The 60,948-nt window shown below is 45.3% G+C and overlaps 1 protein-coding gene across 2 annotated transcripts; it reads right to left on the reverse strand.

Moving 5' to 3' along the window:
• Positions 1-32,260: 32,260 nt before the first annotated feature.
• On the reverse strand, positions 32,261-57,181 carry LOC130297508 (avidin-related protein 1-like). Of its 2 annotated transcripts, none has more exons than XM_056550053.1 (4): positions 57,101-57,181; positions 36,201-36,414; positions 32,655-32,769; positions 32,261-32,345 (listed from the first exon to the last, which is right to left on the reverse strand). In XM_056550053.1, exons 1-4 carry the CDS (start codon positions 57,167-57,169, stop codon positions 32,288-32,290), a joined length of 456 nt encoding a protein of 151 aa, XP_056406028.1. In that variant the 5' UTR covers positions 57,170-57,181; the 3' UTR covers positions 32,261-32,287. The 2 variants fall into 2 exon arrangements, with proteins under 2 accessions (XP_056406028.1, XP_056406027.1); XM_056550052.1 differs by lacking the exon at positions 57,101-57,181 and adding an exon at positions 38,642-39,110.
• Positions 57,182-60,948: the final 3,767 nt, after the last annotated feature.

Raw genomic sequence — 60,948 nt, forward strand, 5'->3', positions numbered from 1 at the left:
ATATATATATATATATATATATATATATATATATTTGGAGGGATGTGAAGTGAGTGAGGAGTCCAGTAATGCAGGGGTTGTGTTAGAAGATGCAGATATGATCTCACCTTTTGTAGGAGGAAATACGTCTAAATTTAATCCAATCCACCGCTAGTGCCAGGGAGTCCCATTGATGTATTCTATAAAAGCGCTGTTAAAAGACATCAACTAACATTGCCAGGGCCGACGAACGAGCATTAGATTGTCTCGCTACATGAATAGTGTCACGATGCCGGCTGGCAGGTAGTGGATCCTCTGTGCCAGAGAGGGATTGGCGTGGACCGTGCTAGTGGATCGGTTCTAAGTCACTACTGGTTTTCACCAGAGCCCGCCGCAAAGCGGGATGGTCTTGCTGCGGCGGTAGTGACCAGGTCGTATCCACTAGCAACGGCTCAACCTCTCTGACTGCTGAAGATAGGCGCGGTACAAGGGAGTAGACAGAAGCAAGGTCGGACGTAGCAGAAGGTCGGGGCAGGCAGCAAGGATCGTAGTCAGGGGCAACGGCAGGAGGTCTGGAACACAGGCTAGGAACACACAAGGAAACGCTTTCACTGGCACAATGGCAACAAGATCCGGCGAGGGAGTGAAGGGGAAGTGAGGTATAAATAGGGAGTGCACAGGTGAACACACTAATTGGAACCACTGCGCCAATCAGCGGCGCAGTGGCCCTTTAAATCGCAGAGACCCGGCGCGCGCGCGCCCTAGGGAGCGGGGCCGCGCGCGCCGGGACAGGACAGACGGAGAGCGAGTCAGGTACGGGAGCCGGGATGCGCATCGCGAGCGGGCGCTACCCGCATCGCGAATCGCATCCCGGCTGGAGACGGTATCGCAGCGCACCGGGTCAGTGGAGCTGCCCGGAGCGCTGCGGTAGCGAGAGAGAAGCGAGCGCTCCGGGGAGGAGCGGGGACCCGGAGCGCTCGGCGTAACAGTACCCCCCCCTTGGGTCTCCCCCTCTTCTTAGAGCCTGAGAACCTGAGGAGCAGACTTTTGTCTAGGATGTTGTCCTCAGGTTCCCAGGATCTCTCTTCAGGTCCACAGCCCTCCCAATCCACTAAAAAGAACCTTTTTCCTCTGACCGTCTTGGAGGCCAGTATCTCTTTCACTGAGAAGACGTCAGAAGAACCGGAGACAGGAGTGGGAGAAACTAATTTGGGAGAGAAATGGTTGATGATGAGTGGTTTAAGAAGAGAGACATGAAAGGCATTAGGAATACGGAGAGAAGGAGGAAGAAGAAGTTTGTAAGAGACAGGATTAATTTGGCACAAGACTTTGAAAGGACCAAGATAGCGTGGACCCAGTTTGTAACTGGGGACACGAAAGCGGACATATTTAGCGGAGAGCCATACCTTGTCTCCGGGAGCAAAAATGGGGGGAGCTCTTCTTTTCTTATCGGCAAACTTTTTCATGCGAGATGAAGCCTGTAAAAGAGAATCTTGGGTCTCTTTCCATATGGTGGAAAGATCACGAGTCACTTCATCTACAGCGGGCAAACCAGAGGGCAAGGGAGTAGGGAGGGGGGGAAGAGGGTGACGGCCGTACACCACGAAAAATGGGGATTTGGAGGAAGATTCAGAGACTCTAAAGTTATACGAGAATTCGGCCCAGGGTAGAAGATCTGCCCAATCATCCTGGCGGGAGGAAACAAAATGTCGTAAATAATCACCCAAGACCTGGTTAATTCTTTCTACTTGTCCATTGGATTGAGGATGATATGCAGAAGAAAAGTTTAATTTAATCTTGAGTTGTTTACAGAGAGCCCTCCAGAATTTTGACACAAATTGGACGCCTCTATCCGAGACTATCTGTGTGGGCAACCCGTGAAGACGAAAAATGTGTACAAAAAATTGTTTAGCCAACTGAGGCGCTGAAGGAAGACCAGGAAGAGGGATGAAATGTGCCATCTTGGAGAATCGATCAACGACCACCCAAACAACAGTGTTGCCACGGGATGGGGGTAGGTCTGTAATAAAATCCATACCAATCAGAGACCAAGGCTGTTCGGGGACAGGCAGAGGATGAAGAAAACCAGCGGGCTTCTGGCGAGGAGTCTTATCCCGGGCACAGACAGTGCAGGCTCGCACAAAGTCCACGACATCCGTCTCCAGAGTCGGCCACCAATAGAAGCGAGAGATGAGTTGCACAGATTTCTTGATGCCCGCATGGCCTGCGAGATGGGAGGAGTGACCCCATTTGAGGATTCCGAGGCGTTGGCGTGGAGTGACGAAGGTCTTCCCTGGAGGAGTTTGCCTGATGGAGGCTGGAGAAGTGGAAATCAGGCAGTCAGGAGGAATGATGTGTTGCGGAGAGAGTTCAACTTCCGAGGCATCCGAGGAACGAGAGAGAGCATCGGCCCTAATGTTCTTATCGGCAGGCCGAAAGTGAATTTCAAAATTAAATCGGGCAAAGAACAGAGACCACCTGGCCTGGCGAGGATTCAGCCGTTGGGCAGACTGGAGATAGGAGAGGTTCTTGTGATCGGTGTAAATAATAACTGGAAATCTTGATCCCTCCAGCAGATGCCTCCATTCCTCAAGTGCTAATTTAATGGCTAGAAGCTCTCGATCCCCGATGGAGTAGTTCCTCTCCGCCGGAGAGAAGGTCCTAGAAAAAAAACCACAAGTAATAGCATGCCCGGAATAATTTTTTTGTAGAAGGACCGCTCCAGCTCCTACAGAGGAGGCATCAACCTCCAATAGGAAGGGTTTAGATGGGTCAGGTCTGGAGAGCACAGGAGCCGAAGAAAAGGCAGACTTGAGCCGTTTAAAGGCGTCTTCCGCTTGAGGAGGCCAAGACTTGGGATTGGCATTTTTTTTGGTTAAAGCCACGATAGGGGCCACAACGGTAGAAAAATGTGGAATAAATTGCCTGTAATAATTGGCGAACCCCAAAAAACGTTGGATAGCACGGAGTCCGGAGGGGCGTGGCCAATCTAAGACGGCAGAGAGTTTGTCTGGATCCATTTGTAGTCCTTGGCCAGAGACCAAGTATCCTAGGAAAGGAAGAGATTGGCATTCAAACAGACATTTCTCTATCTTGGCATAAAGTTGATTGTCACGAAGTCTCTGAAGAACCATACGGACATGCTGGCGGTGTTCTTCTAGATTGGCAGAAAAAATCAGGATATCGTCCAGATATACAACAACACAGGAGTATAAGAGATCACGAAAAATTTCATTAACAAAGTCTTGGAAGACGGCAGGGGCGTTGCACAGGCCAAAGGGCATGACCAGATACTCAAAGTGTCCATCTCTAGTGTTAAATGCCGTTTTCCATTCATCCCCCTCTCTGATGCGGATGAGATTATAAGCACCTCTTAAGTCCAGTTTGGTAAAGATGTGGGCACCTTGGAGGCGATCAAAGAGTTCAGAGATGAGGGGTAGGGGGTAGCGGTTCTTTACCGTGATTTTATTAAGACCGCGGTAGTCAATGCAAGGACGTAGAGAGCCATCTTTTTTGGACACAAAGAAAAATCCGGCTCCGGCAGGAGAGGAGGATTTACGGATAAAGCCTTTTTTTAAATTTTCCTGGATGTACTCCGACATAGCAAGAGTCTCTGGGGCGGACAGAGGATAGATTCTGCCCCGGGGTGGAGTAGTGCCCGGGAGGAGGTCAATAGGACAATCATAAGGCCTGTGAGGAGGTAGAGTCTCAGCTTGTTTTTTGCAAAAAACATCCGCAAAGTCCATATAGGCCTTAGGGAGACCGGTTACAGGGGGAACCACAGAGTCACGGCAAGGGGTACTGGGAACCGGTTTTAGGCAGTCCTTGAAACAAGAGGGCCCCCAACTCTTGATCTCCCCAGTGGACCAATCCAGGGTTGGGGAATGGAGTTGAAGCCAGGGTAGTCCAAGGAGGATTTCGGAAGTGCAATTGGGGAGGACCAAAAATTCAATCTTCTCGTGATGAGGTCCGATGCACATTAGAAGGGGCTCCGTGCGGAGACGTATGGTACAGTCCAATCTTTCATTGTTTACACAATTGATGTAGAGGGGTCTGGCGAGACTGGTCACTGGGATGTTGAACCTGTTGACGAGAGAGGCCAAAATAAAATTTCCTGCAGATCCGGAATCCAAGAAGGCCATAGTAGAGAAGGAGAAGGCAGAGGCAGATATCCGCACAGGCACAGTAAGACGTGGAGAAGCAGAGTAGACATCAAGGACTGTCTCACCTTTGTGCGGAGTCAGCGTACGTCTTTCCAGGCGGGGAGGACGGATAGGACATTCCTTCAGGAAGTGTTCGGAACTGGCACAGTACAGGCAGAGATTCTCCATGCGGCGTCGTGTCCTCTCTTGAGGTGTCAGGCGAGACCGGTCGACCTGCATAGCCTCCACGGCGGGAGGCACAGGAACGGATTGCAGGGGACCAGAGGAGAGAGGAGCCGGGGAGAAAAAACGCCTTGTGCGAACAAAGTCCATATCCTGGCGGAGCTCCTGACGCCTTTCGGAAAAACGCATGTCAATGCGAGTGGCAAGATGGATGAGTTCATGTAGGTTAGCAGGGATTTCTCGTGCGGCCAGAACATCTTTAATGTTGCTGGATAGGCCTTTTTTAAAGGTCGCGCAGAGGGCCTCATTATTCCAGGATAATTCTGAAGCAAGAGTACGGAATTGTACGGCGTACTCGCCAACGGAAGAATTACCCTGGACCAGGTTCAACAGGGCAGTCTCAGCAGAAGAGGCTCGGGCAGGTTCCTCAAAGACACTTCGAATTTCCGAGAAGAAGGAGTGTATAGAGGCAGTGACGGGGTCATTGCGGTCCCAGAGCGGTGTGGCCCATGACAGAGCTTTTCCAGACAAAAGGCTGACTACGAAAGCCACCTTAGACCTTTCAGTAGGAAACTGGTCCGACATCATCTCCAAGTGCAGGGAACATTGGGAAAGAAAGCCACGGCAGAATTTAGAGTCCCCATCAAATTTATCCGGCAAGGATAGTCGTAGACCAGAAGCGGCCACTCGCTGCGGAGGAGGTGCAGGAGCTGGCGGAGGAGATGATTGCTGAAGCTGTGGTAGTAGCTGCTGTAGCATCACGGTCAGTTGAGACAGCTGTTGGCCTTGTTGCGCTATCTGTTGTGACTGCTGGGCGACCACCGTGGTGAGGTCGGCGACAACTGGCAGAGGAACTTCAGCGGGATCCATGGCCGGATCTACTGTCACGATGCCGGCTGGCAGGTAGTGGATCCTCTGTGCCAGAGAGGGATTGGCGTGGACCGTGCTAGTGGATCGGTTCTAAGTCACTACTGGTTTTCACCAGAGCCCGCCGCAAAGCGGGATGGTCTTGCTGCGGCGGTAGTGACCAGGTCGTATCCACTAGCAATGGCTCAACCTCTCTGACTGCTGAAGATAGGCGCGGTACAAGGGAGTAGACAGAAGCAAGGTCGGACGTAGCAGAAGGTCGGGGCAGGCAGCAAGGATCGTAGTCAGGGGCAACGGCAGGAGGTCTGGAACACAGGCTAGGAACACACAAGGAAACGCTTTCACTGGCACAATGGCAACAAGATCCGGCGAGGGAGTGAAGGGGAAGTGAGGTATAAATAGGGAGTGCACAGGTGAACACACTAATTGGAACCACTGCGCCAATCAGCGGCGCAGTGGCCCTTTAAATCGCAGAGACCCGGCGCGCGCGCGCCCTAGGGAGCGGGGCCGCGCGCGCCGGGACAGGACAGACGGAGAGCGAGTCAGGTACGGGAGCCGGGATGCGCATCGCGAGCGGGCGCTACCCGCATCGCGAATCGCATCCCGGCTGGAGACGGTATTGCAGCGCACCGGGTCAGTGGAGCTGCCCGGAGCGCTGCGGTAGCGAGAGAGAAGCGAGCGCTCCGGGGAGGAGCGGGGACCCGGAGCGCTCGGCGTAACAAATAGATTATTGTCTCCACAGAGGATAAGGGTGGAGGGGTTGTTGTGTGATAAAAGAAGGATTACAACACAGAAGCTGAGGATCAATTAGGGAACCTGATGACATATGAAAAATTTTCTACTAACACTACCTCAAAAATTTAAGAAAAACAACGCATTTTCCTTAGGAAATATGTAGATAAGGGGATAATTTCTGAAAAGACGGCACTTAGACTCCTCCCCGACAACCCAAAATATCCTCACTGGTACATCCTTCCAAAGGTGCACAAGTCACTGAGCCAGCCCCCTGGCCGCCCGATTGTGGCGGGGGTTGGCTCGGGGACTGAGGCATTATCTTGCTACTTGGAATGGCTTTTGTCCCAATTGCTAAGAGAAATGCCTACCTATCTAAGGGACACAGGGGATTTGATGGATAGCCTTGAAGAGTTTTGCTGGCAGTATCATTACCACCTTGCTTCTATAGACGAGGAGAGCCTGTATACCTGCATCCCTCATTGATGCAGGCATACAGGCGATCCAAGAGGTACTTGGTAGCACTGATAAATACCCTGTTTTTGTTGGTGAGGCTCTTTCCCTTGTTTTATTCAATAACACCTTCAAGTATAACGGAGATTGGTACAGACAAAAATGCGGCATGGCGATGGGCACGCCCATCTCGTGCACGTATGCTAATTTATTTCCTTCTATTTTTGAACGGAATTACATTATTTCATCCACGAATCGTTATACTAGACACATTAAGTTGTTCATGAGATTCGTGGACGACATCTTCACACAAAGCAAGGCTTTCCTCTCGTCTTTGACCAACCATAAAGTTCTGGACAGATGTGCTACCTCCCCAAGTTTGCAGACTTGTCATCATTATTATTATCGGTAGCAGCAGCAATTCAGTGCTTAGTGTAACCGCTTCCTTTCTGTGCTGCTTTTCATTTGTTCTCACATAGCACCTTGCAAACCCAGTGCATCAGTAACCCTCTTTTCCCCCACATGCAATCAATAATAGTGTACTGTAAATCATCCTCAGCACAGTACCAGTCTGTTCAATCCAGTGCACTTTTGTCAGAACTATGAAGGGAATTTATCATTGTCTGGGTAATTCTTTTTTACCCTGTTTGCCTGGGCATACATCATGTTTTTTTCCCCCACATTTATGAAAGAGGTTCATTGTTTTCATAAATACCAAAGTAGCTTGGATGAAGACATGGACCAGGCTGATGTGAGATTACACAAAATCTTTGTGACAATTTTAAAAAGTTGCAATTGCTAAAACACAGACCATTGCAAAAAATCATGCCACACCTCATGCAAGTTAATTTCTTAAATGAGCCTAAATGATTTGCACAAGAATTTGGGGCCTTTTTTGTGTGAATTTTTAACACCACAAAAAGGGTAAAACCAATGATAAATCCCCCCTTATCTGTTTTGACATGGACCAAAACAATTTTTTCCAGTATCTTGTATTTTCAGCCACTCTTACTATAATTAACCCTATCTATTGGAGTGGGGACATAATTGTTACTTACTACAAGAGGAAAACAGTCACCACATGACACTCTTCAGTCTATGTTCAGCTCACAGGGTATGCAAACAATGCCCAAATAAGTGCAAATCTAACATCCATTATGTAAATATCTATGGTAAGGTATCTATCCATATTTTAATAAAATGTTTGAACAGACATGCACTTACCAGTAGCCGTGTCTAGTAGTTATTCCCATGTGAATCCTCTCTGCTAAACTACACATGGCCCCCATGAATTATTCACATCCTCAAGACAGCTAAGTGAAACAGAGGCAGAGACCTGTGATCAAAAGTGTAGGAAGTTGTCCCCATGTCAAACATGTCCTTATCAAATATCACAGTATTCTGTATGTCCACATGCAGCAGAACGGAGTTTAACTCTTTGGGGCTTATATTATGTATGATTAGTCTCTAAGTTAAGACAATGCAGTAGATTTGCCAGCAGTCCTGTGTAAAAGTACAGGTAACAAATTGTAAAATCACCATGTGGTATACCTAAATCAGCTCCACTACATGTATTATTTACATGGAAATCATGCTTTGTCATTTTGTTGAAAATAAAGGGAAAATAGCTACATATAAACAAATCATAAAATATGATCATATACAGATCAGAACAGATCATAAAATAACTGGTGTAGCTCATTGGACTCAAAGCAAAATCTCTAACAGGGCTCCGCACCCACTATTAATGACAATTTCAGGGTCCACTGCCCACAGCCATTGGCTTCTTGGTCTGTCACCCTGTTTTCTAAGCCGCAGGCAGGAAGAAGCCAAGAACATCTTTCACCTCATAGTTCTCTCGGGAATCTTTCACCCATTGTGCGCCTGTGCGTCCTAACGCAAGAGACGCTCCTGGCTATAGATACAAGGGATGCCGTTTTTTTGTTGTTGTCGTTTTTTCACTTTTCATTATAAGCAGTCCTGTGTGTGTACATGAGAAGCAGCACTATTTCTGGCCATTATATAACTTAAATTTCTGCTCTGCAGGCTTCATCTCCAATTTGCCGTTCTTCCAGACCTATTGGGCAGAGCTCCCTTCTTTTCTCTTCTTTTACCTTGCTAAGTGGTTTTGACCTGAAGTCCCTCTGTGTCCCCACACACCTTTTTCAATATGAGTTGTTCCCTAAGACAAAGCCTAGGAAAGACTTCTGATTGTAAGAATTTTATTAAACAACTAAACTTTGAAGCAGCACAATACAATGCAGATGCGTGGAACAATACTTGAATTTGTACAGTTTTCCTAGTATAGCTTTTTATTCAGGAAAAAGTTCTTCTAGTCACTGTCCCTTGATGGTGTGTTCACATGTGTAGCATTGCATCCTTATTTATTGAGCTAACTAAACAAGGATTCTTACAGGGATTCTCAAAATTCTTACTTTTATGAAAAGCAGACATGAGACATGGTGAAGCGTATCCAAGAGAAGTTCTCTTAAAGGGGTACTCCGCCCCTAGACATCTTATCCCCTATCCAAAGGATAGGGGATAAGATATCAGATCGCCGGGGTCCCGCTGCTGGGGACCCCGGGGATCGCTGCTGCAGCACCCCGCTATCATTACTGCGCAGAGCGAGATCGCTCTGCACGTAATGACGGGCAATACAGGGGCTGGAGCATCGTTACGTCACGGCTCCGCCCCTCGTGACGTCACGGCCCGCCCCCGTCAATACAAGTCTATGGGAAGGGGGCGTGGCGGTCATCACGCCCCCTGCCATAGACTTGCATTAAGGGTACGGGCCGTGATGTCATGAGGGGCGGAGCCATGACGTCACGCTGCTCCGGCCCCTGTATCGCCCGTCATTACGCACAAAGCGAACTCGCTCTGTGCTGTAATGATGGCGGGGTGCCGCAGCGGCGATTCCCAGGGTCCCCAGCAGCGGGACCGCGGCGATCTAACATCTTATCCCCTATCCTTTGGATAGGGGATAAGATGCCAGGGGCGGAATACCCCTTTAACAGCTGAGGTACTGAACCTTGATCTGAGGCAAAACAAAGCCAGAGTAGAGAACACGAAGTACTTGAGCAGCGCCATCTTCGTGTTAAGAACTTGGAAGTGATGCTGAACAGCTGATTGCAGTGGCACTGTAGGCTAGACAACAGGCTGGATTTTGCTTGTTGACAGGACTAGTGAACTTTTGTGGCCTATTTGTTAGACATAAGCCTGACTTTAGCAAAACTGACTGGCTGAAGTATTATAAGGTTCACTAGACAGTAAAATGTGTGTTTTAAGTTCTGAAGGCCTCTATATTTTAATTTGTTCAAGCAGCTGGTACGGCTTGCACTGGGTCACCACATTTAGAAAGAACACCATGTGTCACATCTACTGTTTCCTGGTACTGAAGCTTTACTCTGCCAAGCAAAAAAATCACAGAGAGATGAGTTTGGACTGCCACATAAACAGTGGACTACTTGTACACAGTAGCCCAGATTTACTATATCCATCCAAACCGTTTTGGGACAGCTTTTGCAACACAAATGTGGCGCACAGAAAATGGTGTTTCAATACTCCAAACTTTTGGCCAGTTGCCACATTCTATAAAAAGATAGCCGAATAACCCCACAGATTGCATTGGGTACACATTTTCTTTGCTGTGTGTCCTCTGAGCTGTTCATCTTCATTGTGGGGCTGCTCAACTTTGGTGCATTGATCTGGGGCCTGCATATTCTGCTGTAACTGACATCCCCCCCACGTCTGACTTTGGCTCAAAAACAGCAGTGGCAGTTTTCCAAAAACTGACAGAAAAAAACCCAAATGGAAACTTAGCCTTAGGGTGCGTTCACACTGAGTAATCCAAGAGGAATTTACTCGAGTAATTCCTCTTGAATTCTCCGCTCCAAATTAATGCACATCTCCTCTGCCCATTGACTTTAATGTTTTTTCCGCTGTCCTGTTCACACTCCGGATATTCTGCTAGCGGAATTCCGACACTGAATTCCGTTCTGCTTGAAGAAGGAACATGTTCATTCTTCAAGCGGAATCCACTAGCAGAAATCAATAAAAGTCAATGGTAAAAAAAAAAAAAATTTGTGTGGAATTCACACGGAATTTGCACAGAAATGGCTGAAAAAAAAACTTCACTTCTTTTTCCCCCATTTCCGTTCACAATTCCACACAAATTCTGCGCAAATTCCGTACAAATTCCTCGCAATTTCGCACGAAAAAAAAATTCTTTTTTCTGCACGTAAATTTTTCAGCGTGAATTCCTCTTCATTTGCTCAGTGTGAACACACCCTTAAAAGTGCCCTGGGTAGTCTGGCATCATTATGTGGACATTTATATTAATAATTATGGGAAGTGCCCTTTTTCTTCATTTCAACCCCTGCCCCCCAAAATGTCTGTGCACGTCCCTGCCAGGGCCAATACTGAATTTTCAATTTAGCAAAATTCAAATCATACCATACTGAAAGGATGAATTAATCAAATTAATTTGATAACTTGCCTGGCCCTAATTGAATATTATACAAAAATGTAGTACTTTTCACAAATGGGAAATTGGTCAGTAAAATCCAACAGAATTGTGTAGGTAAGGAAAGTTACTGTGGCTTTTTTTGTTTTATAATTTTTCTATTATTGTTGCATTTTTTTTTTGTTTTAATGCCTTTTTTTTTTCCAAAAGGAAGTTTTTAATACAATTAAAATAATAATAGATCACTGGTTAGTTTAATCCCTAGAGGATGCTGCTATCTGGTCCTTGGTGCACAGCACTGCACTTATATATTGCTGTGTGTTTACTGTCCACAAAGCGAAATATATTAACCCACAGTATAAAGATATTGGGGGAGATTTATCAAAACCTGTCCAGAGGAAATATTGCTGAGCTGCCCATAGCAACCAATCAGATGGCTTCTTTCATTTTTTACAGGCCTTTTCAAAAAAGAAAGAAGCGATCTGATTGGTTGCTATGGGCAACTCAGCAACCTTTCTTCTGGACAGGTTTTGATAAATCTCCCTCAATATATCAGATTCACTGTTCAGTACATTGTATAAAAAGAAACCCCCCAAAATGTTGCAAAATTGCATTTTCTTTCCTTCTCAGTGCCTCAGCCTACAACGAGACACAGCGAGTGCCCCTGCAAATAATTGTGTTTGCAGCCATTTATAACTTTGCCCCCTGCTGGGGAAGTAACTTTCATCTGACGTGTGTGGTCTTCTGCAAGGGGCTCCACTTCTCGGTAGCACTAGGCCTCAACTCCACCATACCAAAGCCTGTGGGCCTGACTCCTGCTTACAGGCAACAAGCCATCTTTACCATTAGAGCCAAGTATCTGTGACAGACCTCCTCAGATGCTGGGCAGAGCAGTAATAGGTGATGGCTTAACCTGTTAAGGACCATGGACGTACACGTACGTCCTAGCTCCCTGGTACTTTAGGACCAAGGACATCCGCGTACGTCATGGAGATTTTCGGTCCCTGCCGCGTGCCGGGCGGGGACCGGACCGGGGTGACTGCTGATATCGATAAGCAGGCACCCAGTGCAAATGCCGAGGGGGGTCATCAGACCCCCCCCCCATGTCGAACGATCTGCCGCTATGCAGGTGATGCGAGTCACGGGTGACCCGCTGACCCTGAGATACAAGGTGATCGGGGGTGTAGGATACACCCCCAATCACCTCCTGTATCTATGGGGAGGTGGCGATTCAGTCACCCCCCCGGGATCGCTGCTATTGCCTGGATCGTCCAGCCAATAGCAGCCGGCAGGGGAGGAGTTAGCATCCTCCTGCAGCTCCCGCGGCTGGCTGAGTTCAGTCAGCGGTCAGAGCTGCTGGAGGAAGCCAGGGACCCCCCCCTCCCCCTCGAGATCGGAGCCCCCTCAGAAGATAAGAAGCCCCCATAGAACAGGGGAAGAATCCAGCCCAGGGAAAGGTAGGGTAAAAAAAATGTTAAAATCCCCCCCCCCATACCCCATAATAGGTCCCCAAGGGTCCACCACAGTTTTTTCAGTATGACCCGGGCCCTATTAGGGATTCAGGGCACTGCAATTTTTTTGGGGGGCCGCAGCTTTTTATTTTTGCCCATATGACGGTGTGTGATTTCTAATAACACACCGTTGTATATAGTATACACCAAGCACACACAGTACATACTCCCCCCCTCCCCACACACACACAGTGCAAGTGGTGATGCCGCTCGTACTAGGAGTCCAACCCCCCAGACAAGTGTACATGAGCCCCCTTCCCGTGAGCCTGTCTGGAGACCCCCAGAGGCTTATCAGCCACGGATTCCGGAGTTTGTTGGCGACTCCGGAATCCGGATTGACAATTCTGGATTCACTGAAATTGACTATTTCAGTTATTTTTTCAGTGACAGTTTTGTCAATCTGATGGTGGAGCAGACGAATCTGTACGCCAGGCAGTTCATCGCCCACCACCCTGATTCCGTTTTGTCCATGCCCAATGAATGGTACGCCATTGATGCAGCAGAAATGAGGACATTTGGGGGCCTTGTGCTGCATATGGGCCTGGTCAAAAAGCCAAGTGTCAGGCAGTACTGGAGAGGGGACATGCTATACCAGACCCCGCTTTACAGTATGGCCATGGCACGGAGGTGGTTCGAGGCCATTCGGAAATGCCTGCATTATGCAGGTAATGGGGCATGTCCACCCCGAAGTGATCCCACCTATTACCGGCTTTTCAAAGTGAGGCCGGCCATTGATCACTTTGGGGCAAAATTTTTGGAGGCCTATGTACCCCTCAGGGAGCTCTTGGTCGATGAGTCTCTTATCAGTTTTAAGGGAAGACTCATCTTCCGCCAGTATACTCCCTTGAAGCGGGCGCGGTATGGTGTGAAGCTCCATAAACTTTGTGAGAGTACCTCCGGGTACACACTCAAGTTTAGAGTGTATGAGGGACGAGATTCCCATATTGAATCCCCAGATTGTTCCCCCACTCTGGGTGTTAGCGGGAAAATCGTTTGGGACCTTGTGTACCCATTGCTGGATAAGGGTTACCACGTGTACGTGGACAACTTTTATACTAGCATCCCTCTGTTCACATCCCCTGCCGCCAGATCCACGTCCGCTTGTGGGACCGTGCGGAAAAGCCATAGAGGCCTCCCTCTAAATTTTCTGCAGACACCTATGCCCAAGGGTGAGTCCCATGCCCTTACCCATGAAAACCTGCTGCTGATCAGGTATAAGGATAAGATAAGGATGTCCTTATGCTGACCACTATTCATGGTAATGGCAGCTCACCTGTCCCTGTGCGAGGTACCACTACACCGGTCCTCAAGCCCGATTGTATTCTGGACTACAATCGATATATGGGGGAGTTGATCTTACTGATCAAGTCCTCAAGCCATACAACGGAACCATGCGAAAAAAACGGGTATGGTACAAAAAAGTTGAGGTCTACTTGGTACAGGTTGCCATGTACAACGGTTTTGTACTGTCCCAGTACGCAGGCAACACAGGGACATACCTTCAATTCCAAGAAGAAGTCCTAAAGGTCCTGATCTTTGCTGACCAGGAAAGAGCAGGCCGGACTTCCCAAGGAACTGGAGTTATACGTGCCAGGATCGTCCCAGGCCAACACTTTCCAGGTGAGGTCCCCCACGCTGGAAAGAAGGGACGAACCCAGAAAAGATGCAGAGTGTGTTACAAGAGGGGGATTCGGAAGGACACCACCACTCAGTGTGACACTTGCCCCAATCATCCGGGCCTCTGCATTAAGGATTGCTTCAGGGAGTATTACACTTCCATGGAGTTTTAAATTTTCCATTTTCCTTTAAATTTTCCATAATTTGACCCCAATGTACCAAATCCAGAGTACATTGCAAATTTTAACCCCATAAAACCGCTAAATTGCCCCAAAAACTCTTTTCTAAAAAAAAAAATAACCTGATAAGACCTTTGGGGGTATTTTTTCCAAAAATGGGTCATTTGTCACTGAGTCACCATCATCGGGGACTTTTTATGTTGCCTCAAATGCGCAGCTCTCTCTCTCTCTCCACCTGAGCGGGGTGCGCATTTCAGGCAACATGTTAGGGATGGCCACACACGTCACATTCCCAGACTGATGATTCAGAGCATAGGGGTTTGGAGTGGGCATAGTCTTTAGTTTTTGCTATGCTCTGGGTCATCATTCTGGGAACATAACCTATTTTATTATTTTACATCCCACTGTACCCCAGTTTTTTAACCCATGTAATGCCCCTTGAGGGGGGGGGGGTCCCACTGTTCCTGCTCCATACGCAGCAACGCGAAAGCTCAAGACCCTGACTGATCTCCTGCTCCTAAGAGTACAGTGTGCACCCGTCGAGCTCCTATCATCCAGACATGAGGTATGTCCTTACTCCAAAGAAATGTATCTACAAATTTACAGTGACATTTTCTCCTGTTACCACTTGTGAAAATGAAAAATTTCCTTAGATACAATTTTTTTTCTTTCACTACTGTATCTTTGTTATTTTAATGGTACCCTACGAAATTTTATTAAAAAAGGTATCTCCATCACTTTTTTGGATCGCTAAAGTCCAAAAAAGAATTAAAACTGCCGGCAAAAACGCCAAAGTTAAAACCCACATATCGTTATTCTTGGCGTTATTTCACCTCCATAGACTTCTATGGGAGAAAAACGCCATGATTTTGACTAAAAAAAAATCGCCTCTCAACATGCTGCGATTTTGGAAAACCGCAGAGGAGCTAAAAAACGCCAAAAAAAGAGAGTGAAAAAACGCCAAAAGGATTAAAAAAGACGCCAAAGTGAAAAAGGCCTGGTGGAGTAAGAATTTTGTGATTTCTCATTGATTTACAGCTAACATCTGGCCACACCGTTTATTGGCCGAAAAAACGCCATGCGGCAGAATTGGCGTTTTCTGGGGCGTTTCCAAAAAAAACAAAAAAAAAAACAAGTGGGAATTTAGCCTAAGGAGGAGGGGAGGGGGGGGGGGGATGTCAGAAAAACATGCACACACTATTTTTCTGGCTTTTTTCAGCCTATAGAGGTCTTTGGGAGAAAAAAACACCACAAGATAGGAGCAAAATAGAGAGGAAACATCATAGACAGAGCATAATGCAATTTTAACAAAAAATGACCAAAAAATTTCCAGTAAAGGGAGAGAAAAATTACACAAAAAACGATGCCATGTACAGTAGGTATAAGCATTATATATTTCCTTTTTGACATCCAGCTAATACCTGGCCACAGGGATTTTGTCCAAAAAACAAGAAAAAACTACTTTAAATCACATGATTCTCAATATGAAAATGGAACAAACAGCTAGCAAAAGTAAACCTCTTTGTGGGAAAAGGGCCACAAGCTGCCTAATAAAAAAAAAAAAAGCAAAACAAACAAAAAAACACAACATTGTTTGTATTAGTGCATTTTACATTTCACTAAAAATGCCACAAAAAAGGGTTTTGTATTTTTGGAAAGGTCTTGTCTTCAGTGAAAACTGGGTTGTAGAGTGTTCGCTCAGGCAGGTACAATTCCCTACACAGAAAGGCAATCTTAGTAGATTATTCAACGTAACAAAATGACAAGCGCAGCAAACACGGCTCATAAATAAGTCAGGGGCTTTTTGTCCTGTAAACGACCAAAGGCGTCTCAGGTTCCCTTACTAATTAACCAAGTCAACATGAGGACTACATGACCCCGCTGTAACCAACCCCTAAAGGTCAAGATGAACAAAAAGAATGATCTAATCTCCAAGGATTATGTAACAAGCAAAAGACAACTATAAATATGCAACAAATAATTCCATTTTTTATTTTCACTACATAGAAATAAAGAGACAAAATTGCAGCAAGTGATATATATGAACTAACCAAACTTATAAACTATGTAACTATGCAGAAACTCTATTCTGCTACCTTACTACAACTTGGATAAGTCTAAGAAAATTGTACACCTTCATAAAGAAAACAACTATGCCAATACTTAACTGCTTATTCCAGATCTGCCTCCACCCAATCAACTCACAACACCATATATTATAGATCCATTATTATATTGTGGTTCTTAAAGGGGTATTCCAGGAATTATATATATATATATATATATAGATAGATAGATAGATAGATAGATAGATCGATCTAATTTTTTTTAGATCAATTGGCTCCAGAAAGTTAAACAGATTTGTAAATGACTTCTATTAAAAAATCTTATCCTTCCAATAATTATCAGCTGCTGAAGTTGAGTTGTTCTTTTCTGTCTGGCAACAGTGCTCTCTGCTGACATCTCTGCTTGTCTCGGGAACTGCACAGCGTAGAAGAGTTTTGCTATGGGGATTTGCTTCTAAACTGGGCGGTTCCCGAGACAGGTGTCATCAGAGAGCACTTAGACAGAAAAGAACAACTCAACTTCAGCAGCTCATTTCAGTCAAGTACTGAAAGGATTAAGATTTTTAATAGAAGTAATTTACAAACCTGTTTAACTTTCTGGAGCCAGTTTATATATATAAAAAGGTGTTTTCCTGGATAACCCCTTTAAGGTGCTTTTCTGCAATTTCTCACATACAAATCATCCCACTGGGAAGTGCAGATATATGCTTCTTAATTGTCAGACCAATACCTCAGTTCCATCGATTTGTAGTCTTAAGGGAGTTATACTCGCCCCTCTTCAAACTCTCAGAGGAGCTGAACTTCACATATTTTACTCCCTGCCTTTTACCCAAGCCCTTTCAATGAGGAAGAGTAATCATTGCATCCCTTAGGTCTAGTGAGTTGCTTGAAAATCCATCTTGATAGATCTTTAGAATTTAAGAATGATGAAAAGCTTGTCCTTTATGTGTTTGAATATAGATCATGCTATATTCTATAAATGGTGCAGGGAGTATGTAAAAAAAAAGAGGGAACAGAGATGGCGCCCTGATTGTGCCATTACCTTTTTACAATTGCTGGTATGTTGCGAAAAATAAGAGAAAATGCTCACCTTTTAGAGTTTTGCGAATTCAGGCACAACTCTAAGATGCGCTTTGGGTGCCTTGTGGCGAGGTTCCCGGAGCCGCCGTTTGGACATTACTGCTGGCAGTGGTCAGATATGCAAGCTGGAGGCAGGTTGCGGGTGTCCCTGGCAAGGGATGAAACCCCAAAATCCGACTTCTTCTTTAGTGCTTCATCGGGGTGACAAAGACAAGTTTCACAGATGTGCTGTAATAACTTTTTATTTTCCAATGTACAAGGTATACATGGACAATATCAGTTATACAGTTTTTTGGTGCGTTTCCAGAGGGGATTCCTCTCTTCATCAGGGACCTGATGAAGAGAGAGGAATCCCCTCTGGAAATACGTTTTCTTGAGCACCAAAAAAACTGTATAACTGATATTGTCCATGTATACCTTGTACATTGGAAAATAAAAAGTTATTACAGCACATCTGTAAAACTTGTCTTTGTCACCCCGGAAGAAGCCAGGAAGAAAATTACAGAAGTTACAGACAGCTTAGAGGGCCTTGAAATTTCATCCCCTAGGACAGGGATGGCGTTCAGATGCATCCTAAGCAATTGCCGAGGGCCCCCTCATCTCCAAAAAGGTCCTTAAATCAACTGGTGCCAGAAAGTTAAACAGATTTGTAAATTACTTCTATAAAAAAAATCTTAACCCTTCCAGTACTTATCAGATGCTGTATGTAGAGATGAGCGAATCGAAGTTGACGAACCTAATTCGTTCCGAATTTCATGAAAAATTTGATTTGCAACGAATACGAATATCGCCACGATTCTATCGCACTAATCACTTCATTAAACTCCATTTTACAGCGTTCCAGGCTATTGGAGACCTAAGATGGCGGATCCACATGTGAGTACATGGGGCAGGAGATTATGGGAGGGCGGGAATGAAGGTAGGCGGGCTGACCCTGAACCACATGTAAGATGCAGCCTATCAGTGTTCACTGACCCCTGTGATGTCACAGCCCCTATATAATCGGCGGCCATCTTGCCTCTCTTCATTTCATCTATGCACTCAGATAGAGAGATAGAGAGGACGGGACTGCGTGTGTGTGAATAGCTCATACCATAGCGTTACACTGCAACTGCTAGTCACATCAGCATTAGGGAAAGGCAGGAGTGCAGAGTGCTGTGCTGTTAACACTGAGAAGGATCATTGATTGCTAAACCTCCTATTCACGTTATTGAGCATTGCAGCAGAGAGGGGCAGATAGCTGTCAGCTGCCTCATACAGATCTCCAAGCTGCCTGAACTTTCTGAAGCATCTTATTTCCTAATTTTTCAGCCCAATTGAGTTTATTTTTATATGCTCCACAAATCTTCTGCTGCTCAGAATTGTGTGATAGAGTGCAATTTAGGGTTTAATCCCTGGATTTTTTTTTGTGGTGCTGCACTGTTGGGTCCTGCTGCTGTTCAGAAATACGTGATTGTTCCGTGGACTGTAGTGATTTGTACCATTTTGTACCTGTTAATCTGTCAAGGGGCTACATACTGTGCAAGTCCGAACAATACTATTCACCGGCTGTTTTTATTTTTTAAATAGTTTTTTCTCTGTATAGTTACGCATATATAACTGCCCTCATCAGTGCATACCGCATAGGTACATCCAAGTATTGTACCATTTAGTACCTGTTAAGCTGTCAAGGTGCTCCATACCGTCAAAGTTCAAACAATAGTATCCACCGGCTGGTGTATTACAAAAATACAGATTTTTTTCTGCTAATAGGCACATTACTGCCCTCACCAGTGCATAACGCATAGGTACATCCAAGTATTGTACCATTTAGTACCTGTTAAGCTGTCAAGGTGCTCCATACCGTCAAAGTCCAAACAACCCGCTGTTGTTTAATTTATTTATCAATGATATAGAGGATGGTATCAACAGCTCTGTTTCTATCTTTGCAGATGACACCAAGCTTTGTAGCATGGTACAGTCTATAGAGGATGTGCATAAGTTACAAGATGACTTGGATAGACTAAGTGTCTGGGCATCCACTTGGCAAATGAGGTTCAATGTGGATAAATGTAAAGTTATGCATCTGGGTACTAATAACCTGCATGCGTCGTATGTCTTAGGGGGGATTAAACTGGCAGAGTCACTGGTAGAGAAGGATCTGGGTGTACTTGTAGATCACAGACTACAGAATAGCATGCAATGTCAGGAGGCTGCTTCCAAGGCCGGCAGGATATTGTCATGTATCAAAAGAGGCATGGACTCAAGGGACAGGGACATAATACTCCCCCTTTATAAAGCATTGGTACGGCCTCACCTGGAATATGCTGTTCAGTTTTGGGCACCTGTCCATAAAAGGGACACTGCGGAGTTGGAAAGGGTGCAGAGACGCGCGACTAAACTAATATGGGGCATGGAACATCTTAGCTATGAGGAGAGATTAAAGGAGTTACAATTGTTTAGTCTTGAGAAGAGACGTTTAAGGGGGGATATGATAAATGTATATAAGTATATTAATGGCCCATACAAAAAAATATGGAGAAAAACTGTTCCAGGTTAAACCCCCCCAAAGGACGAGGGGGCACTCCCTCCGTCTGGAGAAGAAAAAGTTTAGTCTCAAGGGGCGACACGCCTTCTTTACCGTGAGGACTGTGAATTTATGGAACGGTCTACCTCAGGAACTGGTCATAGCAGGAACAATTAACAGCTTTAAAACAGGATTAGATAAATTCATGGAACAAAATAACATTAATGCTTATGAAGAAATATAAAATCCCATCCCTTCCCCAATATCGCGCCACACCCCTAGCCCTTAATTCCCTGGTTGAACTTGATGGACATATGTCTTTTTTCGACCGTACTAACTATGTAACTATGTAATATTATCCACCGGCTGGTGTTTTACAAAAATACAGATTTTTTTCTGCGTATAGTTAGGCATATTACTGCCCTCATCAGTGCATACCGCATAGGTACATCCAAGTATTGTGCCATCTAGTACCTGTTAAGCTGTCAAGGTGCTCCATACCATCAAAGTCCAAACAATAGTATCCACCGGCTGGTGTTTTACAAAAATATAGTTTTTTCTGCTAATAGTTAGGCATATTACTGCCCTCGTCAGTGCATACTGCATAGGTACATGCAAGTATTGTACCATTTAGTACCTGTTAAGCTGTCAAGGTGCTCCATACCGTCAAAGTCCAAACAATAGTATCCACCGGCTGGTGTTTTACAAAAATACAGATTTTTTTCTGCTAATAGTTAGGCATATTACTGCCCTCATCAGTGCATACCGCATAGGTACATCCAAGTATTGTACCATCTAGTACCTGTTAAGCTGTCAAGGTGCTCCATACCATCAAAGTCCAAACAATAGTAGCCACCGGCTGGTGTTTTACAAAAATACAGAGTTTTTTTCTGCTAATAGGCATATTACTGCCCTCATAAGTGCATTCCGCATAGGTACATCCAAGTATTGTACCATCTAGTACCTGTTAAGCTGTCAAGGTGCTCCATACCATCAAAGTCCAAACAATAGTATCCACCGGCTGGTGTTTTACAAAAATACAGAGTTTTTTCTGCTAATAGTTAGGCATATTACTGCCCTCATCAGTGCATACTGCATAGGTACATCCAAGTATTGTACCATCTAGTATCTGTTAAGCTGTCAAGGTGCGCCATACCATCAAAGTCCAAACAATAGTATCCACCGGCTGGTGTTTTACAAAAATATTGAGTTTTTTCTGCTAATAGTTAGGCATATTACTGCCCTCATCAGTGCATTCCGCATAGGTACATCCAAGTATTGTACCATTTAGTACCTGTTAAGCTGTCAAGGTGCTCCATACCGTCAAAGTCCAAACAATAGTATCCACAGGCTGGTGTTTTACAAAAAGACAGAGTTATTTCGGCTAATAGTTAGGCATATTACTGCCCTCATCAGTGCATACCACATACGTACATCCAAGTATTGTACCATTTAGTACCTGTTAATCTGTCAAAGTGCTCCAAACCGTCAAAGTCTAAACAATAGTATCCACCGGCTGGTGTTTTACAAAAATACAGAGTTTTTTCTGCTAATAGTTAGGCATATTACTGCCCTCATCAGTGCATACCGCATAGGTACATCCAAGTATTGTACCATTTAGTACCTGTTAAGCTGTCAAGGTGCTCCATTCCGTCAAAGTCCAAACAATAGTATCCACAGGCTGGTGTTTTACAAAAAGACAGAGTTATTTTGGCTAATAGTTAGGCATATTACTGCCCTCATACGTACATCCAAGTATTGTACCATCTAGTACCTGCTAATCTGTCAAGGGCCGTCATATTGTTCAAGGACAGCCGTAAGTAATCACCTGCTGCTGTTTTAGACAAATACTGTTTAAAGAGTAGTGTAGCGTCTTGTGATACCCTCATAAATGCACTAAGTATGTCAGGCAGAGAAGTGCCAGGACGTGCACAGAGGAGTGGCAGAGGCCTAAACACTTCAGGCAGAGTTGGCAGCAGACTTGGGGCGAGTGGCAGCAGGAGTCGCAGCGAGAGGCCTGAGCTCCCGTTATCAGCCAGCGGTCGTGTCTACACCAGCAACCCATCTGCCGTCGTGGATTGGTTAACACGCTCATCCACATCATCACAAGTGACATCTGACACCCCCAGTCAACAGTCGGTGGGTTCCTCAGACACAACCCTCAGTTGGCATGGCCCGGGAGTAGTCCGTGTCCTCCCATTGCCTTTGTCCTATGCTGTTCCGTCTACTAAAGAAGTATCTTATGCTGTGGGTTCAGCTCCACTATTTACTGTGGCCGATCTAATAGAACACAGTCAGCAGCTACTGGACAGCCAAGAAGGGGAGGAGACATGAGCCGCTTGCTCCGCTAGGCGGCCAAGTAGTGATGCGGAGAGTGACGTGGGAGGCGGTGTTGCAAGTGTTCAGGGTCCTGAAGCAGACACTGTTGGGGAACCTGAGGAGGACATCAGTGACGTGCACACAACTGTTGATGATGATGAAGCTGATTGCAATTGGGAGCCAGGTGCAGAAGGGGCTTCATCATCATCAGGAGAAGAGAGTTGCAGGTTGCCCTTGAGGCAGCAAGGCGGTAGCACAGTTGGCAGTAAGCGTGGTGGCAGTAGTGGAAATTCAGGATCCAAACGTGCCGGGGGAGACCACCTGCTTCGCGGCAGCCTACCTTTCTGGGAGGTAGTGGAACAGGGGTTCCTGGAGACGGCGCCATTAGCAGTCAATTAGTGCGGACTGCGGGTGGGAAAAACAGCTACTCAGCGGTGTGGAAGTTTTTCATAAGGCATTCGGAAGAGGTTCACGTAGCCACATGCAAGATATGTCGGCAGAAGGTGAAGCGTGGCAAGGGTTCCAATGTCGGCAGCACGGCCCTGCGTCAACACATGCTTCGCCACCATAAAGCGGCCTGGGAGAACCGTGGCTCCGATGTAGTGGTCCAGCCTGCTGCATCACCCAGTGGCCATCCGCTCCCTCCTTCATCCAGCCAAGGCTCCACCACCTCAGCCGAAGGGAGCTGTGTGTCAAACCCTCCTTCTGTCGCTACTGCTTCTCCCGCTTTTAGTCAGCCATTCTGCCAACAATCCATCGGCGAAGCCATGTCCAAGAGACAACAGTATGCGCCCACTCATCCAACGGTGCAGAAGTTGAGCATGCTCCTGTCCAAGTTGCTGGTGTTGCAGTCCCTCCCTTTTCAAGTGGTGGACTCTGCACCTTTCAGAGAATTGATGGCTTGTGCCGAGCCGAGGTGGAGAGTCCCAAGCCGTCATTTCTTTTCGAAGAAGGCAGTACCAGCCCTGCATAAGTTTGTACAAGAGAGGGTGGGCCAGTCCTTGAGCCTGTCGGTGTGTTCAAAAGTGCACGGCAGCGCCGACGTGTGGAGCTGTTACTACGGGCTCACTGGGTAAATGTGGTTCCTGCACAGCCACAACAGCAACTTGGACAGGTCACACCGCTTCCTCCTCCACGCTCTCGCTCCCAGGCAGTTGGTCCTGTTACAGTGTGCGACGCCGCCTCCTCATCCTCCACCGTGTCCTCGGCCTCCACTGCATGTCCAAATCTTGGTGGCTCTTCATCGTACCATGTGTGTAGGGCACGGCGGTGTCAAGCTGTTCTTCACATGGTTTGCCTTGGCGAACAGAGTCACACAGGGGAGGAACTGCTAAAGTTAATTCGTAAAGAAATCCGAGTATGGCTTACTCCACGAAATCTGGCAATGGGAACCATGGTGACCGACAACGGGAAGAACATTGTGTCCACGCTGCGACAAGGAAGTGTGAAACATGGCACACGTGTTGAATCTGGTTGTCAAGCACTTCCTCAAGTCTTCACCCCATTTGCAAAACATCCTGAAAATGGCAAGGAAACTGTGCATACACTTCAGCCACTCGTACACTGCCAAGCACACCTTCCTTGAGCTGCAGCGTCAGAACGGTATCCCACAACATAGTCTTATTTGTGATGTTGCCACACGTTGGAATTCCACCCTCCATATTTTGGACAGACTATACGAACAAAGGAAAGCCATCACCGATTTCTTGATGATCCAAGCAGATAGGAGTACTCCCCTGTGTAACTTCAATGTGAACTAGTGGCAACTCATACGTGACACCTGCCGTTTGCTGAGGCCCTTTGAGGAAGCCACATTATTTGTGAGTCGCCTGGATTACGCCATGAACGACGTAATTCCACTCCTACATTTCCTACAACAAATGATTGAAACCATGGCTGGTCACGGCAATGGAGACGTTGCGCCTACATATCAAAGCTACATGAGCCCTGTAGGGGCTGAACTGGAGGAGGAGGATGATGAGGGGCAGAGCGGAGCACAGTCTAGGTTGGATGAGATATCCGGTGTTTTTAGTCTTCGGACAGGAAAGGAGGAGCAGGAGCAGCCAGAGGAGCTGGAGGGTTATGAGGAAGTTGAGACAGAGGACCCAGACACAACGTGGCAGTATGCAGTGGAGATGGAGGCAGGTAGTCCCTACGAGTCACTGGCGCAAATGGCACAATGCATGCTCAGTTGCTTGCGTAGTGACCCCCGAATTGTCAAAATTCGTCAGCGGGATGACTTCTGGATCTCCACCTTATTAGACTGTCGCTACTGTCCCAAAATGTGGGCCTTTTTTACACCCACTGAGAGGGAGGACAAACTGACCTATTACAGAGAGATTCTACGTGTGGGTGCTTGTGAGATTAGGTCCTTTGTACCCACACGGCGGGGTCTGGGACACAAATTTTTTTTTCAATTTCAAATAAAAAAATCACACATTTTAATGGTCTCCTCATGCTGCAGCCAACTCCAGGTTGCGTCATTCTGGTAATATATAGAGAGCACTCCCTGTCCTAAATTTTCGTTAACATTTTTCGGCAAAAATGTTTGTCATTCAGGCAATATATGGTTTACTGATGGCGCTGCTGAGCCTGGGTCTGGGAATTTCAAATTTTCTCATAGATAGCACCCGCTATCCATAAGTCTTCTTCATAAATTTCTACAATTGTTGTGTTTTTTTGGAGGGATTGTGAAGCCCTAGTGTGTACTCATGCATCAGCCAACTACAGGCTGTGTCATTCATGCAACATATAGGTAGCACCCGCTGTCCTAAATATTCTTAAAATTATTTTAAAAATGGTTGTTTTTTCTTTGGGATTCTGAAGCCCTGGTGTGTACTCAATGCTGCTTCCGGCTACACTCTGTCAGCCCGTTGGTCCTGCGACAGTGTGCTACTCCGCCTCCACATCCTCCACTGTGTCTTAAGCCTCCACTGCCCGGACAAGTCTCAGTGGCCCTTCAGCATACCATGTGTGCAGGTCACGGCAGTGTCACGCTGTTCTTCACATGGTTTGCCTTGGCGAGAAGTCTTGGAAACAATGGCCGGTCAGGGCAATGGAGACGTTTCACCTAAATCTCACGGCCACATGAGCCCTGTGGGGGCTTGTTGGATTTGGTCCTTCGTACCCACACGCTGGGGTCCGGGACATGCAAAGGTTGTTTTAAATTTCAAATAAAAAAATGATGGCGCTGCTGGGCCTGGGTCTGGTAATTTCAAATTATTTTTCAAAAATTTCAAAAATTGTAGTGTTTTTTGGGGGGATTGTGAAGCCCTGGTGTGAACTTGTGCATCAGCCAACTCCAGGCTGTGTCATTCAGGCAATATATGGGTTACTGATGCCACTGTGGGGCCTGGGTCTTTTAATTTCAAATTTTCTCATGGGTAGCACCCGCTATCCAAAATCTTTTTCAAAAATTTCAAAAATTGTGGTGTTTTTTGGGGGGGGGGGGATTGTGAAGCCCTGGTGTGAATTCGTGCATCAGCCAACTCCAGGCTGTGTCATTCAGGCAATATATGGGTTACTGATGCCGCTGTGGGGCCTGGGTCTGCTAATTACTACTCATGCTGCTGGCAACTCTGGGCTGTGCCATTCATCCACTATGTGGTCTCCTCCTGCCAACACCTCCATGCTGTGTCATTCAGCCACTATATGGTGTCCTCATGCTGCCAACACCTCCACACTGTGCCATTCAGCCACTATATGGTGTCCTCATGATGCCAACCCCTCCACTCTGTGTCATTCAGCCACTATATGGTGTCCTCATGCTTCAGCCTCATCCAAGCTGTGTCTTTCAGACACTATATGGTGTCCTCATGCTGCCAACACCTCCACACTGTGCCATTCAGCCACTATATGGTCTCCTCATGCTGCCAACACCTCCACGCTGTGTCATTCAGCCACTATATGGTGTCCTCATGCTTCAGCTTCATCCAAGCTGTGTCATTCAGCCACTATATGGTGTCCTTATGCTGCCAACACCTCCACACTGTGCCATTCAGCCACTATATGGTGTCCTCATGCTGCCAACACCTCCACACTGTGCCATTCAGCCACTATATGGTGTCCTCATGCTGCCAACACCTCCACGCTGTGCCATTCAGCCACTATATGGTGTCCTCATGCTGCCAACACCTCCACGCTGTGCCATTCAGCCACTATATGGTCTCCTCATGCTGCCAACACCTCCACGCTGTGTCATTCAGCCACTATATGGTGTCCTCATGCTGCCAACACCTCCACGCTGTGCCATTCAGCCACTATATGGTCTCCTCATGCTGCCAACACCTCCAAGCTGTGTCATTCAGCCACCATATGGTGTCCTCGTGCTGCCAACACCTCCACACTGTGCCATTCAGCCACTATATGGTGTCCTCATGCTGCCAACACCTCCATTCTGTGTCATTCAGCCACTATATGGTGTCCTCATGCTTCAGCCTCATCCAAGCTGTGTCATTCAGCCACTATATGGTCTCCTCATGCTGCCAACACCTCCACGTTATATTATTCAGCCACTATATGGTCTCCTGACACTGATGCCACCACCAGGCTCTGTCATTGTGCTGCTGTGCGGCAATGATTCTAAAAGCGATGCCGGTAATCTGCATGTTATTCTGAATAACAGTATTATTTCACTACCCCAGCACACTCTATATGCATTTAGAACACAGCAAAGTGTTCTGTACCCCTATAGAGGCTGTATGTAGGCTAGGAATAGCCTTTTTTAATATAGATTCGCCACGAAAAAATTCGGATCGAAAGGAACTTTTTCGGAAAATTCGGCGAATCGGCCGAATCGAATTTTTGAAAAGTTCGCTCATCTCTAGCTGTATGCTCCAGATGAAGTTCTTTTCTTTTTGAATTTCTATTCTGTCTGGCTAAAGAAAAAAAATATACCGTATTTATCGGCATATAACACGCATTTTTTAGGTCTATCTGCGTGTTATACGGCGATAAGCCGCTGCAGTTCAATGATTTAAAGCGGGCGCTTTAAATCAATGAACTGCAGCGGCTTTTGCAGGTGCAGAGACCTGCCGGCTTCTCTGCCCCTGCCTGTCCTGGGGTCTAGAGCCCTGCTGCCGCCGCTTCTCTCCCCCTTGCTATCGGCGCCGCTGTCCCTTCTCTCCCCCTGCTATCGGCGCCGCTGCCCCTTCTCTCCCCCTGGCTATCGGTGCCACTGCCCCATTTCCGGCGCCTATAGCCAGGGGAAGAGAAGCGGCGCCGGCAATGGGGCAGCGGCGCCGATAGCTAGGGGGAGAGATGGGGCAGCGGGTCGGGTCCGCGCACTGCTTCAGGCCTCTGGTGTGACATCCCCTGCGTCGTTGCTATGCGCTGCATGTCACGGCGCAATGACGAGTGACGCCACTCATCATTGCGTCTTGCAGCACATAGCAACAACGCAGGGGATGTCACACCGTAGGCCTAAAGCAGTACGCGGACCCGACCCCGGCAACAGGTAATTATACAACCGGGGATGGGGGAGGCAACGGGGCAGCGGCGCCGCTGCCCCTTCTCTCCCCCTGGCAATCGGCGCCGCTGCCCCATTGCCGGCGATGGGGCGCCGGCACCGATAGCAGGGGGAGAGAAGGGGGCAGCGGCGCCGATAGCAGGGGGAGAGAAGGGGCAGCGGCGCCGATAGCAGGGGGAGAGAAGCGGCGGCAGCAGGGCTCTAGACCCCAGGAAAGGCAGGGGGAGAGAAGCGGGCAGCGACAGCCTCTCTCCCCCTGCCTTTCCTGGGGGCTTCTGCGGGGTCAGAAACAGTGTATCGGGGTATACACATGCACACACACGCACCCTCATTTTACCAAGGATATTTGGGTAAATAACTTTTTTTTACTCAAATATCCTAGGTAAAATGAGGGTGTGTGTTATAGGCCGGTGCGTGGTATACGGCGATAAATACGGTACTAAAAATTGGAGAGCGGACACGATCAATTTTAAAGTGCATACAAAGTCATTTCTTCACACTTACTTCACGAGAGGGGTTCCTGTCTTTGCGTCCTAGACCCCCCTCAATCCTGTAAGCCTTCAATGATCCACCCTGAACACGGCACACTGAACTGGGCGAACACACCTCACTTGTCCTTTACACCTCGGAAGCAGCCACAATTTTTTCCGAAGCAGCTGAAGTCCACAATTCTTTTATGCAAGGTAACAATTTATTTAACATAAAACATCCGATAAAAGTACTAGTACATCAAGATCCGACGCGTTGCGGGGATTATTCCCCTTCCTCAGGGATACACTCTTAAAATTATAACCATCTTCATATTGCTAGAAGGGTCTGTTCACATTATACAAAATGTATAATGTGAACAGAGCCTTACACTTACCACTCTGGCTCCTGTCTGCAGCTCTGCCCCTAATGAAATCATCACTAGGGGTGGAGCTACACAGACTCAGCTTGGAGAGGAGCCTGGGAGGTAAGTGGATGTCATTTTCTGTATACACTATATACAGCTATCTATAGATAGCTGTATATCCTGTATACCACCCAAAGGGCTATAGGAGCAGGGAGCCTTATCAGTATAGTGACTGGATTCCTGGCTCCTGTATAATATACACAGGTACACTATGCCCCCCTGTATACTATACGGCCAGGGAGGTGAGTAGTGATGCTATACATCACTCATCTCATCTCCTTACACTCAGTGGACCGGGCGCTCTACATCTGACACACAGAGTGGTACCCTAAAGGCAGTGAGAAACTGCCACAGGGTACAAAATTGGCTGTTTCCACACCAGAAAAACTGCCAAAATGCAGGAAAAAGCTGTGGCAGTTTTTACTGGTGAGGAAAAAAACTCAGTGAAATCCAAGGCTAAACGATGGAAAGTTGTGTGTTACTAGAGTTTGGGATTGCTCCAGAAGTGAGGGTCCACAGACGTCTTGGTATATTCTGCAGTCTTCATCATATTTGCCTGGGTCAGATGGAGAAGAGATCTACAATCAGAAGATGCCACTTGTGGTCACTGAAGCTATAGGGAACAGTACTGTGTTTTGTACTACTTTTGACCAGGTCAGAGCTCTTCTTGGGTCTGTCTCCACCCCTTCTGATTAAAAAAAAAAAAAAGATAAAGCAACAAGAGGTGCACCCCTAGTGCGGACCGTTTGTTGGGTGTATCTGAAAAAAGACAAAGATGGGCTCTTGCCCTTGGGTGTTACGCTCAGTGCACAACACCTGCAGTAGCATCTGGAGAGAGGAATGGCTGGACTGCTGCCACGAGGAACTTTCCGGGGTGACATCAGTCTATCTGGTGAAAGTGCAATCTGGAAATTATTGGAAATAAAGTTCCTCTAAATGAAGGCACTGATCCCCAAGTATTTTAATAGGGTTTTATTAGCGACACATTTCAATCCCGGAAAGGGATCTTCATCAGGCACACAGTTTGTTTCTATAAATGTGTCTTTCCATGAAAACTGCATGCCTGATGAAGATCCCTGTCTGGAATTGAAATGCATCGCTAATAAAAACCCTATTAAAATACTTGGGGACCAGCGCCTTCATTTAGAGGAACTTTATTTCCAAAAATGTGCATATTCCCCCCATTCTGGACAGAGACTGGTCTGTAGCAGACACAACTCAAAAGGTAGGTAGATATATCAGCTCACCCATAAATCCACATAGACAGATATCGTTCCTCTCAGTACATCTCAGGTTGGAAGCTCCGGGCTATACACTGAAGCCGTGTTTCCAGGTGGACTCAGCAGAAAAAGGTAAGGTGAAAAAGTCCGGCTCCCATGAGTAAAAAATATATTTTATTGATCCATAATAAAATCCAAAACACAAAAATGGATTAAAAGTACATATGCACAGAAGGAAACACCTCCGAGGAAACACTAACTCGCCGGTGTTACCCCCACACTTTTCCCAAGAGGTAAAAAGGGGGGAAAAAAAAAAAAAAAAAAAAAAAAAAAAATTGTAAATGCAATTTCTCCTGAGCACGGAAATACCCATGTAGACGTAAAAGGCTCTGCGGGCACACAAGGCTCAGGAGTGAGAGCTCCATGTACATTCTTGCACCTCTGTGCAAAGCACCTCAAATGTCGCCCTCACTCCTGAGCCTTGTGTGTCCACAGAGCATTTTACATCCACATGGGGTATTTCCGTGCTCAGGAGAAATTGTGTTACAAATTATGATGGGGGGGGGGGGGGTTCTTTCTTCCACCCCTGTGCAAATCACCTCAAAAGCCCCCATAATTTGTAACACCATTTCTTCTGAGTAAGGAAATACCCCATATCTGGATGTAATGTGCTCTGCTGGCACACCACAGGGCTTATAAGAGAAGGAGCACCATTGGTCTTTTAGAGAGAATTTTGCTGGAATTGAAGGCCATGTGAGCTTACGAAGCGCCCCCCCCCCCCCCCACATGTGAGCCAAATTTTGGAAACTACACCCCTCACAAAAGTAATAAGGGGGTGTAGTGAGCATTTACGTCCCACAGGTGTCTGACAGATTTTTGGAACAGTGGTCAGTGAAAGTGTACTTTATTTGCACAGCCCACTGTTCCAAAGATCTGTCAAACACCTGTGGTGTGTTAAAGCTCACTGTACCCCTTGTTATGTGCCTTGAGGGGTGTAGTTTCCAAAATCGTATGCCATGTGGTTTTTGCTGTTATGGAACCATAGGAGCTTCCATAAATACGACATGCCCCCTAAAAACCATTTCAGCAACATTCACTCTAAAATCCCTTTGTCGCTCCTTCGCTTCTGAACCCTCTAGTGCACTTTACATCCACCATTTCCTTACTCGAATTTTCTCCTTTTACCCCTTGTAACATTTCAAAAACTGGGTCCACACACACTTAATATACAATTTCAAACATGCAATTGTATACTTTATGTTGGCATCATGAAGTTGACATTTTTACGACGTCAAAGTTCAGCAGCAATTTTCAAAATTGGAACTTTTCAGGGACCAGTTCAGTTTTGAAGTGGATTTGAGGGACCTTTATATTAGAAATACCCCATTATAAAAACTACACTCAAAGTATTCAAAAGGATGTTCAGAATGTTTGCTGCTATTCCTGTCAAACACTTAAAGGGGTACTCCGCCCCTAGACATCTTATCCCCTATCCTTTGGATAGGGCATAAGATGTCACATCCCTGCGGACCCCCGGGATTGCCGCTGCAGCACCCTGCTGTCATTACTGCACAGATAGTTCGCTCTGCACGTAATGACGGGCAGTACAGGGGCTGGAGCATCGTTACGTCATGGCTCTGCCCCTCGTGACATCACAGCCCACCCCCCTTAATACGAGTCTATGGGAGGGGTGGTGGTAGTCACGCCCCTGCCATAGACTTGTATTAAGGGGCAGGCCATGACGTCACGCTGCTCTATCCCCTGTATTGCCCGTCATTACGCACAGAGCAAACTTGCTCTGTGCAGTAATGATAGAGCGGTGCCGCATCGGCGATCCCAGGGGGTCCCCGGCGATCTGGCATCTTATTCCCTATCCTTTGGATAGGGGATAAGGTGTCTAGGGGCAGAGTACCCCTTTAAGTGTTTCACAGGAATAGCAGCAAACATTCTGAACATCCTTTTGAATACTTTGGAGGGGTGCAGTTTTTATAGTGGGGTATTTCTAATATGAAAGTCCCTCAAATCCACTTCAAAACTGAACTGGTCCCTGAAAAATTCCAGTTTTGAAAATTGCTGCTGAACTTTGAAGTCCTCCAATGTCTTCCAAAAGTAAATAAATATGTCAACTTTATGTTGCCAAAATAAAGTAGACATTGCATGTTTGAAATTGTATATTATATGTGGGTGTCTATTTTCCTCACAAGCAGAGAGCTTCAAAGTTAAAAATGAAATTATTTTTTTAACATTTTTCATGAAATTTTGGAATTTCACCAAGTAGTAATGCAAGAGAAGAAAAAAAAAAAAAAAAAAAAAAGTCATTTGTATCCGAGCCCTGATGCATAGTCTGTAACAGGGCCCCATGTGCCATTTATACTACCTGGTGTCTTATGGGGCAGAGGTCTTCAGCACCCTTTGGCACCAATTCCCCTGTGCAACTGCAACCTCTGAACTGCCTATAGTTACACCCCTGCTTTTAGAGGTCATCTGTGATTATAAAGGGATATTAATGTCTGAGAAGCCTTGTACTGTGGGTGGTAGAGAAAAAAAAAAAAAAAAAAAAAAAAAAAAAAGAAACACAAAACTGTGGTTTGAGCAATATTTATTTGTTCTTAAACTACACCATCTATAGCACATTTCTTCTGTGGGTAAAACACATCTTCACCAATCCTATGAGGGGGGAAAAAAAAAAAAATATATGTATAGATAAATGATACATTTGATCCTTATCTTCAAACATGTAACAACTACCCTATATAATGCTTTTGCATTGATTTCTTAGTATATTTTATTGCTCCCACAAATCTCACTATGACGTTTTGTTAGCCATTAAAAAGATTCATATCCAGATGCCCAAAACAACAAGTCAGATTTCAGCTTTTTTTTTTTTTATAAAGAGGGCATGTAAAAAATGAGAAGTTTTCCTCTGCACAGGTTTTGATAAGTCTCCGCAATTGATCTGGACACTGCCTGGATTACCTGGTTGCCTTCCAGTTATCTTCTAATGTTGCCTTTGATCTCAACAACCATATTGTCTTCAGCACTGGGCAGTCTGATGTCTGGAAGCACTGACCAACCCAAGCAGTGATTGAACCTGCAGCAAGAAAATTGGCAAAATTACCATAGTCTGTTTACCATACCAATAGTCACCATCAGGACTATTATATATTCTCAAAATAGTTATTTTATTGATCATCAACGCAAGACAAATTTAAAAAAAAATGGAAATTTTAAATAAAAAAAAAATAAAGTAGTGAGATTGCAGAATCACATGGTAACACATCCAAGACATAAGTATGTTCACAGAATTATAGTACATCCAGAACATTCCTGATTTATAAGTTTTTTCTTGATGTACTATAACTCAACAGTTCTCATGTCTTTGATGTGTAATAGAGTTGTTGGGTGGCTGAGATTCTAAGAGATATGCTGGATATATTTGTATTCTATGTACTGGAGTTCCTTTTATATGCATTTCTTTGCACTACAAGGTTCTCTACTAAGCAAACCAGGGTTTGTAGGGTTAATATTTCTTACATGTCCTGCACCAACTTTTCTGCAGAGGAGATAGAGAGATAGAGAGATAGAGAGATAGAGAGATAGAGAGATAGAGAGATAGAGAGATAGAGAGATAGAGAGATAGAGAGATAGAGAGATAGAGAGATAGAGAGATAGAGAGATAGAGAGATAGAGAGATAGAGAGATAGAGAGATAGAGAGATAGAGAGATAGAGAGATAGAGAGATAGAGAGATAGAGAGATAGAGAGATAGAGAGATAGAGAGATAGAGAGATAGATCTATGGCAGGGGGTGTGACGACCGCCACGCCCCTCCCATTGACTTTTATTGAAAGGGGCGGGCTGTGACGTCACGAGGGGCGGAGCCGTGACGTAACTATGCTCCGGACCCTGTATTGCACGTCATTACGTGCAGAGCGAACTCGCTCTGTGCTGTAATGATAGCGCAGTGCCGCAGCAGGGATCCCGGGGCTCCCCAGCAGCGGCACCGCAGCAATCTGACATCTTATCTCCTATCCTTTGGATAGGGGATAAGATGTCTAGGGGCGGAGTACCCCTTTAAGGCCTGGGTATAGCCAGAGCTACATGTGCTTTTACCACGGAGACCAAGGCTATTAGACCTAGTGTGGAGTGCCACGGGGTGTGTTGTGAGGTATAAGAAGCAGATGGTGTTGCCCAGGAGTAGATGTTAACCCCTTCATGTTCGTGACACCAGGGCGTGATTTAACCTTGATCACCCAAAGGTAGCACCACTAGTCCTAGGTTAGGCAGGGGCAAATAATAGTCCAAGGCAAGGTTAAGGGTAGCTTTTACTAAAGCTAGACAGATTGTACAGTCTATACAATTCAGCCAGGATCCCAGAGAGGTGACCAGTAACATGGGGGACCTCGTAGCTTGCTGGGACTTGACAGACTATAGGTGCAGGCCACGCTGACTATAATTGACTTGACTGAAACTGATGACAGATGACAAAGATGACTTTACTTACTGACTTGTGGCAGCAATTTAGGTTGAGGCCTCCAGATGTGCTGGACCGGACCTCAGCAGTAAAGGAGAGATATTGCAGCTCATCCCCAACTTATAAAGGGGGGGCTGTGCAAGGAGCCCATAGGCTACCTGCAGGTCATCTGGTACTCTGGGTAACAAACATGTTACCAACGTCAGTGGTCCTTTACACATAATATACAGCCTATTCACATTATGGGGAACACTGCAGGAGAGCCCCGAGTATGTACAGGGACTCAACCTGACAGGACTGTAGGAGCATATCCTGCACTGGGACACCACACTAGGTTTGCTAAAGTCAGGCACACTTTACAGTTGTCATGTCTCCAGTCTAATGCTGCAAGACTAGGTTTCTACAACATCTCAACCCCAAGGAGAAAATTTCTTTCAAGAGAAGTGCTCAAGAATCAGTCCGTGGAGATCTATTTTTGTACCTACAATAGGTGCTGTTGCCAAAGAGTGCGTAAAGTGTAGTTCTTTGTTGCACCACAAGTAAACGACAAGCTACCAAGCAAGGATCTTTTTGTATTGGACTGAATGAAAGCAACAGGGACTATACCTGCAGTAGACACTCACAGTTCTAAAAGCACCTCAAGATTCTTAGAATTTTAGCCAAGTTTCTAAAACTGCCTTCATTTGACAAGAAGATTCATGGGTACACAGGAACATTTGGATTGTTCCATCATGTCATATACACACACCACAACCAATCATCATAACCCTTTGCCACTACATGTTTGTGGTAAACATTGGAATAAGCGTTATGCTGGTAGTATTACTTTGTCATGTTAAATGGAAAGGTGGTATAGCTAACCCCAGTGTTCCCTATGAACTTAACTCTTTGCAATACAACAACTCAATTGACAAAGTGCAGGAGTGAGACCTCTGGACACTTCTGTGAAACTTAACTGAACATCTTTTGTAAAGCTAATACAATACAGTGTCACAGCTTTTGGAGACAACTTTATATTTTGTTACTGCCCCTTTAAAGGTTACCTTCACAGTAGATTGACAATTTATTATTCTGGAGGTACTTTTTAGAGTGTCATTAATGCAGATGCAAATGTAGACAGATGTTAACAGTCTAAAACTACTGATAAAGGATCTTTACAGATTGCCTTATTGTGATGCAAAGTGTAGACTCTACTCACATGATATCTGAGGGGGTGTATGCCAATGTGACAGTCCAGCATCAGCTCTGACTAAGAAGTTTGTGCATTGCAAGAAGACCCCTGTTCAGCCAAATTCTTCGAGTTAGAAGTTAGCGAGTTAATTGTAGACAGGATTTTACCTTGGAAAGACCCCTGCGGTCTAGGAATAGAGATTAGAGAACACAGTGATTCGATTAGTCACGCACTTCTCGGCTCGCAGAGAAGTTCGTGACAAATCAAATCACTAAGGGGGAGATTTATCAAAACCTGTGCAGAGGAAAATTTGCCCAGTTGCCCATAGCAACCAATTAGATCACTTTATTTTGCAGAGGCCTCGTTAAAAATGAGACCAGTGATCTGATTGGTTGCTATTGGCAACTGGGCAAATTTGCCCTCTGCACAGGTTTTGATAAATCTCCCCCTAAGTTCACTCATCTCTACCAGGGAATATCAAGGCTAGGAAAAGCTAGTCCTCAAACTGGTGTAGGTCCACCCTTCTGAAGAGAGGTTGGACTAGGAACTTCTCCCACAGTTATTGGTTGTGAGGCTCATGTGACCAAGGCATCATTTATCTATTCTACAGTAATACACAAATGTTAACCCTTTACACAATACAATACAAGTTTATGTGCAAAAACCTGGAAATGCCATGGACTCCAAAGTGGTGCAGACAGTCATCTGAACAGGTGCCTAACAAATGCTAGCCAACACATATGGACAGTAGTATTCTCTATGTACAATATCTGCATTCTGAACCTGTAAATAAAGCCACTGAGGACCATCATCCAGCACCGGTTTCATTATAAGAACAAACACTCAATTTCCAGACAAGTCAGACATAAGATATCTTACCTTCTTTCCAGCTTACGGACATGGTGAAGGTTGGTTGATCTCCTTGTCCAATGAGCCCGATCAGCTTACCAGTCATCCGCTCACCAGCTGCACCGGGATAGAGCGCTACAGAAGAATGTAGTGATCCTTTGAGCTGGGACCCTTCAGCAAAAAGCTTAAGAACTGATCCCAGGGTATTCACCCAGACTCCAGTCACATTACAATGAGCTGCTTGCTAGAATGGAAAGTTATACACAGTCAGTACATCTGGATCAGAGCATAGGTTTTTCCCAACTATTACAGTATACATCACTATGACAGGTGCACACTGACAGCACGGTCACCTAGTATTAAAATGTGACCCGCGTGGCTGTAGTTCTATCAGCATTCATCCTGGTAGTCGGTTCAGATATAACAATTTTACATCTAGAGCAGGCCGATTAAAAGAGCAACTCAACCACGACATCTGAAGGTACTCCTAGAGGTGCTAGATCTTATGTTTTCAGTCTGCCTGTGGCTCATACATTCGGGTGCCCTGAAGTTAGTTTATAGAAAAACCATTACAATACAAGGTTTGGGGTGATGTTACATGGCATTCGTTAGCACTCACAATTTCCATGTTGCACAGTTTAAAGCCCAACAACAAGTCTACAATATTTACAGCCTGTTGAAAGCATAAGTCTCGTGCACAACCCATGGCAACAGCCAACTAGTGTTGAGCGGCATAGGCCATATTCGAATTCGCGAATATATGGACGAATATTCGTCATATATTCGCGAATATTCGCATATTCGTTATATGCCTGTTTTATTTTCGCACTTGCGAATATTCGCGTGTGCGAAAATTAACATATGTGAATATTTTCGCATATGCGAATTTTCCCACGACAGTCTCACACAGTAGTATTACAGCCTTCTTTACACCACACAAGCTGGAAGCAGAGAGGGATGATCACTGTGAGGTGTACTGTGAAAAAAAAAAAAAAAAAAAACGAATATTCGTAATTACGAATATATAGCGCTATATTCGCGAAATTCGCGAATTCGCGAATATGCGATATTCGCGAATAATATTCGCATTGCGAATATTCGTGAGCAACACTACAGCCAACCAAGTAAGAGCACCATTAGGGCATCTTCATACAGCAGAAATTCTGACAGAATTTACTGTCATATGATTTAAATAGTCCGCAGTCCTATTCAGACAGCAGAATTTCCACCACGGTCATACCGCAAACATAAGACCAGTCTTATAATTGTGCGGTATTCCGCAGCGGAATTACATTGAAGTCAATGGGGCTTGAATTCTGTCTTCGGAGCAGTGGAATTTCGCAATTCCACTGAACATACCCTTACAGTGATCCTACACTACGCATTTACAACATGCAATAGCTGAGTACAGTGATCCCTCAACTTACAATGGCCTCAACATACAATTGTCTTTTCTGGACCATTGTAAGTTGAAACCAGACTCAACAATGTTACGGACAGTCCAGATCTGTGAAACGTGTCAATGGCAATCAGAATGGGCATTCACTGGTAAAACACCTGTATTACTGAAGCGTATGCACTGACTGATGTCTGGTAGCGCCCCCTACAGTACAGTGAGGCATTACATGTTCTGTACACTTTACCTGTACCAGGGTTATCTGCTCCTTTGGACACCAGGTGAGGGCAACTCCATGTCACTTTTTTAGGACATTGTGTGTACTGTACAGGACCCTGACATTACAGGATCTCCATGCAGAATTCCAATCAGTTATTCTGTCTAGCAGCCATCGAAATCCTTCAGCAGTAGGACTGTGCGGACTTGTACCCTCACCATTGATGGCAGTGCAGTCTGCGCTCAATTCTGTCAAAAGTCTAAACATGTTCATTCTTTTGACAAATGAATGACAGCAGCAGAATTTTCCAACAAACTACAGTGTGAATTGGGCTGTGGAAGGCTCATTAAACACCAATTTTAGGTTTTCTACAGCAGAATTGCACAGTGAACATACCTTAAGACTATGTTCACATGGCAGATTTCACAGCTGCATTAAATCAGATTTGCATTAAAGTGGGAAAAAAAATTTAAAAAAAAAAACCACCACAACTTGTGCCAAGTTTACTATAAAAAAGTGCACAGCCTTAATAATGCACCTTTTGAGTTTAAGCTCTAACTTCACTTGCTCCAGCTACAGTGAAGAGGTTGCCTCAATGTGGAATAAAGTTGAAGCATTTTTAAGGCAGATGTTTCTTTTTAAGCACAATCCTAAACTTCACTGGGAACAGTGCACTACTGGATTTCAGTCAGTGTGCAAAAAGGGCATATTAAAAAGGCACCACAATACACTACACCTAAAGATGGGACTTTGCCAACAAAAGGGCAGCAACACAATTATAAACAATCCCCAAAGACTTTTATAGACTATATGGTGAATGCAGTGAAATTGTTCCGTGCTGATAAACAAGCCACTTACCACATCACTGGAGTAACTGGTGACAATAAACACAACCAGCATCATGCCCTGTGCACCTACAGCCCACATTGTACTTTCCATTCAGACCCACAACCTATAATGAGGCCAAGGAGCAGACATTTTTAAAGGCTGACACTAATTGGTTAATGGATTTTGTCTTGAAGATCACCTGCTTCACTGTTTAACTACTAATGAAAAAGTCCAATGTCTATTGAGGCCATGTTTACGCCTCGGAATTTCCGCTTCAGCAGAGTCCCGTTGAATTTAACAGGATTCTGCTGCGCTTTGTACACAGTGGAATTTCCGCGCCAGATGTTTTCGGCACAGAAATTCCAATTTCCGTGTCTGCAGAAAGGATGAACCTGTTCAGTCCAGACGTTATGTAGTGTGAACATGGCCTTAGAGTGAGAAGCTGCATGGATAATGTTGGGACTCCATAGCCATTCATCGCATACAATGCCTTGTGATGCATTAGTCCAGGTTGACACTGTATGGGATATTTATCAATACCTGTGTAGAGTAAAGGTTGCCCAGTTGCCCATAGCAACCAATCAGATTGCTTCTTTCATTTTTCAAAGGTCTTGTTAAAAATGAAAGAAGCAATCTGATTGGTTGCTATGGGCAACTGCACCACTCTTCCTCTACACTGGTTTTGATGAATCTCCCCCTGTGTCTCTGAAGTGGACGCTTTTAATGGCCTGAACACAGTCACTTAGGAACTCCATTCGGGTCATGTTCTACTAGTATTTGGGGACACAATAGCGCAGCAGACTACTGTTTTGTGTCCTGTCAAGTTATGTGACTTCATTCGGGCCATTTAATGGAATAGCCAAGAATGCAGTAATGTCCGCTCACCGCCAGAGGCCGATCCTTTACACACCTGTGCCAAGCGGACCCGCCGGTCCCGCCTCGGCTTCAACAGCGTATAGAAAGGAAAAGGATTGTCCGGCACCAGGTATATTCTTAAAAGATTGCTTCTTTATTCATGCCATAGCAAGGAAACAGACATAACAGGACTGAAGTAAACTGACGCATTTCGCTCTCACTTGAGCTTAAACGTAGACAGCTCAATAGGAATAGGGCCTGCTGCAGTACATACACCAGTGTTTGCCAAACAGTGGGGGACATTTATCATTGTTGTCTTTGGAAAGTCAGTTTTTTTTTTTTTTTTTGCTTATGTGAGGTTTTTTTTATGCCTACATGCAACATTCACACTTCATAAATTTACAACCACTGCAAAGTGAAAAGGTAAGGCTGTTTGCTACTTTATGTCTACCCAAAAAAGACGCAAAAAAGAAGTGCTTAGACGCACGTGCGACATTTCGTGCAAAACGCACAAAAAAAAAGGTCTAAGGCTAGGATTCCACTTGTTTTGTTTTTTGTGCAAAAAAGCCAAGAAAAACACCAATTCTGCCGCATGGCGTTTTTTTGGTCAAAAAACGCTGCGGCCAGATGTTAGCTGCAAATCAATGAGAAATCGCAAATTTCTAATTCCACTTGGCGTTTTTTCACTTTGGCGTTTTTTTAATCCTTTTGGCGTTTTTTCCCTTTTTTGGCGGTATTTTCAGCTCCTTGGCGTTTTGAATAAAACACTGTATGTCGCTCAAACCGGTGTTTTTAGTCCAAATCGTGGCTCCAATAGAAGTCTATGGGAGTGAGAAAACGCCAAGAAAAACGATATGTGGGTTTTAACTTTGACGTTTTTGCAGGCGGTTTTTAATCTTTTTTGGACTTTAGCGATCCAAAAAAGTGATGGAGATACCTGTTTTGAATAAAATTTCGTACCATTAAAAAAAAAAAAAAAAAAAAAGATACAGTAGTGAAGGATAAAATTGTATCTAATGAAATTTATATTTTTTATAAAAAATGTTTTATTACTTTTTAAACAGGGATCAATTTATGTGGGTGGGGAAATAAAAATATAGCCGACAATTATAAAAATTTATTGTGTGTGTGTTTTTCACTTTTTTCTTTATTTTTTTATTTTTTTTTAGTTAGTACTACTACTCCCAGCATGGAACACACTGTTCCATGATGGGAGTAGTAGTACCTGTACTAATAGACAGATTGCCCGCTGCAATCTTTCTGTATAATGTATGGATGCGTCAGCCGCTCTTCTATAGTCCCCTGCCCTGATGTATATATACACCTATTCATATTTCCCACAGAGAGCTGTGATTGACCAGATGGTTCCAGACAATCACAGCTCTAGGAAAATGTGCATATATACGGCCGTGCAGGGGACCATAGGAGAGCGGCTGCCCGCATCTATACATTATACAGGAGGATCACAGCGGGTGTCAGGAGTGATACCCGCTGGGATCTTTCCATAACTGCAGGCACTACTACTCCCAACATGGAGCGCACTCTGCTCCATGCTGGGAGCTGTAGTACCTGCATTAATAGACAGATCGCATTGGGTGTCAGAAGTTACACTTGCTGCAATCTGTCTATTAATGCAGGTACTACAGCTCCCAGCATGGAGAAGAGTGTGCTCCATGTTGGGAGTAGTAGTGCCTCCAGTTAAGGATACATCACAGCGAGTATCACTACTAACACCCGCTGTGATCGTCCTGTCTATAGCAGAGATGGAGCAACTGTATACAGCGCTCGCATCCCTGCTCTGTACTCCAGGCCGGCCACTCACTCATTCATATTTCTCTCAGAGCTGTGATTGGCTGTAACCATGCGGCCAATCACAGCTCTGGGTGGGAAATATGAATTAATTAAGTTCTATTTACATCACTGGCCAAAGTACAGAGCAGAGATGTGAGCGCTGTATACAGCGGCATCTGTGCTATTTAATGGACAATCGCATCGGGTGTCGGGACTGAGACCCGGGGCGATCTGTCTATTACTACAGGTACTACTATTCCCAGCATGGAACAGTCTCTTCCATGCTGGGATTAGTAGTACTACCTAAAAAACTTAAAAAATAGAGAAAAAAAGTGAAACACACACACTTTATTAAAAAATAATAAAAAGTTTGTTATAAAATATATACATTTCGTTTAATAAAATGCTTTCCATCACTGCAGCATACTTGTTTTTTTTTTGGTACACAACAAATTTTGGGTAACAAAAAAAAAACTCCAAAAGGTGACAAAAATGCAATTTCCACACAAATGAAAAAACGCCAGAAAATACGCCAGACACAGGACATTCCACTGGCGTTTTTTCAGGCGTTTTTTTAATCCAAAAAAAAAAACGCAGCACAAAAAACCAAGTGGAATCCTAGCCTTAGTAAGGATTTTGACACTGTTCCAGATAAAAGACTTATCAATAAACAGCAGTCATTGAGCTTGGACTCCCATTTTGTTGAATGGACTAGGCAGTGGCTTGGGGACAGACAACAGAGAGTTGTAGTCAATGGAGTATATTCAGAGCAAGGTCTTGTTACCAGTGGGGTACCTCAGGGATTCGTACTGGGACCCATATTGTTTAATATCTTTATCAGTGATATTGCAGAAGGTCTCAATGGTAAGGTATTGGTCTTTTTGCTGATGACACAAAGATTTGTAACAAGGTTGATGTACCTGGAGGGATAAGCCAAATGGAAAAGGATTTGGGTAAACTAGAGGAATGAACTAAAGTTTAATGTGGATAAGTGCAAGATAATGCACCTGGGACGTAAAAACCCAAGGGCATAGTATAGACTCTGTGATACAGTCCTAGCCTCAGTATCTGAGGAAAGGGATTTAGGATTAATTATTTCAGAAGACTTAAAAGGTAGGCAGACAATGTCATAGATCAGTGGGAAATGCAAAAAGAATGCTTGGGTGTATAGGGAGAGGTATTAGCAGTAGAAAGAGAGAAGTGATCATGCCGCTGTACCGAACACTGGTGAGACCTCACTTATATTGTGCACAGTACTGATGGCCGTATCTCCAGAAGGATATAGATATTTTGGAGAGAGTTCAGAGAAGAGCTACTAAACTTGTCCATGGGTTGCAGTAGAGATGAGTGAATCGAAGATGACAAACCCGAATTTGTTACGAATTTCATGAAATATTCGATTCGCAATGAATGCGAATATTGCCGTGATTCGATCGTGCGAATCGCTTCATTAAACTTCATTTTACAGCTTTCCAGGCTATTGGAGAGCTAAAATGGCGGATCCACATGTGAGTACATGGGGCAGGGGATTATGGGAGGGCGGGAAACAGCGGCGGGAATGAAGGTAGGCGGGATGACCCTGAATCACATGTGAGATGCAGCCTATCAGCATTCATTGACCCCTGTGATGTTACAGCCCTATATAATCGGCAGCCATCTTTCCTCTCTTCATTTCGTCTATGCACTCAGATGGAGAGGACGGGACTGCGTGTGTCTGACTAGCTTATACCACAGCGTTACACTGCAACTGCTTCCTGGAGACTGGTTCCTGGAGACGGCGCCAGTAGCAGTCAATAGTGTTGCTCGCGAATATTCGCAATTCGAATTTTATTCGCGAATATCGCATATTCGCGAATTCACGAATATTCGCGAATATAGTGCTATATATTCGTAATTACGAATATTCATTATTTATTTATTTTTTTTCACAGTACACATCACAGTGATCATCCCTCTCTGCTTCCAGCTTGTGTGGTGTAAAGAAGGCTCTAATACTACTGTGTGAGACCGGTGTGCGAATTTTCGCATATGCGAAAATTTGCATATGCTAATTTTCGCTTATACTAATTTTTGTATATGCAAATTTTTGTATATGTTAATTTTCGCACGCGCGAATATTCGCATATGCAAAAATAAAACGAGAATATTCGCGAATATGCGAATATTCGCGAATATGGCGAATATTCGTCCATATATTCGCGAATATTCGCGAATTCGAATATGGCCTATGCCGCTCAACACTAGCAGTCAATTAGTGCGGACTGCGGGTGGGAAAATCAGCTACTCGGCGGTGTGGCAGTTTTTCAGGCATCCGGAGGAGGTTCACGTAGCCACATGCAAGATCTGTTGGCAGAAGCGTGGCCAGGGTCCCAATGTCGACACCACGGCCCTGCGTCAACACATGCTTCGCCACCATAAAGCGGCCTGGGAGAACCGTGGCTCCGATGTAGTGGTCTAGCCTGCTGCATCACCCAGTGGCCATTCGCTCCCTCCTTCATCCAGCCAATGCTCCACCACCTCAGCCGAAGGGAGCTGTGTGTCAAATCCTCCTTCTGTCGCTCCAGATGCTCCTGCTTCTCCTGCTTTTAGTCAGCCATTCTGCCAACAATCCATCGGCGAAGCCATGTCCAAGAGACAACAGTATGCGCTCACTCATCCAACGGTGCAGAAGTTGAATGTGCTCCTGTCCAAGTTGCTGGTGCTGCAGTCCCTCCCTTTTCAAGTGGTGGACTCTGCACCTTTCAGAGAATTGATGGCTTGTGCCGAGCCGAGGTGGAGAGTCCCAAGCCGTCATTTCTTTGCGAAGAAGGCAGTACCAGCCCTGCATAAGTTTGTACAAGAGAAGGTGGGCCAGTCCTTGAGCCTGTCGGTGTGTTCAAAAGTGCACGGCAGCGCCGACGTGTGGAGCTGTAACTAGGGGCAGGGACAATACTTGTCTTTTACGGCCCACTGGGTAAATGTGATTCCTGCAAAGCCACAACAGCAACTTGGACAGGTCACACCGCTTCCTCCTTCACGCTCTCGCTCTCAGGCAGTTGGTCCTGTTACAGTGTGCGACGCCGCCTCCTCATCCTCCACCGTGTCCTCGGCATCCACTGCACGTCCAAATCTCGGTGGCCCTTCATCGTACCATGTGTGTAGGGCATGGCGGTGTCAAGCTGTTCATCACATGGTTTGCCTTGGCGAACGGAGTCACACAGGGGAGGAACTACTAAAATTCATTCGTAAAGAAATCCGAGTATGGCTTACTCCACGAAATCTGGAAATGGGAACCATGGTGACCGACAACGGGAAGAACATCGTGTCCGCGCTGCAACAAGGAAGTGTGAAACATGTGCACTGCATGGCACACGTGTTGAATCTGGTTCTCAAGCACTTCCTCAAGTCTTCACCCCATTTGCAAAACATCCTGAAAATGGCAAGGAAACTGTGCATGCACTTCAGCCAATCGTACACCGCCAAGCACACCTTCCTTGAGCTGCAGCGTCAGAACGGTATCCCACAACATAGTCTTATTTGTGACGTTGCCACACGTTGGAATTCCACCCTCCATATGTTGGACAGACTATACGAACAAAGGAAAGCCATCACCGATTTCTTGATGATCCAAGCAGATAGGACTACTCCCCTGTGTAACTACAATGTGAACCAGTGGCAGCTCATACGTGACACCTGCCGTTTGCTGAGGCCCTTTGAGGAAGCCACATTATTTGTAAGTTTCCTGGATTACGCCATGAACGGCGTAATTCCACTCCTACATTTCCTACAACAAATGATTGAAACGATGGCTGGTCACGGCAATGGAGACGTTGCGCCTACATCTCAAGACTACATGAGCCCTGTGGGGGCTGAACTGGAGGAGGAGGATGAGGGGCAGATTGGAGCACAGTTTAGGTTGGATGAGATGGCCGGTGTTTCTAGTTATTGGACAGGAGAGGAGGAGCAGACAGAGGAGCTGGAGGGTTATGAGAAAGGCGAGACAGAGGACCCAGACACACCATGGCAGTATGCAGTGGAGATGGAGGCAGGTAGTCCCTCCGAGTCACTGGCGCAAATGGCACGATGCATGAACAGTTGCTTGCGTAGTGACCCCCGAATTGTCAAAATTAGTCAGCGGGATTTCTTCTGGATCTCCAGCTTATTAGACCCTCGCTACCGTCCCAGAATGGGGGCCTTTTTTACACCCACTGAGAGGGAGGACAAACTGACCTACTACAGAGAGATTCTACGTAGTCAGTTGGCCGATGCCTATCGGCCACCTGGTCCATCCACTCGCAGGTCTGACTCGGGGGACCCTCTGCGCTCACCTTCCACTGCCATGGCTGCTGGGGAGGGGAGGGGTGGCAGGAGCAGTACCAGCTCAATCAGCAGCAGCCTGAGTCTACAGTCGCTGATGAGTAGCTTTCTTCACCCGCATAGTGAAGCAACTCATCAGCAGCAGGTAGACATGGAGCAGGACCTGAACCAGCAGGGGGTGACATACCTTGACATGGCCATGCCAACAACCATTGAAGATCCGCTGGACTTCTGGGCAGCCAAACTAGATTTATGGCCGCAACTAGCAGAGTTTGCCCTGGAAAAGCTGACCTGCCCGGCCAGTAGTCCCTCTTTGGTACTGCGATTGCCTGCTCCTGGCTCATCCTGTGTCTTTCAGGAACTCCTTGCCTCACAGATGCTTCGGGCCTTGGCCCTTTTATTTTTGGATGTTTAGCAGTAGCTAAATACATGCTTAATGCAAATTTCAACATTGATCTTTAAATGAAAGGGGTTAGGAAACCCTCTTGGGTACTGCGAATGCTTGCTCCTGGCTCATCCTGTGTCTTTCAGGAACTACTTGCCTCACAGATGCTTCGGGCCTTGGCCCTTTAATTTTTGGATGTTTAGCAATAGCTAAATACATGAATAATGCAAATTTCAACATTGATCTTTAAATGTAAGGGGTTATGAAACCCTCTTGGGTACTACGAATGCCTACTCCAGGCTCATCCTGTGTCTTTCAGGAACTAATTGCCTCACAGATGCTTCGGGCCTGGGCCCTTTAATTTTTGGATGCTTAGCAGTAGCTAAATACATGCTTAATGCAAATGTCAACATTGATCTTTAAATGTAAGGGGTTATGAAACCCTCTTGGGTACTGTGAATGCCTGCTCCTGGCTCATCCTGTGTCTTTCAGGAACTAATTGTCTCACTGATGCTTCTGGCCTTGAGCCTTTAATTTTTGGAAGTTTAGCAGTAGCTAATACATGTTTAATGCTAATTTCAACAATGATCGTTAAATTCTCGGCGCTCTGCCAGGGCTGTAGCCTACCCCGCCGGGGCCGATCCGAGCACCTCACTAAACCATCCAATCGGTAGTAGAGACAGGCAGTGTGTACAAAGGCCAGGGACTTAATGAACCCGAGCTTATGACCTCACTTAGTTGTAATTCTTCTTTCATGGCAAATAATTGCAATCCCCGATCCCTATCACGAACGGGGTTAAGCGGGCTACCCGCACTTGTGGGTGAAGGATAGACATACACTGGTCCGTTCAGTGTAGCTCGCATGCAGCCCCGGACATCTGAGGGCATCGCACACCTGTTATTGCTCAATCTCACGATGGATCGTGCAATGTAAGGGGTTATGAAAGCCTCTTGGGTACTGCTGATGCCTACTCCTGACTGCTCCTGTGTCTTTCAGGAACTACTTGCATTCATGATGCTTCTGGGCTTGGGCCTTTAATTTTACGATTGGTGAAATAGATACATACATGCTTAATTAAAATTTCAACATTTATGGTGCAATGTATGGGGTTATTAAACCCTCTTGGGTAAATTTTTTTTCAAATTTTATGTTGATTTTCTCAGTAATAAACTTGAATTTTCAAGAATAATAACACCATTGAAAGCTTGTTGTGTGTGATTCTTTAATTAAAATTGTCAAAAATAATACGGAGATGGATGAACTTCTTTATTTCAGAAAACATTACTTTAGACAAGAATGTCTTTTTGTGGTCCACTGTCCTGCATTATAGAGTCTTCTGGATTCTTGGATCTACACTTCTTCTTAAACAAGGGTACAAAAAAAAAGGGCCAGTCAGGGCAATGGAGATGTTGCGCCTACATCTCACAGCGACATGAGCCCTGTGGGGCTTGTTGGATTTGGTCCTTCGTACCCACACACTGGGGTCCGGGACCCTCAAAGTTTGATTTAAATTTCAAATAAAAAAATCTGACATTTCAATGGTCTCCAACTCCAGGCTGTGTCATTCAGGCAATATAAAGTTTACTGATGGCGCTGCTGGGCCTGGGTCTGGGAATTTCAAATTTTCTCATAGGTAGCACCCGCTATCCAAATTCTTCTTCAAAAATTTCTAAAATTGTTGTGTTTTTTGGGGGGGATTGTGAAGCCCTGGTGTGTACTCATGGATCAGCCAACTCCAGGCTGTGTCATTCAGGCAATATATGGTTTACTGATGGCGCTGCTGGGCCTGGGTCTGGGAATTTCAAATTTTCTCATAGGTAGCACCCGCTATCCAAATTCTTCTTCAAAAATTTCTAACATTGTTGTGTTTTTTGGGGGGGATTGTGAAACCCTGGTGTGTACTCATGGATCAGCCAACTCCAAGCTGTGTCATTCAGTCAATATATGGTTTCACTGATGCCGCTGCTGGGCCTGGGTCTGGGAATTTCAAATGTTATCATAGGTAGCACCCGCTATGCAAAATCTTCGGTTTAAATTTCTAAATTCATCTTTTAATCTTAGGGATTGTGAAGGCCTAGTGCCTACTCATGCTGCTGGCAACTCCGGGCTGTGCCATTCATCCACTATATGGTCTCCTCATGCTGCCAATACCTCCACGCTGTGTCATTCAGCCACTATATGGTGTCCTCATGCTTCAGCCTCATCCAAGCTGTGTCATTCAGCCACTATATGGTGTCCTCATGCTGCCAACACCTCCACGCTGTGTTATTCAGTCACTATATGGTCTCCTGACATTGATGCCACCACCAGGCTCTGTCATTGTGCTGCTGTGCGGCAGTGATTCTAAAAGCGATGCCGGTAATCTGCATGTTATTCTGAATAACAGTATTATTTCACTACCCCAGTACACTCCATATGCGTTTTAGAACACAGAACAAGTGTTCTATACCCCTATTGAGGCTGTCTGTAGGCTAGAAATAGCCTTTTTTAATATAGATTTGCCGTGAAAAAATTCAGATCGAAACAAACTTTTAAAGTTCGCTCATCTCTATGTATAACCTAATAGTAATATATTATTTCCTTGCCTAATTGCACTTATCAGGTGAATGCACCTGGGACTTGTTGTAATTTCAATAAATGTTGTTCTCAAGTTGAACCAGATGTAACTGGTTCTTGTACACGAAAAATTTAGCTTTATGCACGTGTACATAAAAAAAGAAAAAATAGGTGTTGTAGTAGTTGTAAGTAGGTGGCTCTCTCAGCTCCTCTGAGAGTAACATTCCTGTCACCCCTCACTAACACCTTCTCAAAGGTAGACTCAGGGTAAACCACCCTTAAGGTACCAAGACTGACCTTCCAAATAGTACCTGTACACATAGTACATCAAATAATCACTCAAGTGTACTTACCTCACTCTAACTTAGTACACCAAACAAAAATATCTCACATTCTAAGTAACTAAAAGACAAAACTTTATGGATTGTAGCCTATGTTGTTATTCAATTACTGCCACTTTTATGTACACTAACTTTCTTATCTTTACTTGTTCAGGATGCTCTTCCTGGCCAGAAGGCGCTCCTGGAAGCTAAAAATTATACACGTATTCAAAAAGGTAACCTAGGTAAGGTTTATCTGTTGAGTTCTAGGGATAAGAGTGTGTAGCCAATGGACCCTAGTAGCTAGTTACTGGTAGACAGCCACAGGCAAGCCAGTATAACTTCAGTGTACTAAACATGTAACAAATGTGGTAAAAGAAAAGAAAAAGCGAGATTTATAGTCAAGTGAGATTTATAATGTTTCTAGTCAGTCAGAGAAAATAGAAAAGAAAAGAAAGTGAGTGAAAGTGTTAGGATGTATCCAATGTCTTATAGTGTCATCCTGTCACTAAATTCGTGAACAGCATAATCCTGTTCGTGAGTTCATCTGTATTTATGTTTGTATCTCAAAAGTTAAATAATCTTGTTGTGTTCATACAGCCTGAATAATGGACATTTGAAAAATTATGCCTGGGACTGTTAAAAAGCAACTGTTGCACTTCGTCCCTCTACCTTAGGGGACAGACGTCGAGGTCGACTTATCTTAAGTAAGGGGGTTTGTGGTGTCCTGGTACCGTATAGTATACCGTACCTTGTATGGTGGTCCCCAAATCCAGAGTTACTTCGTTCCGGTAGGGTCCTCCTGGTGGGATAGCCCCTAGTCACCTCCTCCTTCTTTAATTTTGTGATGTTTGTGTGTGTGTATTTAATTGTGTATATAGTGTCGCAGGACCTTCGGTTATGTGACTAATGTTAATTTTTTTAGGGTATGCTAAAGGACCTTCCTAGGTCACGTGTGTGGTCACATGTTTAGACCATAATCCCTTGTGTAAAGTGACTGACAGATGGTATGGACCAATGAGCTCAAGGCCAGCCCCTGCCCATCTAAGGGAGCTGCCAGCCAATCCTCAATCTCTTGGGTTCCAGACTAGCAGAGAGGAGAGATCCGTGAAACTTTCAAAGACAAGACCATACCGCAACTTACCAAATCGTGAGTTACAATACAACTCCCCGCTTAAGTCTGTGTGACTGCTGGACCTAAACTCAACCCCCTAAATCCAGCTGAACAGTGCATATAAATCTCCTGAGCTTAAAACTCACAAGGTCCCAATCAACTGTCAGGATCTTAATAGACTCTTCTTGTACAAAGACTGTTCCTGTTTAACTCTGCATAAAACCTGCAGTAAAAGTTCCAACAGTTCTCTGAAACCTCCGGTTGTGGACAATCATTTATTATCCCTCCCTATCGCTCTTGGGACGGGTGGCGATAGGACAAGTATCTACAGAGGAGCCCTCACCCTGGCGTCACGAGTGTTAAGGGTTAACCAAACACTGTACAGTCACTGCACAGCTACACCCCATATACCCTACACCCCCACAAGCTTACCACAGTTATGGTTAGGAAACTGTTTCACAAAATCAAGAAGTTCCTGGAGTGGATTAGTGTTATTATGGGTAGTGGGTGGATTGGAGAAAGTATGAACCAGTGCTATAACCTGATTACTGTGCAGTTTGTGCATGATGGGATGCTTCATAACGGACGGTTTAAACTGTGAGTGAATGGATTTGGCAGACCTGTCAGAATGGATGTTGGTGTGATGTGAGGGAGACTGTCTGGTGTGAGGGAGCGTACCAACCACGATGGGGTTTAGTAATGGTATGGGTGTCCAGAGTGACATGCTTGCGTGTAGGCGTATGGTCTCTGGGTGTGTTGTTTAGGTTGCGATTATAGGAGGACATTTTATAAGACCTAAAAGTAATGACGATTATGGTTGTGAGTTTTTGTCTTTTGTGCATAAGTGTTATGCCCAGACGAGGTTTTGTTGTTTGTATTTGTGTTATTATTTAAATTTTTAAGCCAGAATTTAACATTATTAGCCTGATAGTCTAGGCGTTCTCTGTTCAGTTTATTACGTTTTTTTCTGCATGATATCCTGTTCCAGATTGTGGATTTTAGTATTTTAGTATGTACTGAGTGCCATTCATCATATTCTGGCAAATGCTGTATATTAGAGAGAGCAAAAATACACACATCAATTTTATCAGAGACAGTGTTCACAATGTTATCCCTTTTGGCTAACAGAAGATTAAGGAGAGTGGAAGAACAGAACTCCAAAGCTTTTTCCCAGTCATTGCAAAAGGGTGCATCCTCCTTAAATGAAGGGGAAGGTCTTAGTCATAAACCCCTAGGGATCATCTTCTCAGCTATATATATTTTCAAGAAAGAGCTATCAAGTTGGTGTTGAGTCTCTTCTGCGAATAGTCTTTCTAGTTCAAAGACTAAGTTCTTCATTTTCTCAAAATCAGTAATAGCAAAAGTGGCTGTAGTGATATTGTTGGTCCTTTCAGTGTAGTTTTTCTTGGGCAAGGATGATATGAGGCTATCAAACATCAGGGATCTTTTGTTGAGCCTTGTCGTTGGGTGGGTAGTACCAGTCACCTCGGTCATGGCACGTTACTGCGAACGGCCACTGTAACTAGAAAGAAATGGAAGGAAAAAAAGACCAAAAACGGCACCTCGTGTATTACCCTTATACTTGGGATGAATAAAAGATGTGGGAAACCTACGGGTCTTATAGGTGGCTGCTCACCTAAGAAAATAGAGAAAACGCATATCACCCCGTGCTGGGGGTACTCACTGATGTCCAAGAGGCTGCTAAACCGGAGGTCGCAGGAAGCAAGTACTCGCTTGTCCTGAAGAAATCATCAAGGAGAGAGGTAGAAAGACCTATGCAATCCAGGCGCTGCCAGCTTGGTCATCAGTCGGTAGAATAAGACCAAAGGATACCTTCAGTTATAGACACAGTAGTTTATTGATATAAAAAGAAATAAAAGACAGATGACACATTTTGAGGGGGGAACCCCTCTTCCTCAGATAAGTTAAACAGACACAAAAAGGGCTCCAAAAACATAAAAGGCAGCATGGCCAAGATGTGGCATGTTGCAGATGTTAGAAAAAAACTCATAAATTACATAAGCATAGTTGTTGAAGCAACACAGTCATGCATATACCATCACATTGGGACACACAGGCATCACATATTTTATAGAAATGTTTAAAATTGCATTAGAACAAAGGTGTCATTCAGGTGCCGAAGTAACCTCTCTAAAATAGAAATAGAAGCCCTAAGAAATCTAGCCAATAACCTTGATTTACTAGTTCGCCCCGCAGATAAAGGGGGTGGGATCGTCCTCCTTAACCTTGCCAACTACATCACTGATGCAAACCGCCTATTATCCGATACTCAATTTTACAAAACCATGCAACATAACCCTTCAGTACAGTATGTACAAGAATTAAAGGATTTAGTCGGATTTAGCAAGGGGTTCAAAATAAAAAAGAGCATGATTATTGTCAGCACCAGCGGGGTTAACAGGTGCTGACAAGGTGTTGTTTGCTAGGTTGCCGGGTTATGCCCTGCTGCCTGAGTGGCTGGCTACTGATTGACCACATGTGCATCTCCCTTTATAACCAGGCTTCAGACACTGGGAAGATACCTGTGAAAGCGGTCATTACCTGAGTAGCTAGCATTCCCTTATTGCATTGTATACCCGGCAACTTGACTTCTGGCTTCTTATCTGACTTCTCTTTGGTTATAGCGATTCGGCACCTCTTCCCACTCCTGGCTTGACACGATTTGACTGACATCGGCTTTATGTGTGTATGTTTAGTTTGTCTTTGTTAGTTGCGTGTATCCCTGTTGCTCCTGACTACAGACAGGATTGTATTTTATTGTGTTGACATTTGACTCCCCTCACTTATTTAGGAAGGGATTGTCGACCAGTTTCCGACCTATCGTTTAGGATGGGCGGACAAGTAGGCAGGGACAGGAGCGCGGGTGAGCTTAGCGAGCACTCCTTCCCTGCCCATACTTGACAATTATACAACGGGTTCTAAACCAGCTCTGACATTTTTGCACTACTTGCCTAAAATACATAAAAATACGGACAAACCCCCAGGGCGCCCGATCATATCCGGCATTAACTCTGTATCAGCTAACCTTTCCCACTATTTAGATACAATTCTACAAAAATATGTATTCAACTTAAAATTTCATTTAAAATTTTTATTAACTCTATTTTAAAAACCATATGGAAAACAGGTTGTATTTTGGTCACAATGGATATCACTTCACTGTATACAGTTATTAACCATGACCAAGGTATTGACACAGTAGCATCAGTAGCTACATACCACAAGCACAGCGTGATTTTATCCTGAAGGGGCTCAGATTTATACTTACCCACAACTATAATTCCAATTGTTGTGAACAAAGCAAAATCCTCAAAGCCAGGTTTAAAGCTAAAAAGTACCCTATCACCCTAGTAGAGTCTGCGTTTGAGAGAGCTGATAAATTATCACAATCCGAGTATCTTATGAAGACCACACCTATTGATAATTCTGCTGATGATAACTGGTCCCTAAATTTTGTCAATACTTATACTAAAGAAAACAGGCAAATTAAGGACATTTTACGAAAACACTGGGCTGCACTTTTAAGAGATCCTTTTTTGCGGGACGTTCTTCCTCCTAAGTCTGCCATAACATTCCGCAGAGGGAGAACTTTACACAATACTATTGCACCTAGTAGGCTAAGGTCCTCTAAAACAGGTGTCTCTACTTTTCTTTCTACTACCAGTTCCTATAAATGCTCTGTCCCAAGGTGTTAATGTTGTGTGAACATCATGAACAAGTGCAAAAATTTCTCATCGAGAAACACAGGGGAAACATTCAATATCAAATCCTTCATCAATTGCTCTTCCCAATACATTATTTATCTTCTGGAATATCCCTGTGGGCTACAGTATGTGGGACGCACCATTAGGTGTCTGAAAGAGAGAGAATCAATAAACCTAGAAGTAACACTGCCAATGGTTTTTTACTTCACAGTGTATCAAGGCATATCACACAGTATCGCAATTGGGACTCATCCCTATAGAAATGGTATCCAAAGATGATCCGCAAAGATTTAATACATATCGAAAAAGAGAGAATTTTGGGATTTATAAACTCCAAACGCTGGTACCTATAGGTCTCAATGAAATCACTGAATGCAATTTTTAACCCTGACCCATTTTTACTGCTTCGTGTACATTCATAATTTCCCTTCATTCCCTCCCTATATACTTATATATCTAATTATTCATTTCACCAAGGGTTTTTCCTCTACTGTTTTACATTTTTTTTTTTATAACTATCTCGTTCTCTTGTATGAGATCCTTCGTACAGCTGATACCTACCACCATATGGTCCCGTATATAATCACATTTTGTATACAGATCTCTGCACAACTGGTGTCTGCTGCCATATAGTCCTGTATATAATCACTTATATAGTATATAGATCTTTTACAGTATACTGGTCTGTGTATAGTGGTTTTATTTAGTATAGTATGGTGGTATTATCCAGTTATTCTGTGGTTGTATATATTTACTCCTTGTATACTGGTATTACTGATCATGGAAAATTATTTTACCTACTGTAAGTTTTTCTTATATATCAAATTTTGTTTATTTTGTGTGTAGGGCTGGTGGAGGGATTTGGGTAGAATAGAGGCAAAAGTGTAACCAGCAGCAGAGCATCGCAGGGTCCCTTACTTTTTTGGTCCAGGGGCCCTGAGTGTTGTCAATCTGCCCCTGCTTTCTAATATACTTCATAAGAAAATGTTATTTCCTTTTTATAGAATTCATGGCTTGTAAAAAAAAAAAAAGACCACCAGGAGTCCCCATACTATCTAGAACATAATCCTGTCTAACTACAACATCATCTTTGTTAGGAAATGAGGGTAGGAATAGCACTCCTCTGTGATCATGAAAACAGAGAAGAGGGAGTTACAGGGCAGCCTGTAGCAATTGGATGAAGAGACACAGCACAGCACAGTAGACTGAGAGAGGAAGATAAGTCATGCAGAGTAAGGACAAGCCCTCTTTAACCCCTTAACGCATATGGACATTTATGAACGTCCATAAGCATCTCCCGATGTATGACGCGCGCTCAGCAGGTGCAGGGCCAGATTAAGGCTGCCTGGAAGACAGAGTACTTCATTATAATGCCCCGCCCCCCGACAATTAGGTGCAGTATAGTTCCCCCACATTAGGTTGGCAGTATAGTTCCCTCACATTAGGTTGGCGGTATAGTTCCCCCACATTAGATGCAGTATAGTTCCCCACATTAGGTGCAGTATAGTCCCCGCACATTAGGTGCAGTATAGTTCCCCGCATTAGGTGCAGTATAGTCCCCGCACACTAGGTGTGCAGTACAGTTCCCCCCACATTAGGGGTGCAGTACAGTTCCCCCACATTAGGGGTGCAGTACAGTTCCCCCACATTAGGGGTGCAGTACAGTTCCCCCACATTAGGGGTGCCGTACAGTTCCCCCACATTAGGGGTGCCATACAGTTCCCCCATATTAGGGGTGCCATACAGTTCCACCACATTAGGGGTGCCATACAGTTACCCCACATTAGGGGTGCAGTACAGTTCCCCAGCATAAGGGGTGCAGTACAGTTCCCCCACATTATGGGTGCAGTACAGTTCCCCCACATTAGGGGTGCAATACAGTTCCCCCACATTAGGGGTGCAGTACAGTTTCCCCACATTAGGTGCAGTACAGTTCCCCCACATTAAGTGCAGTACAGTTCCCCCACATTAGGTGCAGTACAGTTCCCCCACATTAGGTGCAGTACAGTTCCCCACATTAGGTGCAGTATAGTTCCCCACATTAGGTGCAATATAGTTCCCCCACATTAGGTGCAGTACAGTTCCCCACATTAGGTGCAGTACAGTTCCCCACTTTGGGTGCAGTATAGTTCCCCCCCCATTAGGTGCAGTATAGTCCCCCCACATTAGGTGCAGTATAGTTCCCCACATTACGTGCAGTATAGTTCCCCACATTAGGTGCAGTACAGTTCCCCACATTAGGTACAGTATAGATCCCCCACAGACATACAGCCTTCAGCCATATACAGTGTATGGCTGGAGGCTGTATGCCTGTTTACTGCCCCAGTGTTCCGACCACCACTCCTCCGGTCCGGGGTCATGATCTACTGCGCTACCTCCCAGCTTCCCCTGCGTTTTTAAGGTTAACGCAGGGCCACAATGAGGCAACCGGGACATCATTGTGTACTGAAAAGATTTTTCGGGACACAGGGATGTCCCGAATGTGACGGGGGCCCCCTGCGGGTACGGGGCCCGGAGCAGGCGCTCCAAGAACCCCAATGATGATCTTGCCCTGAGCAGGTGAGCGCTCATCATAACAGGTGGGTCCCGGGTGCTATAAACAACCAGGACCCGTGGCTATTGCCGGACATCGCCAATCGGGCTGATGTCCGGCATTAACTCTTTAGACACGGCGATCAAAGTTGATCGCCACTTCTAAAGTGAAAGTAAAAGCTTCCCGGCAGCTCAGTCGAGCTGATCGGGACCATCGGGGTAAAATCGCAATTTCCCAATCAGATAGGACGCAGCAGAAGGGTCCCTTACCTGCATCCTGCGTGTCTGAATGGCGATTGATTGCTCCAAGCCTGAAATCCAGGCTTGAGCAATCAACCTCCAATAACACTGATCACTAACACTAATAAAAGTTTGAATCACCCCCCCCCCTTTTCCCAATAAAAGAAAACAGTGGGGGGCGGAGCTTGCGGACAGCCGAAGAAGACGTGAAGAGCCTCGGCTCCTGCACAGGGACACCTTCTCCCTAAATTCCTACCCTCTTACCCGGACCACCCTGCCCAGAAAACCCCAGGGGCTTGTTCCCCACCTTCTAAGGAGCGCTCTAATACCATTTACGGCCGTCTGCACTATCCAGGACCGGAGATCTGACGCTGGTCCTCCCCGACCCTGTCCTCTAGCAGCGCGGGAACGCCATCTTCTCCCTGCAGGGATCGGGAGGACGGACGCTGCTACAGCCGACCAAGCTCCCCGAAACATCTGTGCCTTCATTCCGGCACATACAGGTACCTTCCTCCCCTCCGGAGACTGGATTGCCGGCGGGCAGAGGCTCTCTTGTGGCGCTGCCCTGCTGCTGTGCGATCTCTATCCACATCTCTCCCCACATTCAAGTCAGCCCATGTGGCTGGGGAGTCTCCACTATACCACCCACCAGTGAGGGGAAGTTAAAGTGTTACCTGCACCAATGGATTGTGCCTGAAGGGGTGATTAATGCCCTGGTCTTTCCACAGTGTGTATTCCCTCATTAAATGGCAAAAGTTTCAGCTCTTCATATCTTACAGCATTGCACTTCCTGTATCAGCTTGCCGGCTATATTGTGTTACAACAAGAACTCTGATGCCATCTAATGGACATTTGTAATATTACATCTTCAGCTACAATATTAAAGTACTCTGTCTCTGCTCTTATTATATGTGACTGGCTACAGCAGGGAGTTTCCGTTGTCTAATCTCCTACTGTTCTCCCCCCGTTAAGTTGGTGTGCCGGTAGCCGATAACTGGCGAAGTTTTCCCTAATTCCTACTCTACTACAGTTATACCAACTTTGCTGCAATTATACAGGCTAAAGACCGCTGTATGTCTCCCTAAAGCTGGTTGAACCACCCCATCACCTAGGAAGCTACTATTATAGTGACTGTTACTTACAATCTCTCGGATGAGAAACAAGTATAACAAAAATCGGGTTAGCTCCCGCTCATCTACTGCACCATTGACATCTGACTCACAATCTGAGCCCCAGGACGAGGAGTGCCCCCTTAATGCCAATCCAGGACGACTCCACTGACCGAGCTGTAGCGCAGAACCCTCCTTCGCCACCGCCGCCTCATTCACCTGCTCGCTCTCAGGCGGACCTCTTTGACTTTCCTGGCTCCTCTCAATCTTCCATGGACAGGGCCATGGCGGCTATTTCTCCTCAATCCTCACAAGAAGAAGAGACCCCTCCCCCACAGCAACCTCAATACTCTGGTGATGCTGTTCTTATTGCTAAATTCTCCCACCTTCTACAATGCGAACTCGCTAAGTCCTCTGCTATGATTCTCTCGGAGATCCGTGCTGAATTCAGAGATCTAGGACAGAGAGTGGAAGCTATAGAGTCCAAACTACACTCTACCATTGCTAAGCTCAATCAACATGATGAAAGCATAACTGAACTTTTCGTCTGTTTGGAGTCGGCTAATGATAAAATAGAAGATCTAGAAAACAGATCTCGCAGAGTTCATTTCCGCATCAGGGGCCTCCCCGAAACAGTCACAGACCTGGAAGCAGCCCTACAAAAACTATACCACTCACTTATTCCCGGCCAGGAGAAAATTTATTATGAGACTTGAAGGATACAAGACCGGGTCCACAGGGCCCTCACAGGCCCAGAGCGGACAGCCTACCGAGAGATGTGGTTGTCAAGCCCACATTCTATAAAACAAAAGAGAGTGTGATGAGAGCGGCGAGGGAGAGGGAATCCATCAAGATAGCTGACCATGAAGTCCAGATCTTCGCAGACATCGCCCCGCTGACAATTCAAAGAAGGTGCGCCTTGAAGCCCCTTCTTCAGGTCCTCAACCGTAATGACATCAAGTACAAATGGGGCTTCCCGTTCCACCTGTTTTTCTCCTATCAAAACCGCTCATACTCCTTCACTTCACTTCAAGACGGTGAACAGTTGCTGGAACGCTTGCGACTCATCTCAAAGGAGGGCCCTCGGAGCTCTCAACGTTCAAATTCTGATGCCCCATTGTCTCCCCTATGGTTTAAGCAGAAGGAGCATCGTCGGGACATCCGATTTCCCCCCTGACTCTTACTCTGACTTTGAGTCGTGTGCATCTCCTCCCTGTGCCTGGCACTGTTGAGCCCGCCAACCTACTATTGTTTGAGTTTCCATTTTAGTGAGCCGAAATTTGGTCTCTTAGTTCTCCTTTTTCTACAGGTTCATATGGTTGGTGTGTTCCCGGGCCTTTGATATGACCCTGCCAGTTTCCTACTCTGAGTGGACTCATTGATGTCAATTTGCTATTACTTCAGTCAGGGTCTTTTGATAGTGTTAGTGCTGGGGTGGGGCCTTATGCCCCCCTCTCTGAGAGACTGGATCCGTCCCCCCTGCTTTTAGGGGTGGGAGGTACCCACTTTCTCCTATTCTTGCTATTGCATTTTGTGAAATTTTTTGTTGCTAATTCCTGTTGTTCTTTAAATGTTTGTGTGTCCCTACCCTCTTGTGTACCCCCCTGTCTAATGTCCTCTCTCTTTTTTTCTAAATTCTCTTCTGGCATTCATGTTGTTCACCATAACTAATTGGTCCTTTTTTACCCTAGCTCCACCCACCACGAGTCCTCGTCCTGATTCACTGGCGTCCACCTGTTGGTCCTCATGGCATCTCAGGTAGTCACTAATTCTGGCTCCGCTCTCTGCAAGGTACTATCCCATAATGTACACGGTTTTAATTCCCCGATAAAACGCTGCAAGGCCTTTAGACATTATCACTCCTTAGGAGCGGAGGTTATTTTACTACAGGAGACGCACTTCTCCACTGACTCAGCCCCCTCTTATTTCCCCACCTGGTTTCCTACTTTTTACTTAGCTTCCTCACCTGAAAAGAAGAAGGGAGTGGCAATTTGTCCTCCTTCACTCTTCATAATATGATCGGTGACCCAGAGGGACGTTACTTACTGGTATCTAGGGAAATTCTTGATTCAGTGGTGACGTCCGTTTCCTACTATGCCCCTAATGATAATCAAGTACAGTTTTTTCATGATATGTTCACAGTTTTGACTCCGCACATCGAAGGATCACTGATCCTGGAGGGAGATTCTAACTTAGCGCTGGATCCCATCATGGATAAATCGTCTCCAGGATCTCCCACCCTCAGAGCTCCTTCCCCCCAGGGCCTCCTCTTTGCCAAATTACTATTTTCACATGATCTCACTGATGCATGGAGGAATTTCAATCCCACTGCTAGAGACTACACATATTATTCTTCCCCCCATTCCACTTATTCCCGAATTGATCATATTTTCATGCCTGCGGGACATGCTCTTGGTCTGACCATGATGTAGTTTGCATCGGACTGAGTGATTGGTGGGTTAAACCTACGTCCTTCTGATGGTCTCTGAATGAATCATTGCTGTCTGACCCTGCCAGAGTCGAGGAAATAATGAAGGAAATCAAACACTATTTTACAACAAATTCCACTGGTGAGGTCCCAATTCCCATAGTATGGGCGGCCCATAAGGCGACTATTAGGGGGAAGTTGATCCAAATGGGTTCACGTACCAAAAAAGCCTATATGTCTGACTTGAAGGAAAAGGCTTATGCTGATCTGTTGAAAGAGCATAAGACTTTCCCGGAGCGGGACCTTAGAGCTAGGGTGGATGACGGCTCAAGCAGAAAAGAGTATACGTTGGTCCAAGTACCGCTTTTTCTCTCGGGGTGACAAACCAGGTGCCCTTCTGGCTAAGAAACTAGCTCCTAGGCGATCCTTGGGGGCGGTTCCCAGGCTTCGCTTATGAGATGGCACTCTTTCTCAGAGCCCAAATTTGGTTTTGGGGGAGTTTGCAAAGTACTTTCAATCACTATACAACTCCTCCCCCCCCCCCCTGAATAAGGATAGGGCAACTGATTTTCTCTCAATGGCAAATTTACCCACCCTTAATCCTGAACATAGAGAGACCATGGAGAAACCCATCACTCCAGAGGTGGTCTCTCTGGCCATCAAGTCCTCTAAAACATCTAGTACACCTGGTCTGGACGGTTTTGGAGCCTTTTATTATAAAAAGTTTGCCCCGGTCCTCCTACCTCATCTTACCAATTTATTTAATGCTATACGGCAGGGGGCTCCCTTGGGCCCGGCATATTCCATGGCTGTTATAAAAGCCATCCCGAAACCGAACAAAGACCACTCTGTATGTGAAAATTACTGCCCAATTTCTTTGATTAATAATGACATGAAATTATTGATCAAAACATGGCTTTGCGCCTGAATACTTTAATAGGGGCCTTTGTCCATCCGGACCAGATGGGCTTCATTCCAAGTAGAC

Source organism: Hyla sarda, chromosome 13 (genome assembly GCF_029499605.1).
Source record: "Hyla sarda isolate aHylSar1 chromosome 13, aHylSar1.hap1, whole genome shotgun sequence".
NCBI lineage: Eukaryota > Metazoa > Chordata > Amphibia > Anura > Hylidae > Hyla > Hyla sarda.

Coding starts and splice junctions, on each gene's coding strand:
- LOC130297508 (XM_056550052.1), bottom strand. CDS start 38,722: ATGGAAAGTACAATGTGGGCTGTAGGTGCACAGGGCATGATGCTGGTT. Junction 32,770..36,200: donor GTCCGTAAGCTGGAAAGAAG/GTAAGATATCTT, acceptor TTCTTGCTGCAG/GTTCAATCACTGCTTGGGTT. Junction 32,346..32,654: donor GATAACTGGAAGGCAACCAG/GTAATCCAGGCA, acceptor CCCCCCTCATAG/GATTGGTGAAGATGTGTTTT.